A 72,089-nucleotide genomic window follows, 5' to 3' on the forward strand; every position below is an offset into this window, starting at 1 on the left:
TTTATATCTCCGCTTCAGAACATCATAGAGACACGGGGGTTGGACCGTTTTACTTGTGGCTTGAAGGTTGATCATTATGGGATGCCAATTTTCTCCCTAGCAACCAAACTTAGTACCCTAGCAACGGAATAAACAAAGCCTTATATCTCCGCTTCAGAACATCATAGAGACACGGGGGTTGGACCGTTTTACTTGTGGCTTGAAGGTTGATCATTATGGGATGCCAATTTTCTCCCTAGCAACCAAACTTAGTACCCTAGCAACGGAATAAACAAAGCCTTATATCTCCGCTTCAGAACATCATAGAGACACGGGGGTTGGACCGTTTTACTTGTGGCTTGAAGGTTGATCATTATGGGATGCCAATTTTCTCCCTAGCAACCAAACTTAGTACCCTAGCAACGGAATAAACAAAGCTTTATATCTCCGCTTCAGAACATCATAGAGACACGGGGGTTGGACCGTTTTACTTGTGGCTTGAAGGTTGATCATTATGGGATGCCAATTTTCTCCCTAGCAACCAAACTTAGTACCCTAGCAACGGAATAAACAAAGCTTTATATCTCCGCTTCAGAACATCATAGAGACACGGGGGTTGGACCGTTTTACTTGTGGCTTGAAGGTTGATCATTATGGGATGCCAATTTTCTCCCTAGCAACCAAACTTAGTACCCTAGCAACGGAATAAACAAAGCCTTATATCTCCGCTTCAGAACATCATAGAGACACGGGGGTTGGACCGTTTTACTTGTGGCTTGAAGGTTGATCATTATGGGATGCCAATTTTCTCCCTAGCAACCAAACTTAGTACCCTAGCAACGGAATAAACAAAGCCTTATATCTCCGCTTCAGAACATCATAGAGACACGGGGGTTGGACCGTTTTACTTGTGGCTTGAAGGTTGATCATTATGGGATGCCAATTTTCTCCCTAGCAACCAAACTTAGTACCCTAGCAACGGAATAAACAAAGCCTTATATCTCCGCTTCAGAACATCATAGAGACACGGGGGTTGGACCGTTTTACTTGTGGCTTGAAGGTTGATCATTATGGGATGCCAATTTTCTCCCTAGCAACCAAACTTAGTACCCTAGCAACGGAATAAACAAAGCCTTATATCTCCGCTTCAGAACATCATAGAGACACGGGGGTTGGACTGTTTTACTTGTGGCTTGAAGGTTGATCATTATGGGATGCCAATTTTCTCCCTAGCAACCAAACTTAGTACCCTAGCAACGGAATAAACAAAGCCTTATATCTCCGCTTCAGAACATCATAGAGACACGGGGGTTGGACCGTTTTACTTGTGGCTTGAAGGTTGATCATTATGGGATGCCAATTTTCTCCCTAGCAACCAAACTTAGTACCCTAGCAACGGAATAAACAAAGCCTTATATCTCCGCTTCAGAACATCATAGAGACACGGGGGTTGGACCGTTTTACTTGTGGCTTGAAGGTTGATCATTATGGGATGCCAATTTTCTCCCTAGCAACCAAACTTAATACCCTAGCAACGGAATAAGCAAAGCCTTATATCTCCGCTTCAGAACATCATAGAGACACGGGGGTTGGACCGTTTTACTTGTGGCTTGAAGGTTGATCATTATGGGATGCCAATTTTCTCCCTAGCAACCAAACTTAGTACCCTAGCAACGGAATAAGCAAAGCCTTATATCTCCGCTTCAGAACATCATAGAGACACGGGGGTTTGACTGTTTTACTTGTGGCTTGAAGGTTGATCATTATGGGATGCCAATTTTCTGCCTAGCAACCAAACTTAGTACCCTAGCAACGGAATAAACAAAGCCTTATATCTCCGCTTCAGAACATCATAGAGACACGGGGGTTGGACCGTTTTACTTGTGGCTTGAAGGTTGATCATTATGGGATGCCATTTTTCTCCCTAGCAACCAAACTTAGTACCCTAGCAACGGAATAAACAAAGCCTTATTTCTCCGCTTCAGAACATCTTAGAGACACGGGGGTTGGACCGTTTTACTTGTGGCTTGAAGGTTGATCATTATAGGATGCCAATTTTCTCCCTAGCAACCAAACTTAGTACCCTAGCAACGGAATAAACAAAGCCTTATATCTCCGCTTCAGAACATCATAGAGACACGGGGGTTGGACTGTTTTACTTGTGGCTTGAAGGTTGATCATTATGGGATGCCAATTTTCTCCCTAGCAACCAAACTTAGTACCCTAGCAACGGAATAAATGTTAGCTTCATGCTAGCTTCTTGCTAATCATGCTAGCTTCATGCTAGCTTTATGCTAATCATGCTAACATCATGCTAGCTTCATGCTAATCATGCTAACTTCATGCTAGCTTCATGCTAATCATGCTAACTTCATGCTAGCTTCATGCTAATCATGCTAACATCATGCTAGCTTCATGCTAATCATGCTAGCATCATGCTAGCTTCATGCTAATCATACTAGCATCATGCTAGCTTCATGCTAATCATGCTAGCATCATGCTAACTTCATGCTAATCATGCTAGCATCAAGCTAGCTTCATGCTAATCATGCTAGCATCATGCTAGCTTCATGCTAATCATGCTAGCATCATGCTAGCTTCATGCAAATCATGCTAGCATCATGCTAGCTTCATGCTAATCATGCTAGCATCATGCTAACTTCATGCTAATCATGCTAGCATCAAGCTAGCTTCATGCTAATCATGCTAGCATCATGCTAGCTTCATGCTAATCATGCTAGCATCATGCTAGCTTCATGCAAATCATGCTAACATCATGCTAGCTTCATGCTAATCATGCTAGCATCATGCTAGCTTCATGCTAATCATGCTAGCATCATGCTAGCTTCATGCTAATCATGCTAGCATCATGCTAGCTTCATGCTAATCATGCTAGCATCATGCTAGCTTCATGCTTATCATGCTAGCTTCATGCTAATCATGCTAGCATCAAGCTAGCTTCATTCTAATCATGCTAGCATCATGCTAATCATGCTAACATCATGCTAGCTTCATGGTAAATCATGTTACCTTCATACTTAAACATACTAACAGCCAGATAGCCTACTAAACTAAACTTATGTCAAACCGTTTTAAACGTTCAGGCTACGCTTTCTCAAGCCAACATAAAGTTTGTCTTCAAACTTTACTATCTAGTTATTATTATTATTATTATTCTTAGCACCCCAAAATTTCGGACACTAACTCGTCCTAGAGCTTTCAAGCTACATGCACCAAATTTTCCGCGGACCTTAAGACTGGTCTGACTTAGTGTGCTATATCTTTTCTAACTGATGGGACCTTCCGAATTCCTAAACGGGGCGCTCAAACACCCCAAAACTCCCATTTACTTAACATGGAGACAAACTTTGACGGGTCATAGCTGCGAGTGAGAAACTTGTAGAAACTTGTGGCTTACCACATTTAAGGAGGCTGACAGGCTCTGTAAGAACATACATCACATTAAGGTGTAAGCTGTACCCCTGGGGTGTAAGAGGCCCCCAAAATTTCCCATTGACTTATAATGGGGCAGGAAACATGCCCATATAAGGGAGTAAAAGCGTCCCAGATGGAATATCTTCACTTTAGAGTGTCGTATAGACATGGGGGTGGGCTCATTTTACTCAGTCATCCAATCAGTCTCTTAGGGTCGCCCCAGAGCTATTAAGCCACGCCCCTAGCAACAATTTTGGGTACCCTAGCAACATCTCCCATAGACTACCATTATAAAAAGCCCAGATGGATATCTTTACACCAGAGTGTCATAGAGACATAGGGGTGGGCTCATTTTACTCAGGCATCCAATCAGTCTCTTAGGATTCCTACTGAGGTATTAAACCACGCCCCTAGCAACCAATTTGAGCACCCTAGCAACATAATAAACAAAGCCTTATATCTCTGGATCTGAACATCATAGAGACATGGGGGTTGGGTCTTTGGGTCATGTTAGCTTCATGCTAGCTCCATGCTAAGTCATACTAGCTTCATGCTAGTTTCATGCTAGCTTTATGCTAATTTCATAATAAATCTTGCTAACTTCATGCTAAATCATGCTAACTTCATGTTAAATCTTGTTAGCTGCACGCTAAATAGTGCTAGCTTAATGCTAATCATGCTAGCATCATGCTAATCATGCTAGCTTCACGTTAAATCATGCTAGCTTCATGCTAATCATGCTATTCTCATGCTAACTTCATGTTAATCATGCAAGCCTCGTGCTAGCTTCATGCTAGCTTCATGCTAATCTTGCTAGTTTCATGCTAGCTTCATGCTAATCATGCTAGCATCATGCTAGCTTCATGCTAATCATGCTAGCATCATGCTAGCTTCATGCTAATCATGCTAGAATCATGCTAACTTCATGCTAATCATGCTAGCATCATGCTAGCTTCATGCTAGCTACATGATAATCATGCTAGCATCATGCTAGCTTCATGCTAATCATGATAGCATCATGCTAGCTTCATGCTAATCATGCTAGCTTCATGCTAGCTACATGCTAATCATGCTAGCATCATGCTAGCTTCATGCTCATCATGCTAGCATCATGCTAATCATGCTAGCATCATGCTAGCTTCATGCTAATCATGCTAGCATCATGCTAATCATGCTAACATCATGCTAGCTTCATGCTAATCATGCTAGCATCATGCTAGCTTCATGCTAATCATGCTAGCATCATGCTATCTTCATGCTAATCATGCTAGCATCATGCTAGCTTCATGCTAGCTTCATGCTAGCTACATGCTAATCATGCTAGCATCATGCTAGCTTCATGCTAATCATGCTAGCTTCATGCTAATCATGCTAGCATCATGTTAGCTTCATGCTAATCATGCTAGCATCATGCTAGCTTCATGCTAATCATGCTAGCATCATGCTAGTTTAATGCTAGCTTCATGCTAGCTACATGCTAATCATGCTAACATCATGCTAGCTACATGCTAATCATGCTAGCTTCATGCTAATCATGCTAACATCATGCTAGCTTCATGCTAATCATGCTAGCATCATGCTAGCTTCATGCTAATCATGCTAGCATCATGCTAGTTTAATGCTAGCTTCATGCTAGCTACATGCTAATCATGCTAACATCATGCTAGCTTCATGCTAATCATGTTAGCATCATGCTAGCTTCATGCTAATCATGCTAGCATCATGCTAACTTCATGCTAATCATGCTAGCATCATGCTAGCTTCATGCTAATCATACTAGCATCATGCTAGCTTCATGCTAATCATGTTAGCTTCATGCTAGCTTCATGCTAATCATGTTAGCTTCATACTTAAACATACTAACTGCCAGATAGCCTACTAAACTAAACTTCTGTCAATCCGTTTTAAACGTTCAGGCTACGCTTTTTCAAGCCAACATAAAGTTTGTCTTCAAACTTTAATATCTAGTTATTAGTGGTGCTTGCATTTATGCAAAGCATCACTATTACTATCTTGCATACTTATTATTATGTTGGCTTTGAAAAAGCCAACATACTGTTATTGCTTTTAAACTTATTATTATGTTGGCTTTGAAAAAGCCAACATACTGTTATTGCTTTTAAACTTATTATTATTATTATTATTCTTAGCACCCCAAAATTTCTGACACTAACTCGTCCTAGAGCTTTCAAGCTACATGCACCAAATTTTCCACGGACCTTCAGACTGGTCTGACTTAGTGTGCTATATCTTTTCTAACTGATGGGACCTTCCGAATTCCTAAACGGGGCGCTCAAACACCCCAAATTTCCCATTTACTTAACATGGAGACAAACTTTGACGGGCCATAGCTGCGAGTGAGAAACTTGTAGAAACTTGTGGCTTACCACATTTAAGGAGGCTGACAGGCTCTGTAAGAACATACATCACATTAAGGTGTAAGCTGTACCCCTGGGGTGTAAGAGGCCCCCAAAATTTCCCATTGACTTATAATGGGGCAGGAAACATGCCCATATAAGGGAGTAAAAGCGTCCCAGATGGAATATCTTTACTTTAGAGTGTCGTATAGACATGGGGGTGGGCTCATTTTACTCAGTCATCCAATCAGTCTCTTAGGATCGCCCCAGAGCTATTAAGCCACGCCCCTAGCAACAATTTTGGGTACCCTAGCAACATCTCCCATAGACTACCATTATAAAAAGCCCAGATGGATATCTTTACACCAGAGTGTCATAGAGACATAGGGGTGGGCTCATTTTACTCAGGCATCCAATCAGTCTCTTAGGATTCCTACTGAGGTATTAAACCACGCCCCTAGCAACCAATTTGAGCACCCTAGCAACATAATAAACAAAGCCTTATATCTCTGGATCTGAACATCATAGAGACATGGGGGTTGGGTCTTTGGGTCATGTTAGCTTCATGCTAGCTCCATGCTAAGTCATACTAGCTTCATGCTAGTTTCATGCTAGCTTTATGCTAATTTCATAATAAATCTTGCTAACTTCATGCTAAATCATGCTAACTTCATGTTAAATCTTGTTAGCTGCACGCTAAATAGTGCTAGCTTAATGCTAATCATGCTAGCATCATGCTAATCATGCTAGCTTCACGTTAAATCATGCTAGCTTCATGCTAATCATGCTATTCTCATGCTAACTTCATGTTAATCATGCAAGCCTCGTGCTAGCTTCATGCTAGCTTCATGCTAATCTTGCTAGTTTCATGCTAGCTTCATGCTAATCATGCTAGCATCATGCTAGCTTCATGCTAATCATGCTAGCATCATGCTAGCTTCATGCTAATCATGCTAGAATCATGCTAGTTTCATGCTAATCATGCTAGCTTTATGCTAGCTTCATGCTAATCGTGCTAGCATCATGCTAGCTTCATGCTAATCGTGCTAGCTTCATGCTAGCTACATGCTAATCATGCTAGCATCATGCTAGCTTCATGCTAATCATGCTAGCTTCATGCTAATCATGCTAGCATCATACTAGCTTCATGCTAATCATGCTAGCATCATGCTAGCTTCATGCTAGCTTCATGCTAATCATGCTAACATCATGCTAGCTACATGCTAATCATGCTAGCATCATGCTAGCTTCATGCTAATCATGCTAGCTTCATGCTAATCATGCTAGCATCATGCTAGCTTCATGCTAATCATGCTAGCATCATGTTAGCATCATGCTAGCTTCATGCTAATCATGCTAGCATCATGCTAGCTTCATGCTAATCATGCTAGCATCATGCTAGCTTCATGCTAATCATGCTAGCATCATGCTAGCTTCATGCTAATCATGCTAGCATCATGCTAGCTTCATGCTAGCTTCATGCTAATCATGCTAGCATCATGCTAGCTTCATGCTAATCATGCTAGCATCATGCTAGCTACATGCTAATCATGCTAGCATCATGCTAGCTTCATGCTAATCATGCTAGCTTCATGCTAATCATGCTAGCATCATGCTAATCATGCTAGCATCATGCTAGCTTCATGCTAATCATGCTAGCATCATGCTAGCATCATGCTAGCTTCATGCTAGCTACATGCTAATCATGCTAACATCATGCTAGCTTCATGCTAATCATGCTAGCTTCATGCTAATCATGCTAACATCATGCTAGCTTCATGCTAGCTTCATGCTAATCATGCTAGCATCATGCTAGCTTCATGCTAATCATGCTAGCATCATGCTAGCTTCATGCTAGCTACATGCTAATCATGCTAACATCATGCTAGCTACATGCTAATCATGCTAGCTTCATGTTCGCTTCATGCTAATCATGCTAACATCATGCTAGCTTCATGCTAATCATGCTAGCATCATGCTAGCTTCATGCTAATCATGGTAACATCATGCTAGCTTCATGCTAATCATGGTAACATCATGCTACCTTCATGCTAATCATGCTAGCTTCATGCTAGCATCATGGTAGCTTCATGCTAATCATGCTAGCATCATGCTAGCTTCATGCTAATCATGCTAGCATCATGATAGCTTCATGCTAATCATGGTAGCTTCATGCTAGCTTCATGCTAATCATGTTAGCTTTATACTTAAACATACTAACTGCCAGATAGCCTACTAAACTAAACTTCTGTCAATCCGTTTTAAACGTTCAGGCTACGCTTTTTCAAGCCAACATAAAGTTTGTCTTCAAACTTTAATATCTAGTTATGTTGGCTTTGAAAAAGCCAATATATTGTTATTGCTATTAAACTTATTATTATTATTATTATTATTCTTTTTCTCCCCCCAAAATTATAAACACTAACTCGTCCTAGGGCTTTCAAGCTACATGCACCAAATTTTCCACAGACCTTCAGACTGGTCTGACTTAGTGTGCTATATCTTTTCTAACTGATGGGACCTTCCGAATTCCTAAACGGGGGTCTCGAACACCCCAAAATTTCCATTGACTTAACATTGAGACAAACTTTGACGGGTCATAGCTGTGAGTGAGAAACTTGTAGAAACTTGTGGCTTACCACATTTAAGGTGGCTGACAGGCTCTGTAAGAACATACATCACAATGGGGTGTAAGCTATACCCCTGGGGTGTAAGAGGCCCCCAAAATTTCCCATTGACTTATAATGGGGCAGGGAACATGCCCATATAAGGGAATAAAAGCGTCCCAGATGGAATATCTTTACTTTAGAGTGTCGTAGAGACATGGGGGTGGGCTCATTTTACTCAGTCATCCAATCAGTCTCTTAGGATCGCCCCAAAGCTATTTAGCCACGCCCCTAGCAACAATTTTGGGTACCCTAGCAACATCTCCCATAGACTACCATTATAAAAAGCCCAGATGGATATCTTTACACCAGAGTGTCATAGAGACATAGGGGTGGGCTCATTTTACTCAGGCATCCAATCAGTCTTAATAGGATTCTTATTGAGGCATTAAGCCACGCCCCTAGCAACCAAATTTGAGCACCCTAGCAACATAATAAACAAAGCCTTATATCTCTTGGTCTGAACATCATAGAGACATGGGGGTTGGGTCTTTGGGTCATGTTAGCTTCATGCTAGCTCCATGCTAAGTCATACTAGCTTCATGCTAGTTTCATGCTAGCTTTATGCTAATTTCATAATAAATCTTGCTAACTTCATGATAAATCATGCTAACTTCATGTTAAATCTTGTTAGCTGCACGCTAAATAGTGCTAGCTTAATGCTAATCATGCTAGCATCATGCTAATCATGCTAGCTTCACGTTAAATCATGCTAGCTTCATGCTAATCATGCTATTCTCATGCTAACTTCATGTTAATCATGCAAGCCTCGTGCTAGCTTCATGCTAGCTTCATGCTAATCTTGCTAGTTTCATGCTAGCTTCATGCTAATCATGCTAACATCATGCTAGCTTCATGCTAATCATGCTAGCATCATGCTAGCTTCATGCTAATCATGCTAGAATCATGCTAGTTTCATGCTAATCATGCTAGCTTTATGCTAGCTTCATGCTAATCATGTTAGCATCATGCTAGCTTCATGCTAATCATGCTAGCATCATGCTAGTTTCATGCTAGCTTCATGTTAATCATGCTAACATCATGCTAGCTTCATGCTAATCATGCTAGCATCATGCTAGCTTCATGCTAATCATGCTAGAATCATGCTAGTTTCATGCTAATCATGCTAGCTTTATGTTAGCTTCATGCTAATCATGCTAGCATCATGCTAGCTTCATGCTAATCATGCTAGCATCATGCTAGCTTCATGCTAGCTTCATGCTAGCTACATGCTAATCATGCTAGCATCATGCTAGCTTCATGCTAATCATGCTAGCATCATGCTAGCTTCATGCTAATCATGCTAGCATCATGCTAGCTTCATGCTAATCATGCTAGCATCATGCTAGCTTCCTGCTAGCTTCATGCTAATCATGCTAGCATCATGCTAGCTTCATGTTAATCATGCTAGCATCATGCTAGCTTCATGGTAATCATGCTAGCATCATGCTAGCTTCATGCTAGCTACATGCTAATCATGCTAGCATCATGCTAGCTACATGTTAATCATGCTAGCTTCATGCTAATCATGCTAGCATCATGCTAACTTCATGCTAATTATGCTAGCATCATGCTAGCTTCATGCTAATCATGCTAGCATCATGCTAGCTACATGCTAATCATGTTAGCTTCATGCTAGCTTCATGCTAATCATGTTAGCTTCATACTTAAACATACTAACTGCCAGATAGCCTACTAAACTAAACTTCTGTCAATCCGTTTTAAACGTTCAGGCTACGCTTTTTCAAGCCAACATAAAGTTTGTCTTCAAACTTTAATATCTAGTTATTATTATTATTCTTTCTTATCCCCCAAAAATTTCTGACACTAACTCGTCGTAGAGCTTTCAAGCTACATGCACCAAATTTTCCACGGACCTTCAGACTGGTCTGACTTAGTGTGCTATATCTTTTCTAACTGATGGGACCTTCCGAATTCCTAAACGGGGGGCTCGAACACCCCAAAATTTCCATTGACTTAACATTGAGACAAACTTTGATGGGTCATAGCTGCGAGTGAGAAACTTGTAGAAACTTGTGGCTTACCACATTTAAGGACGCTGACAGGCTGTGTAAGAACATACCTCACAATGGGGTGTAAGCTGTACCCCTGGGGTGTAAGAGGCCCCCAAAATTTCCCATTGACTTATAATTGGGCAGGAAACATGCCCATAAAAGGGAATAAAAGCGTCCCAGATGGAATATCTTCACTTTAGAATGTCGTAGAGACATGGGGGTGGGCTCATTATACTCAGGCATCCAATCAGTCTCTTAGGATCACCCCAAAGCTATTAAGCCACGCCCCTAGCAACAATTTTGGGTACCCTAGCAACATCTTCCATAGACTACCATTATAAAAAGCCCAGATGGATATCTTTGCACCAGAGTGTCATAGAGACATAGGGGTGGGCTCATTTTACTCAGGAATCCAATCAGTCTCTTAGGATTCTTATTGAGGTATTAAGCCACGCCCCTAGCAACCAAATATGAGCACCCTAGCAACATAATAAACGAAGCCTTATATCTCTGGATCTGAACATCATAGAGACATGGGGGTTGGGTCTTTGGGTCATGTTAGCTTCATGCTAGCTCCATGCCAAGTCAGACTAGCTTCATGCTAGTTTCATGCTAGCTTTATGCTAATTTCATAATAAATCTTTCTAACTTCATGCTAAATCATGCTAACATCATGCTAAATCATGCTAGCTTCATGCTAATCATGCTAGCATCATGCTAGCTTCATGCTAATCATGCTAGCCTCATGTTAGCTTCATGTTAATCATGTTAGCTTCATGCTAATCATGCACGCATCATGCTAGCTTCATGCTAATCATGCTAACATCATGGTAGCTTCATGCTAATCATGCTAGAATCATGTTAGCTTCATGCTAATCATGCTAGAATCATGCTAGCTTCATGCTAATCATGCTAGCTTCATGCTGGCTTCATGCTAATCATGGTAGCATCATGCTAGCTTCATGCTAATCATGTTAGCTTTATGCTAACTTCATGCTAATCATGCTAACATCATGCTAGCTTCATGCTAATCATGCTAGCTTCATGCTAATCATGCTAGCTTCATGCTAGCGTCATGTTAATCATGCTAGCTTCATGCTAATCATGTTAGCTTTATGCTAACTTCATGCTAATCATGCTAGCATCATGATAGCTTCATGCTAATCATGCTAACTTCATGCTAGCTTCATGCTAATCATGTTAGCATCATGCTAGCTTCATGCTAATCATGCTAGCTTCATGCTAATCATGCTAACATCATGCTAACTTCATGCTAATCATGTTAGCTTCATGTTAACTTAATGCTAATCATGTTAGCATCATGCTAGCTTCATGCTAATCATGCTAGCATCATGCTAACTTCATGCTAACTTCATGCTAATCATGTTAGCATCATGTTAGCTTCATGCTAGCTTCATTCTAATCATGCTAGCTTCATGTTAGCTTCATGCTAATCATGTTAGCTTCATACTAATCATGCTAGCTTCATACTAATCATGCTAGCTTCATGCTAGCTCAATGCTAATCATGCTAGCTTCATGGTAGCTTCATGCTAATCATGCTAGCTTCATGGTAACTTCATGCTAATCATGCTAGCTTCATGCTAACTTCATGCTAATCATGCTAGCTTCATGCTAATCATGCTAGCTTCATGCTAGCTTCATGCTAATCATGCTAGCATAATGCTAGCTTCATGCTAATCATGCTAGCATCATGCTAGCTTCATGTTAATCATGCTAGCTTCATGCTAACATCATGCTAACATCATGCTAACCATGCTAACTTCATGCTAGCTTCATGCTAATCATGCTAACATCATGCTAGCTTCATGCTAATCATGTTAGCTTCATGCTAGCTTCATGCTTATCATGTTAGCTTCATGCAAAATCATGCTATCTTCATACTTAAACATACTAACGGCCAAATAGCCTAGTAATCTAAACTTCTGTCAAACCGTTTTAAACGTTCAGGCTACGCTTTTTCAAGCCAACATAAAGTTTGTCTTCAAACTTTAATATCTAGTTATTATTATTCTACCCCCTCAAAATTTCTGACACTAACTCGTCCTAGGGCTTTCAAGCTACATGCACCAAATTTTCCACAGACCTTCAGACTGGTCTGACTTAGTGTGCTATATCTTTTCTAACTGATGGGACCTTCCGAATTCCTAAACGGGGGGCTCGAACACCCCAAAATTTCCATTGACTTAACATTGAGACAAACTTTGATGGGTCATAGCTGCGAGTGAGAAACTTGTAGAAACTTGTGACTTACCACATTTAAGGAGGCTGACAGGCTGTGTAAGAACATACCTAACAATGGGGTGTAAGCTGTACCCCTGGGGTGTAAGAGGCCCCCAAAATTTCCCATTGACTTATAATGGGGCAGGAAACATGCCCATAAAAGGGGAAAAAAGCGTCCCAGATGGAATATCTTCACTTTAGAATGTCGTAGAGACATGGGGGTGGGATCATTATACTCAGGCATCCAATCAGTCTCTTAGGATCACCCCAAAGCTATTAAGCCACGCCCCTAGCAACAATTTTGGGTACCCTAGCAACATCTCCCATAGACTACCATTATAAAAAGCCCAGATGGATATCTTTGCACCAGAGTGTCATAGAGACATAGGGGTGGGCTCATTTTACTCAGGAATCCAATCAGTCTCTTAGGATTCTTATTGAGGTATAAAGCCACGCCCCTAGCAACCAAATATGAGCACCCTAGCAACATAATAAACGAAGCCTTATATCTCTGGATCTGAACATCATAGAGACATGGGGGTTGGGTCTTTGGGTCATGTTAGCTTCATGCTAGCTCCATGCTAAGTCATACTAGCTTCATGCTAGTTTCATGCTAGCTTCATGCTAATTTCATAATAAATCTTCCTAGCTTCATGCTTATCATGCTAGCATCATGCTACCATCATGCTAGCTTCATGCTAATCATGCTAGCATCATGCTAGCTTCATGCTAATCATGCTAACATCATGCTAGCTTCATGCTAATCATGCTAGCATCATGCTAGCTTCATGCTAATCATGCTAACATCATGCTAGCTTCATGCTAATCATGTTAGCATCATGTTAGCTTCATGCCAATCATGCTAGCATCATGCTAGCTTCCTGCTAATCAATGCTAGCATTATGCTAACTTCATGCTAATTATGCTACCATCATGCTATTTTCATGCTAATCATGCTAACATCATGCTAGCTTCATGCTAATAATGTTAGCATCATGGTAGCTTCATGCTAATCATGCTAACATCATGCTAGCTTCATGCTAATCATGCTAACATCATGCTAGCTAGCTTCATGCTAGCTTCATGCTAATCATGCTAACATCATGCTAATCATGCTAGCTTCATGCTAATCATGTTAACATTATGCTAGCTTCATGCTAATCATGCTAACATCATGCTAATCATGCTAACATCATGCTAATCATGCTAGCATCATGCTAGCTTCATGCTAATCATGCTAGCTTCATGCTAATCATCCTAGCATCATGCTAGCTTCATGCTAATCAATGCTAGCATCATGCTAGCTTCATGCTAGTCAATGCTAGCATCATGTTAGCTTCATGCTAATCATGCTAACATCATGATAGCTTCATGCTAATCATGCCACCATCATGCTAGCTTCATGCTAATAATGCTAGCATCATGCTAGCTTCATGATAATCATGCTAACATCATGCTAGCTTTATGCTACTCATGCTAACATCATGCTACCTTCATGCTAATCATGCTAACATCATGCTAGCTTCATGTTAATCACGCTAACATCATGCTAATCATGCTAGCTTCATGTTAATCATGTTAACATCATGTTAGCTTCATGCTAATCATGCTAGCATCATGTTAGCTTCATGCTAATCATGTTAGCATCATGTTAGCTTCAAGCTAGCTTCATGCTAATCATGTTAACATCATGCTAGCTTCATGCTAATCATGATAACATCATGCTAAATCATGCTACTTTCATACTTAAACATACTAACTGCCAGACAGCCTACTAAACTAAACTTCTGTCAAACCGTTTTAAATGTTCAGGCTACGCTTTTTCAAGCCAACATAAAGTTTGTATTCAAACTTTAATATCTAGTTATGTTGGCTTGAGAAAGCCAACATACTGTTGTTGCACTTAAACTTATTATTATGTTGGCTTGAGAAAGCCAACATACTGTTGTTGCACTTAAACTTATTATTATTATTATTATGTTGGCTTGAGAAAGCCAACATACTGTTGTTGCACTTAAACTTATTATTATTATTATGTTGGCTTGACAAAGCCAACATACTGTTCTTCAATCTAAGCTTATTATTATGTTGGCTTGAGAAAGCCAACATACTGTTGTTGCACTTAAACTTATTATTATTATTATTATTATGTTGGCTTGAGAAAGCCAACATACTGTTGTTGCACTTAAACTTATTATTATTATTATTATTAGTGGTGCTTGCATTTATGCAAAGCATCACTATTACTATCTTGCATACTTATTAGTGGTGCTTGCATTTATGCAAAGCATCACTATTACTATCTTGCATACTTATTATTATTATTATTATTATTATTATTATTCTTTTTCTGGACACTTTTTCGGCGCGTAACTCGTCCCGCACGCTTTGTCGTAGACCCATAAATTAGGGCTCAAATCGACCGGCTTATTGAGGAGAGGTGTGCTATGACTTTTATAAGCGATCGGGTGCAGGATTTCCGAAAGGGGGGCGAAAAACCACCCAAAAAATCCCATTGACTTAACATTGCGCCCAACTTTGACGAGTCATAGCTCCGCTCGAGGATTTTGTAGAAACATGTGGGTTACAACATTTGAAGAGGGTGGTAGGCTCTGTAAGAACATGGATCACAATGGGGTGTAAGTTGTACCCCTGGGGTGTAAGAGGTGCCCAAAAGTGCCCCAATGAAAAGTCAATGGGGCAAAATCCCATAGACTTACCATTGCAAAAATTTTGACGGGTCATAGGTCCGAGCCAGGATTTCATAGAAACATGTGGGTTACTAAATTTGAAGAGGGTGCTAGACTCTGTCAGGACGTCCCCCACAATGGGGTGTAAGGTTACCATAGCAACCATTTTGGGCACCCTAGCAACCTATACCATTGACTGCCATTATAAAATGCCCGGATGGATATCTTTGCACCACAGTGTCATAGAGACATGGGGGTGGGCTCATTTTACTCAGGCATCCAATCAGTCTCTCAGGATCCTTACAGACTTACTAAGCCACGCCCCTAGCAACCACTTTTGAGCACCCTAGCAACATAAAATACAAACAGTTATATCTCGGCATCAGAACATCGTAGAGACACGGGGGTTGGACCGTTTTACTTGTGACTAGGGGTGTAACAATTGGGCACATCATTGGCCACTCCCAAGCCACGCCCCTAGCAACCAAATTTGAGCACCCTAGCAACCGAATAAACAAAGCCTTATATCTCCGCATCAGAACATCGTAGAGACACGGGGTTTGGACCGTTTTACTTGTGACTCGGAGTGTAATCACTGGGCACATCATTGGCCACTCCCAAGCCACGCCCCTAGCAACCAAATACAGTACCCTAGCAACAGAGTAAACAAAGCCTTATATCTCCGCATCAGAACATCGTAGAGACACGGGGGTTGGACCGTTTTACTTGTGACTCGGAGTGTAATCACTGGGCACATAATTGGCCACTCCCAAGCCACGCCCCTAGCAACCAAATACAGTACCCTAGCAACAGAGTAAACAAAGCCTTATATCTCCGCATCAGAACATCGTAGAGACACGGGGGTTGGACCGTTTTACTTGTGACTCGGAGTGTAATCACTGGGCACATCATTGGCCACTCCCAAGCCACGCCCCTAGCAACCAAATACAGTACCCTAGCAACAGAGTAAACAAAGCCTTATATCTCCACATCAGAACATCGTAGAGACATGGGGGTTGGACCGTTTGACTCGTGACTCGGAGGGTAATCACTAGTGGATGCCATTTTTTCCCCTAGCAACCAAATACAGTACCCTAGCAACAAAGTAAACAAAGCCTTATATCTCTGCTTCAGAACATCGTAGAGACACGGGGGTTGGACCATTTTACTTTTGGCTTGGAGTATAATCATAAATTGTCCCCTGAAATTTGCCACGGCAAGCACCACTCACATTTTCTTCAGGAAATGTACCTATCTAGTTATTATTATTATTATTATTATTATTATTCTTTTTCTGGACACTTTTTCGGCGCGTAACTCGTCCCGCACGCTTTGTCGTAGACCCATAAATTAGGACTCAAATCGACCGGCTTATTGAGGAGAGGTGTGCTATGACTTTTATAAGCGATCGGGTGCAGGATTTCCGAAAGGGGGGCGAAAAACCACCCAAAAAATCCCATTGACTTAACATTGCGCCCAACTTTGACGAGTCATAGCTCCGCTCGAGGATTTTGTAGAAACATGTGGGTTACAACATTTGAAGAGGGTGGTAGGCTCTGTAAGAACATGGATCACAATGGGGTGTAAGTTGTACCCCTGGGGTGTAAGAGGTGCCCAAAAGTGCCCCAATGAAAAGTCAATGGGGCAAAATCCCATAGACTTACCATTGCAAAAATTTTGACGGGTCATAGGTCTGAGCCAGGATTTCATAGAAACATGTGGGTTACTAAATTTGAAGAGGGTGCTAGACTCTGTCAGGACGTCCCCCACAATGGGGTGTAAGGTTACCATAGCAACCATTTTGGGCACCCTAGCAACCTATACCATAGACTGCCATTATAAAATGCCCGGATGGATATCTTTGCACCACAGTGTCATAGAGACATGGGGGTGGGCTCATTTTACTCAGGCATCCAATCAGTCTCTCAGGATCCTTACAGACTTACTAAGCCACGCCCCTAGCAACCACTTTTGAGCACCCTAGCAACATAAAATACAAACAGTTATATCTCGGCATCAGAACATCGTAGAGACACGGGGGTTGGACCGTTTTACTTGTGACTAGGGGTGTAACAATTGGGCACATCATTGGCCACTCCCAAGCCACGCCCCTAGCAACCAAATTTGAGCACCCTAGCAACCGAATAAACAAAGCCTTATATCTCCGCATCAGAACATCGTAGAGACACGGGGTTTGGACCGTATTACTTGTGACTCGGAGTGTAATCACTGGGCACATCATTGGCCACTCCCAAGCCACGCCCCTAGGAACCAAATACAGTACCCTAGCAACAGAGTAAACAAAGCCTTATATCTCAGCATCAGAACATCGTAGAGACACGGGGGTTGGACCGTTTGACTCGTGACTCAGAGTGTAATCATTATGGGATGCCAATTTTTCCCTAGCAACCAAATACAGTACCCTAGCAACAGAGTAAACAAAGCCTTATATCTCAGCATCAGAACATCGTAGAGACACGGGGGTTGGACCGTTTGACTCGTGACTCAGAGTGTAATCATTATGGGATGCCAATTTTTTCCCTAGCAACCAAATACAGTACCGTAGCAACAGAGTAAACAAAGCCTTATATCTCAGCATCAGAACATCGTAGAGACACGGGGGTTGGACCGTTTGACTCGTGACTCAGAGTGTAATCACTATGGGATGCCAATTTTTTCCCTAGCAACCAAATACAGTACCCTAGCAACAGAGTAAACAAAGCCTAATATCTTCGCATCAGAACATCGTAGGGACACAGGAGTTGGATCGTTTTACTTTTGGCTTGGAGTATAATCATATATGTTCCCCAGAATTTTGCCACGGCAAGCACCACTCACATTTTCTTCACGAAATGTACCTATCTAGTTATGTTGGCTTGAAAAAGCCAACATACTGTTCTTCATCTTAATCTTATTATTATTATTATTATTATTATTATTATTCTGATCCCTACTTTTTCTGACTGTAACTCCTCCTAGAGCTTTCAAGCTACACCCACAAAACTTTACAAAACTTTTAAGACTGGTCCGTAGATTTATGCTATGACTTTTCTAACTGATGGGACCTTCCGAATTCCTAAACGGGGGGCTCAAACACCCCAAAATTTCCATTGACTTAACATTGAGACAAACTTTGACGAGTCATAGCTGCGAGTGAGAAACTTGTAGAAACTTGTGGGTTACCACATTTAAGGAGGCTGACAGGCTCTGTAAGAACATACATCACAATGGGGTGTAAGCTGTACCCCTGGGGTGTAAGAGGCCCCCAAAATTTCCCATTGACTTATAATGGGGCAGGAAACATGCCCATATAAAGGAATAAAAGCGTCCCAGATGGAATATCTTCACTTTAGAGTGTCGTAGAGACATGGGGGTTGGACCGTTTTACTTGTGGCTTGAAGGTTGATCATTATGGGATGCCATTTTTCTCCCTAGCAACCAAACTTAGTACCCTAGCAACGGAATAAACAAAGCCTTATTTCTCCGCTTCAGAACATCTTAGAGACACGGGGGTTGGACCGTTTTACTTGTGGCTTGAAGGTTGATCATTATGGGATGCCATTTTTCTCCCTAGCAACCAAACTTAGTACCCTAGCAACGGAATAAACAAAGCCTTATTTCTCCGCTTCAGAACATCTTAGAGACACGGGGGTTGGACCGTTTTACTTGTGGCTTGAAGGTTGATTATTATGGGATGCCAATTTCCTCCCTAGCAACCAAACTTAGTACCCTAGCAACGGAATAAACAAAGCCTTATATCTCAGTATCAGAACATTGTAGAGACATGGGGGTTGGACCGTTTTACTTGTGGCTTGAAGGTTGATTATTATGGGATGCCAATTTCCTCCCTAGCAACCAAACTTAGTACCCTAGCAACGGAATAAACAAAGCCTTATATCTCCGCTTCAGAACATCATAGAGACACGGGGGTTGGACCGTTTTACTTGTGGCTTGAAGGTTGATCATTATGGGATGCCAATTTTCTCCTTAGCAACCAAACTTAGTACCCTAGCAACGGAATAAACAAAGCCTTATATCTCCGCTTCAGAACATCATAGGGACATGGGGGTTGGACCGTTTTACTTGTGGCTTGAAGGTTGATCATTATGGGATGCCATTTTTCTCCCTAGCAACCAAACTTAGTACCCTAGCAACGGAATAAACAAAGCCTTATTTCTCCGCTTCAGAACATCTTAGAGACACGGGGGTTGGACCGTTTTACTTGTGGCTTGAAGGTTGATTATTATGGGATGCCAATTTCCTCCCTAGCAACCAAACTTAGTACCCTAGCAACGGAATAAACAAAGCCTTATATCTCAGCATCAGAACATTGTAGAGACATGGGGGTTGGACCGTTTTACTTGTGGCTTGAAGGTTGATCATTATGGGATGCCAATTTTCTCCATAGCAACCAAACTTAGTACCCTAGCAACGGAATAAACAAAGCCTTATATCTCCGCTTCAGAACATCATAGAGACACAGGGGTTGGACCGTTTTACTTGTGGCTTGAAGGTTGATCATTATGGGATGCCAATTTTCTCCCTAGCAACCAAACTTAGTACCCTAGCAACGGAATAAACAAAGCCTTATATCTCCGCTTCAGAACATCATAGAGACATGGGGGTTGGACCGTTTTACTTGTGGCTTGAAGGTTGATCATTATGGGATGCCAATTTTCTCCCTAGCAACCAAACTTAGTACCCTAGCAACGGAATAAACAAAGCCTTATATCTCCGCTTCAGAACATCATAGAGACACGGGGTTGGACCGTTTTACTTGTGGCTTGAAGGTTGATCATTATGGGATGCCAATTTTCTCCCTAGCAACCAAACTTAGTACCCTAGCAACGGAATGAACAAAGCCTTATATCTCAGCATCAGAACATTGTAGAGACATGGGGGTTGGACCGTTTTACTTGTGGCTTGAAGGTTGATCATTATGGGATGCCAATTTTCTCCCTAGCAACCAAACTTAGTACCCTAGCAACGGAATGAACAAAGCCTTATATCTCAGCATCAGAACATTGTAGAGACATGGGGGTTGGACCGTTTTACTTGTGGCTTGAAGGTTGATCTTTATGGGATGCCAATTTTCTCCCTAGCAACCAAACTTAGTACCCTAGCAACGGAATAAACAAAGCCTTATATCTCCGCTTCAGAACATCATAGAGACACGGGGGTTGGACAGTTTTACTTGTGGCTTGAAGGTTGATCATTATGGGATGCCAATTTTCTCCCTAGCAACCAAACTTAGTACCCTAGCAACGGAATAAACAAAGCCTTATATCTCCGCTTCAGAACATCATAGAGACACGGGGTTGGACCGTTTTACTTGTGGCTTGAAGGTTGATCATTATGGGATGCCAATTTTCTCCCTAGCAACCAAACTTAGTACCCTAGCAACGGAATAAACAAAGCCTTATATCTCCGCTTCAGAACATCATAGAGACACGGGGGTTGGACCGTTTTACTTGTGGCTTGAAGGTTGATCATTATGGGATGCCAATTTTCTCCCTAGCAACCAAACTTAGTACCCAAGCAACGGAATAAACAAAGCCTTATATCTCCGCTTCAGAACATCATAGAGACACGGGGTTGGACCGTTTTACTTGTGGCTTGAAGGTTGATCATTATGGGATGCCAATTTTCTCCCTAGCAACCAAACTTAGTACCCTAGCAATGGAATAAATGTTAGCTTCATTCTAGCTTCATGCTAATCATGTTAGCTTCATGCTAGCTTCATGCTAATCATGCTAACATCATGCTAGCTTCATGCTAATCATGTTAGCTTCATGTAAGTTTCATGCTAATCATGTTAGCTTCATGCTAGCTTCATACTTATCATGCTAACATCATGCTAGCTTCATGCTAATCATGCTAGCTTCATGCTAATCATGCTAACTTCATGCTAATCATGCTAACAGCCAGATAGCCTACTAAAATAAACTTCTGTCAAACCATTTTAAATGTTCAGGCTACGCTTTTTCAAGCCAACATAAAGTTTGTCCTCAAACTTTAATATCTAGTTAGTGGTGCTTGCATTTATGCAAGGCATCACTATTATTATTGCTCATACTTATTATTATTATTATTATTATTCTTTTTCTGGACACTTTTTCGGCGCGTAACTCGTCCCGCACGCTTTGTCGTAGACCCATAAATTAGGGCTCAAATCGACCGGCTTATTGAGGAGAGGTGTGCTATGACTTTTATAAGCGATCGGGTGCAGGATTTCCGAAAGGGGGGCGAAAATCCACCCAAAAAATCCCATTGACTTAACATTGCGCCCAACTTTGACGAGTCATAGCTCCGCTCGAGGATTTTGTAGAAACATGTGGGTTACAACATTTGAAGAGGGTGGTAGGCTCTGTAAGAACATGGATCACAATGGGGTGTAAGTTGTACCCCTGGGGTGTAAGAGGTGCCCAAAAGTGCCCCAATGAAAAGTCAATGGGGCAAAATCCCATAGACTTACCATTGCAAAAATTTTGACGGGTCATAGGTCCGAGCCAGGATTTCATAGAAACATGTGGGTTACTAAATTTGAAGAGGGTGCTAGACTCTGTCAGGACGTCCCCCACAATGGGGTGTAAGGTTACCATAGCAACCATTTTGGGCACCCTAGCAACCTATACCATAGACTGCCATTATAAAATGCCCGGATGAATATCTTTGCACCACAGTGTCATAGAGACATGGGGGTGGGCTCATTTTACTCAGGCATCCAATCAGTCTCTCAGGATCCTTACAGACTTACTAAGCCACGCCCCTAGCAACCACTTTTGAGCACCCTAGCAACATAAAATACAAACAGTTATATCTCGGCATCAGAACATCGTAGAGACACGGGGGTTGGACCGTTTTACTTGTGACTAGGGGTGTAACAATTGGGCACATCATTGGCCACTCCCAAGCCACGCCCCTAGCAACCAAATTTGAGCACCCTAGCAACCGAATAAACAAAGCCTTATATCTCCGCATCAGAACATCGTAGAGACACGGGGTTTGGACCGTTTTACTTGTGACTCGGAGTGTAATCACTGGGCACATCATTGGCCACTCCCAAGCCACGCCCCTAGCAACCAAATACAGTACCCTAGCAACAGAGTAAACAAAGCCTTATATCTCCGCATCAGAACATCGTAGAGACACAGGGGTTGGACCGTTTTACTTGTGACTCGGAGTGTAATCACTGGGCACATAATTGGCCACTCCCAAGCCACGCCCCTAGCAACCAAATACAGTACCCTAGCAACAGAGTAAACAAAGCCTTATATCTCCGCATCAGAACATCGTAGAGACACGGGGTTTGGACCGTTTTACTTGTGACTCGGAGTGTAATCACTGGGCACATCATTGGCCACTCCCAAGCCACGCCCCTAGCAACCAAATACAGTACCCTAGCAACAGAGTAAACAAAGCCTTATATCTCCGCATCAGAACATCGTAGAGACACGGGGGTTGGACCGTTTTACTTGTGACTCGGAGTGTAATCACTGGGCACATAATTGGCCACTCCCAAGCCACGCCCCTAGCAACCAAATACAGTACCCTAGCAACAGAGTAAACAAAGCCTTATATCTCCGCATCAGAACATCGTAGAGACACGGGGGTTGGACCGTTTTACTTGTGACTCGGAGTGTAATCACTGGGCACATCATTGGCCACTCCCAAGCCACGCCCCTAGCAACCAAATACAGTACCCTAGCAACAGAGTAAACAAAGCCTTATATCTCCACATCAGAACATCATAGAGACACGGGGGTTGGACCGTTTGACTCGTGACTCAGAGTGTAATCACTATGGGATGCCAATTTTTTCCCTAGCAACCAAATACAGTACCCTAGCAACAGAGTAAACAAAGCCTAATATCTTCGCATCAGAACATCGTAGAGACACAGGAGTTGGATCGTTTTACTTTTGGCTTGGAGTATAATCATATATGTTCCCCAGAATTTTGCCACGGCAAGCACCACTCACATTTTCTTCAGGAAATGTACCTATCTAGTTATTATTATTATGTTGGCTTGAGAAAGCCAACATACTGTTGTTGCACTTAAACTTATTATTATTATTATTATTAGTGGTGCTTGCATTTATGCAAAGCATCACTATTACTATCTTGCATACTTATTATTATTAGTGGTGCTTGCATTTATGCAAGGCATCACTATTATTATTGCTCATACTTATTATTATTATTATTATATCTTATTATTCTTATGTCTGCACACTTTTTCGGCGCGTAACTCGTCCCACACGGTTTGTCGTAGACCCATAAATTAGGGCTCAAATCGACCGGCATATTGAGGAGAGGTGTGCTATGACTTTTATAAGCGATCGGGTGCAGGATTTCCGAAAGGGGGGCGAAAAACCACCCAAAAAATCCCATTGACTTAACATTGCGCCCAACTTTGACGAGTCATAGCTCCGCTCGAGGATTTTGTAGAAACATGTGGGTTACAACATTTGAAGAGGGTGGTAGGCTCTGTAAGAACATGGATCACAATGGGGTGTAAGTTGTACCCCTGGGGTGTAAGAGGTGCCCAAAAGTGCCCCAATGAAAAGTCAATGGGGCAAAATCCCATAGACTTACAATTGCAAAAATTTTGACGGGTCATAGGTCCGAGCCAGGATTTCATAGAAACATGTGGGTTACTAAATTTGAAGAGGGTGCTAGACTCTGTCAGGACGTCCCCCACAATGGGGTGTAAGGTTACCATAGCAACCATTTTGGGCACCCTAGCAACCTATACCATAGACTGCCATTATAAAATGCCCGGATGGATATCTTTGCACCACAGTGTCATAGAGACATGGGGGTGGGCTCATTTTACTCAGGCATCCAATCAGTCTCTCAGGATCCTTACAGACTTACTAAGCCACGCCCCTAGCAACCACCTAGCAACATAAAATACAAACAGTTATATCTCGGCATCAGAACATCGTAGAGACACGGGGGTTGGACCGTTTTACTTGTGACTAGGGGTGTAACAATTGGGCACATCATTGGCCACTCCCAAGCCACGCCCCTAGCAACCAAATTTGAGCACCCTAGCAACCGAATAAACAAAGCCTTATATCTCCGCATCAGAACATCGTAGAGACACGGGGTTTGGACCGTATTACTTGTGACTCGGAGTGTAATCACTGGGCACATCATTGGCCACTCCCAAGCCACGCCCCTAGGAACCAAATACAGTACCCTAGCAACAGAGTAAACAAAGCCTTATATCTCCGCATCAGAACATCGTAGAGACACGGGGGTTGGACCGTTTGACTCGTGACTCGGAGGGTAATCACTAGTGGATGCCATTTTTTTCCCTAGCAACCAAATACAGTACCCTAGCAACAGAGTAAACAAAGCCTTATATCTCCGCATCAGAACATCGTAGAGACACGGGGGTTGGACCGTTTGACTCATGACTCGGAGGGTAATCACTAGTGGATGCAATTTTTTTCCCTAGCAACCAAATACAGTACCCTAGCAACAGAGTAAACAAAGCCTTATATCTGCGCATCAGAACATCGCAGAGACACGGGGGTTGGACCGTTTGACTCGTATCTCGGAGTGTAATCACTAGTGGATGCCAATTTTTTCCCTAGCAACCAAATACAGTACCCTAGCAACAGAGTAAACAAATCCTTATATCTCCGCATCAGAACATCGTAGAGACACGGGGGTTTGACCGTTTGACTCGTGACTCGGAGTGTAATCACTAGTGGATGCCAATTTTCTCCTAACCAACCAAATACAGTACCCTAGCAACCGAATAAACAAAGCCTTATATCTTCGCATCAGAATATCGTAGAGACATGTGGGTTGAATTGTTTTACTTTTGGCTTGGAGTATAATCATATAATGTCCCCCGAAATTTGCCACGGCAAGCACCACTTCACATTTTCTTCAGGAAATGTACCTATCTAGTTAGTGGTGCTTGCATTTATGCAAAGCATCACTATTACGATCTTGCATACTTATTATTATTATTAGTGGTGCTTGCATTTATGCAAAGCATCACTATTACTATCTTGCATACTTATTATTATTATTATTATTAGTGGTGCTTGCATTTATGCAAGGCATCACTATTACTATTCCTCAGGGATATTATTATATTTTATTCTTACATCTGCACGTTTTTTCGGCACCTAACTCGTCCCGCACGGTTTGTCGTAGACCCATAAATTAGGGCTCAAATCGACCGGCTTATTGAGGAGAGGTGTGCTATGACTTTTATAAGCGATCGGGTGCAGGATTTCCGAAAGGGGGGCGAAAAACCACCCGAAAAATCCCATTGACTTAACATTGCGCCCAACTTTGACGAGTCATAGCTCCGCTCGAGGATTTTGTAGAAACATGTGGGTTACAACATTTGAAGAGGGTGGTAGGCTCTGTAAAAACATAGATCACAATGGGGTGTAAGTTGTACCCCTGGGGTGTAAGAGGTGCCCAAAAGTGCCCCAATGAAAAGTCAATGGGGCAAAATCCCATAGACTTACCATTGCAAAAAATTTGACGGGTCATAGGTCCGAGCCAGGATTTCATAGAAACATGTGGGTTACTAAATTTGAAGAGGGTGCTAGACTCTGTCAGGACGTCCCCCACAATGGGGTGTAAGGTTACCATAGCAACCATTTTGGGCACCCTAGCAACCTATACCATAGACTGCCATTATAAAATGCCCGGATGGATATCTTTGCACCACAGTGTCATAGAGACATGGGGGTGGGCTCATTTTACTCAGGCATCCAATCAGTCTCTCAGGATCCTTACAGACTTACTAAGCCACGCCCCTAGCAACCACTTTTGAGCACCCTAGCAACATAAAATACAAACAGTTATATCTCCGCATCAGAACATCGTAGAGACACGGGGTTTGGACCGTTTTACTTGTGACTCGGAGTGTAATCACTGGGCACATCATTGGCCACTCCCAAGCCACGCCCCTAGCAACCAAATACAGTACCCTAGCAACAGAGTAAACAAAGCCTTATATCTCCGCATCAGAACATCGTAGAGACATGGGGTTTGGCCCGTTTGACTCGTGACTCGGAGGGTAATCACTAGTGGATGCAATTTTTTTCCCTAGCAACCAAATACAGTACCCTAGCAACAGAGTAAACAAAGCCTTATATCTCCGCATCAGAACATCGTAGAGACATGGGGTTTGGACCGTTTGACTCGTGACTCGGAGGGTAATCACTAGTGGATGCCATTTTATTCCCTAGCAACCAAATACAGTACCCTAGCAACAGAGTAAACAAAGCCTTATATCTCCGCATCAGAACATCGTAGAGACATGGGGTTTGGACCGTTTGACTCGTGACTCGGAGGGTAATCACTATTGGATGCCATTTTTTTCCCTAGCAACCAAATACAGTACCCTAGCAACAGAGTAAACAAAGCCTTATATCTCCGCATCAGAACATCGTAGCGACACGGGGGTTGGACCGTTTTACTTGTGACTCGGAGTGTAATCACTGGTCACATCATTGGCCACTCCCAAGCCACGCCCCTAGCAACCAAATACAGTACCCTAGCAACAGAGTAAACAAAGCCTTATATCTCCGCATCAGAACATCGTAGAGACACGGGGGTTGGACCGTTTTACTTGTGACTCGGAGTGTAATCACTGGGCACATCATTGGCCACTCCCAAGCCACGCCCCTAGAAACCAAATACAGTACCCTAGCAACAGAGTAAACAAAGCCTTATATCTCCACATCAGAACATCGTAGAGACATGGGGGTTGGACCGTTTGACTCATGACTCGGAGGGTAATCACTAGTGGATGCCATTTTTTCCCTAGCAACCAAATACAGTACCCTAGCAACAGAGTAAACAAACCCTTATATCTCCGCATCAGAACATCGTAGAGACACGGGGTTTGGACCGTTTGACTCGTGACTCGGAGTGTAATCACTAGTGGATGCCAATTTTCTCCCTAGCAACCAAATACATTACCCTAGCAACAGAGTAAACAAAGCCTTATATCTCCGCATCAGAACATCGTAGAGACATGGGGTTTGGACCGTTTGACTCGTGACTCGGAGGGTAATCACTAGTGGATGCCATTTTTTTCCCTAGCAACCAAATACAGTACCCTAGCAACAGAGTAAACAAAGCCTTATATCTCCGCATCAGAACATCGTAGAGACACGGGGGTTGGACCGTTTGACTTGTGACTTGGAGTGTAATTACTAGTGGATGCAAAGTTTTTTCCCTAGCAACCAAATACAGTACCCCAGCAACAGAGTAAACAAAGCCTTATATCTCCACATCAGAACATCATAGAGACATGGGGGTTGGACCGTTTGACTTGTGCCTTGGAGTGTAATCACAAGTGGATGCCAATTTTTTCCCTAGCAACCAAATGCAGTACCCTAGCAACAGAGTAAACAAAGCCTTATATCTCCACATCAAAACATCATAGAGACATGGGGGTTGGACTGTTTGACTTGTGCCTTGGAGTGTAATCACAAGTGGATGCCAATTTTTTTCCCTAGCAACCAAATACAGTACCCTAGCAACAGAGTAAACAAAGCCTTATATCTCCGCATCAGAACATCATAGAGACACGGGGGTTGGACCATTTTACTTGTGACTCGGCATGTAATCACTAGTGGATGCCAAATTTTTCACTAGCAACCAAAAACAGTACCCTAGCAACCGCATAAACAAAGCCTTATATCTCCGCATCAGAACATCATAGAGACACAAGAGTTGGATCGTTTTACTTTTGGGTTGGAGTATAATCATATATTGTCCCGAGAATTTTGCTACGGCAAGCACCACTTCACATTTTCTTCAGGAAATGTACCTATCTAGTTATATTTTTTTCTTATGTCTGCACACTTTTTCGGCGCGTAACTCGCTCCGCACGGTTTGTCGTAGACACACGAATGAGGGCTTAAATCAACCGGTTTATTGGGGATCGGGTGCAGAATTTCCAAAAGGGGGGCGAAAAACCACCCGAAAAATCCCATTGACTTAACATTGGGCCGAACTTTGACGGGTCCTAGCTCCGCTCGAGGATTTTGTAGAAACATGTAGGTTACAACATTTGAAGAGGGTGGTAGTCTCTGTAAGAACATACATCACAATGGGGTGTTAGTTGTACCCCTGGGGTGTAAGAGGCACCCAAAATTTCCCATTGACTTTTACTGGGGCAGGGAACACGCCCATATAAGGGAATAAAACCATTCCAGATGGGATATCTTTTCTTTACAGTGTCGTAGAGATAAGTGGGTGGGCTCATTTTACTCAGGCATCCAATCAGTCTCTCAGGATCATCTCAGAGCTATTAAGCCACGCCCCTAGCAACCACTTTTGAGCACCCTAGCAACATCTCCCATAGACTGCCATTATAAAATGCCCAGATGGATATCTTTGCAACACAGTGTCATAGAGACATGGGGGTGGGCTCATTTTACTCAGGCATGCAATCAGTCTCTCAGGTTCCTTACATAGGAATTAAGCCACACCCCTAGCAACCACTTTTGAGCACCCTAGCAACATAAAATTCAAACAGTTATATCTCGGAATCAGAACATCGTAGAGACACGGGGGTTGGACCGTATTACTTGTGACTCAGAGTGTAATCACTGGCCACATCATTGGACGCTCCCAAGCCACGCCTCTAGCAACCAAATTTGAGCACCCTACCAATGGAATAAACAAAGCCTTATATCTCTGCATCAGAACATCGTGGAGACACGGGGGTTGGACCGTTTTACTCGTGACTCGAAGGGTAATCACTAGTTAATGCCAAGAGGTGTTATGCCCCGCCCCTAGCAACCAAATATGAACACCCTAGCAACCGAATAAACAAAGCCTTATATCTCCGCATCAGAACATCGTAGAGACACGGGGGGTTGCACCGTTTTACTTGTGAGTCAGAGTGTAATCACTAATGGATGCCATTTTTTCCCTAGCAACCAAATACAGTACCCTAGCAACAGAGTAAACAAAGCATTATATCTCTGCATCAGAACATCGTAGAGACACGGGGGTTGGACCGTTTGACTTGTGACTTGGAGTGTAATCACCAGTGTATGCCAATTTTCCTCCTAGCAACCAAATACAGTACCCTAGCAACCGAATAAACAAAACAAATCTCCGCATCAGAACATTGGAGACATGGCGGTTGGATTGTTTTACTTTTGGCTTTTGAGTATAATCATATATTGTCCCCAGAATTTTGCCACGGCAAGCACCACTTCACATTTTCTTTAGGAAATGTACCTATCTAGTAATAATTATTAATATAGCTGCAAGCAGCGGTACTGGGGTCAAGCAGATTAAAGGGCCAAAATGGAAAAGTGGTGATGACTGTCATGATTTTAGATCTAAGTGTACAATAGATTTAGTCAAAAATAGCAATTTTTCATATCTTGAGACCACTAGGTGGTGCTGTGCTGAAACAATAAATGGTGTGTTGGGTGATGTGTGAGATGACATCCACCAAATTTGGTGTAAATACATAAAACAATGCAGATATATAGCCTCAAATATCTTGATCACTAGGGGGTTTACAGGTGCTCTCAGAACATGTTGAATGCACCCTCACTTCATGGCTGTTATGACATAGTGGGCCCTATCTTGCACCCAGCGCAACTGACTTGTCAGTGACTCATGTATCATTCGTATTTTGCACCGGCGCACAGCGGGTGTTTCCCTCCACAGACGCACATCGGCAAAGTAGGGAATGAACTCGTGCTTCCTGGGCGGTTCAGCGCAAAAAAGGAGGCGTGTTCCGGCGCAAACCATCCCTGATGCTATTTTGCAGTTTCAAAAAACAATTGCGCCAATGACCAAAAGAAACTAGTCTAAAGTCAGTGGCACATTGCGCGTGGTTCATTATGCTATTTTAAGGGCGCATGCTTGACCATAACATGCACAACGCGCACACACTTTGCTTATCTAATCTACACAGATGCAACAGTTATTTTTGCAAATCATAAATTGTTACAATAAAAATATTAAGACATGAGATAAGGGAAATCATAGTGGTGAGCATTGTGGTGATAGTTTTTATTTATTGTGTGGCTGCGTTAAAAAATTCTCATGCAAATAACGATTAAAATATTTTCATAAGTTTGTTGTGTGGCTGTATTACATTTATTTTATGTAAATAATAATTAAAATGTTTTCATAAGAAACCTTAATGTATATGAACTTGATTTGTAAGTGTACTTTGGGGTTGGACCTCTCATGCGTTTCTTGGGTCTGATTTCAAAGCCCCCAAACCCTTTCAGTGGTGAGGGTGTATGCAGCAATGTCCTCTGCTGGCATCAGATTATGTGTAGATTCAGATCCACCTCCCGTTACACGGCGTGCCCGATTTATGCTTGGGATTCCCCCATCTCCTGACATCATTGTAGCGCTTGGCGCAACGATGGGGATGCCAGGTGATGAGACAATTGTGGCTATTTCCTCTCACACCTGTTTAACCGATGCTGATTTGGGCGGGTTTCTCCCATCCCCGTACAAAACAACTTCTCTGTCTTTGACTGCTCTTACAAGAACGTTGGTCTCCTTGGCTGTGAACCGCTCCTGGCGTGCGCCTGGTAAGTCCGTCATAATAATAGCAACCCACCATGGAACTTTCGCTCTTGCGTTTAAAGGGAATGTTGTATAGCGTTCTGATTTTTTTTTTTCGTTACGCCCAAACCACACCTATGAAAAATGAACCTACTTCAGACCAACCCCTTATTGATTTGCGTCTGGCGCAAGAGTTATTTCTCCCACCGGGAAAATAGCAACAGCGCCCAAGATCCGCCCACAAAGTCACTTGCGCTTTGCACCTGCGTTTCAGATCGTTAAAATAGGGCCCAGTAAGTTTCATGTCAATATGCAAAAGTTTTGCGAAGATACAGCATCAAATCTATTTTGGCATGCTTGCCATTGTATTTGTTTAAAAGTTATAAGATAACAAATTGGTCTATCAAAAAGCTTTTGATACTGTTTTGTCTGGAGTGTCTGATGATCCATACCAAATCCAAGCCAATCAAAGTGCTCTAGGAGGAGTTTGGGTTATGCCATATAATTCAAAATGAATTAGGTTTGATTACCAAAAATGTTATGTAGCGAATCAGCGGGAGGAGGAGAACGGCGTTATTTAAAACACCATAAACCTCCGACCGAAACACTACGGGAATTTAAGGGAATTTGTGGAAATTCCCATATTTAGCTCAAATGGAATAATAAGTATAATTAACTGTAATTAATTATACAAATTATTAAGATTTTAAACTGATTTAGCAGAATAATAATAACAATTAATTAATGTATTTGTCCAGCAAATACTCATAATTGTACATTTAAGAAGTTAATTCTGTGGCCTTTAGAAAATAACATTCTTACTGCTATAAAGTATTTTTAAGCATGTAGCTTTAAGATCTTAATGGCAGATTAAGTGACATTTATTTCATGAGCATTGAACACAGAAAGAATTCAATTGTGAAATGCAAAACCGGTTTATTAAACTACGTTACACTACAAAAACACACAAGACTAACTATACATACAAACAACAAACAAGCAACATGTATGAAAGAGAAAGAATGGAAAATTAAGAGTGAGAGAGAGTAAAAGAAGGGCAATATCACTATAGACTTAACTTCTGCACAAATCATCAGAACTCTAAGAATCACCTTAATTAAAAGGGGCAATAACTTTTTACAGCGAATGAACAAGCGATACTTGCGTTTGGCTTTTGTGACGCATGTGTGTACGTCCAGCTGTATGTGCGCGTATGCGAGGAAGAGAGTTCCTGAGTTTGTGGTCACGTGACGGAGTCCTGAGGTGTCCGTAGGAGTTGTTCCTTTTTGGATTAATCCGTCGGTCTGGTTAATCTGTGGCGATTAATTTGTCCAATTTGTTAAAGTTTGTCCAAGTGTCAGGGTGCCCGTGAAAACTATCCGAGAGAGGGACAGGTCTCACAGCGAGCCCGGCTGGGCGCCGCTGCCTTGCGGTTGAGCAGCCGTATGGCGTGCTGTGCATGTGCTGTGAGCTGTGAGCGTTGATGAATTGGGGTGCAGGCCTCTTAACCTGAGTTTAGACCAACCCCTTGAAGTTCAGATGACCAATCCAAAAGGGTGTTGATAGAGTAGGAAAACTTTGTCTTTGTTTTACCAGACTCATTTGCATAGATGGACTATGCTAAAGATTTTGTTAAATAATAATTTGGATTAATATTTAACAAGTTTGATATCAGTTATGGTAAGATGATGCACATCATTGATCAGGAAAGGAAAAGGGGATTATTAAGAGTGTAAACAAGGTATGGTTTGAAACCCACATCAAATAGTAATCTCATGAATGTGAATTATGAGACATGCTAAGATGAACAAAGCATCCCTATAGTGTTACAAGAAAGTGGTTCATTACAGATACAAACATGCAATACAAGGATATATAATATATACAATTTAAACCAATTTATTTTGGTCTTAGCTGTGATCTTAGACAGACACATTTTTGTGTCATGGCTGCTTCGTCTCTGCTCACGGTTTGAAGTTTGCTTTGAGGTGCTAATTTGCTTAGATTGGCACAATAAAACAGCCAGAGAGAGAGTCAATAGGTCTGGAAATGTGTGTTATCAGGAGATTAGGATCTTCTGATGAAAGCGTCTGAGCAGACCTGGTGACAAAACTCATTCTAGGGTCACAGCATGAAACCGTTAACGACCCAGACTGAAGAGACCTCCAGTGGACGTCCAGCCAGATGTTACAGTTATAATGTCGGAGTCAGCTTGAGTAAAATAAAGTGAAGTCTTATGACAGTTTAGCAATTTAATCACATGCTATTAACATTTTATAAATTTCTTTCAGTGGTGGACAGTAACGAAGTAAATGTAATTCGTTACTGTACTTAAGTATTTTTTTCGCGTATCTGTACTTTACTCAAGTACTTTTATTTTGGGAGACTTTTACTTTTACTTTACTACATTTTAAAGTCAAATATCTTACTTTTTACTCCACTACATTTTAAAAAATCGGTCGTTCCTTTTTATTTATCAGTGGATAAAAAACGTAACTGGGCAAACTAAAGCTGCACAAAAAAAAACTAAGATGCACACGTGATGCATCAAACCACCAATCAGGGTACAGCATGCGCTTCGTTTTGAACTTTTTTTGGTTGCCGCGCTGTTTCACGTAAGCTACGCGAGTCACACCAGCCAATGCATCGTTTGGAGAATGAAACTGCATTCAAACAGAGGAGATAACTGACCCGTCACAACAACAATGGCCTTATTTACGTGAGTTTTTCAAGTCCTTGAATAAAAGAACGAGTCCTTAGTGTCTTCTCTGCCTGCCTTGAAACTGTGCTATTTCGTTTTAAAAGAATACTCTTTCAAATCTAAGGAAACGCGTAGAGGTAAGCCATTTTTATTCTGGTTATATTTTTAAATGAGCAATCTTAACAGTAGCTTGCAGAAAACTGCTAATTGTGTTGCTAAAATATATACGACGTTATCATGAATGAACTTTAAGCTATGCAGGCTGAAGCTATTTTTAGCCGTACAGTTAGCTGTTTCACTTAAATTCATTGTATTTGAAGCTCAGTGTTCTGTTATTTTGAAATGACAATTAATCACTATCAACACTGTTGTAAAATATAAATGACATTTTGACCAGCCATGCAGTGTATGATGCTTAAACAGGCAGGTGGATTGGAGTGCTCCCTATTAACTGAGATTAATATTAATATTTTCAAAAGTTTTGCTTCCAAAATATATAAATAGATTTAATTATGTATTACAATATACATATGACATGCTAAACCACATGAAACGTTTCTGAAATTATATTCTGTAAGGCTTGTTTTATTTGTCAAAGAAAGGGAGACTGATTTCTAGATAACGTTATGTATTTAATGTTTTGAAAACTATTGTGAACCTGTGCTTAAGTCAAGTTTTTATTACACTTAAACTTTTAAATTATTTAACAAATAAATCTTGAAATGAGACTTATGCTCTCAAATCCTGTTATTTCATTTGGTGCTAAAGGAAATTTTTTGTTTTTAAGGTTTTAGGCTTATGATAATTTTAATAGACATCAGTGTCTGATTTATTAATGTCCTTTTATTAATTGATTGGTTAGCCAAGAGAGTTATTTCACATAATTTGAGTTTTGTGACAAAAATGATACGGCCATAAAAAATCACAGTACTTTTGTACTTAAGTACATTTTGAGGCAGATACTTTTGTACTTTTACTCAAGTAAAAGTTTTAAGCAAGTACTTCTACTTTTACTTGAGTAATATTTTACCCTAGGTATCTTTACTTTTACTCAAGTACACGATTTGTGTAATTCGTCCACCACTGATTTCTTTACATTTCTTGACCACCAGGTGGTGCTGGCCAAAAGGTTTGCAGATGCTGTCAGAACTTCTTGTTAATGAACCAAAGCAAGTTTTGTATCGATACAGTATTGTGTTTGTGAAATAACTCAAAATCCGTGACCAAATACATCTTGGTACATAGACTGTAAAAAAAGATGGGTCTTGTCCAAAGCATATTCTACAGGCAAGAGATAGTACTTAAAAAAAAAAGTTTACAACACTTTAGCTGCCAGCCACTTTCTGTAGTTTCTTTTCAAACAACTAAAAAGTTTACAACACTTACAGGAACTACAGAAAGTGGAAGCTTCAAGTTATTGTATTTTGAAAAATAAGTCAAGTGGCTGTTATCAATGATAAGTTAAACTGAAGTTTACACTTTCTGTAGTTTGTCCAAAGCATATTCTACAGGCAAGAGATAGTACTTCAAAAAAAAAAGTTTACAACACTGTAGCTGCCACGTTCTGTAGTTTCTTTAAATGTTATTGTACATTGGAAATTAAGTGAAGTGGCTGTTATCAATGATAAGTTAAAAAAACTCAAATTTCTACCTTCTGTAGTTTGTTTAAAGCATACATTTTAAGATCAAAAACAGTACACGTTTCAAATTAAAGGTTTATAACACTTACAGGAACTACAGAAAGTGGCAGCTTCAAATTATTGTATGTTGAAAAATAAGTCAAGTGGCTGTTTTATCAATGATAAGTTAAACTGAAGTTTCCACTTTCTGTAGTTTGTCTAAAGCATATATTCTACAGGCAAGAGATGGTACTTACAATACTGAAGCTGCCACTTTCTGTAGTTTTTGTAAATGTTATTGTACATTGGAAATTAAGTCAAGTGGCCGTTATCAATTATAGGTTAACAAACTCAAGTTTCTACCTTCTGTAGTTTGTTTAAAGCATACATTTTCCATTAAAAACACAAAAGTACATGTTTCAAATAAAAAAACATGTTTACAACACTTACAGAAACTACAGAAAGTGGCAGCTTCAAGTTATTGTACTTTGAAAAATAAATCCAGTGGCTGTTATCAATGATAAGTTAACAAACTCAAGTTTCCAATTTCTGTAGTTTGTCTAAAGCACATATTCTACAGGCAAGAGATGGTACTTACAATACTGAAGCTTTGGACAGAGCTAAATATGACAGGAATACCACAGCACGTTTTGTTGTACTGTATCACACACAATTACCATTAGATGTCATATGTGTTTTTTTCTGTTGTTTTTGTGTGATAAAACCATAGCGTTTGGACAGAGCTAAATATGACAGGAATACCACAGCACTTTTTGTTGTACTTTATCACACGAATTTACCATTAGATGCTATATGTGGTTTTTCTGTTGTTTTTGTGTGATAAAACCAGTGCTTTAAGTGGGCCGGAACGCCCCGGTACTCAGTACCGCCACTTCTAAAAATAGCTCTTGAGCGTACCACCACCTCTCCGTGCGCCCAGAACATGCTTTTAGCGTACCGGAACGCTCATTTGCGCATCTGTTTAAAAATCAGAGGTTTAATTTAATCATTTGGCTGCGCTGCCGCTTTTCAGAGCGCCCTTAATGTACGCTTCCTAATTCGTCCCACCGCGAGCAGAGACTACATTACCCATACACCCTTGCGTTTACAAGTTAAAAGCGCATGCGTCCGTCAGTCAGTGTCAACGTGCTCTGGAGAGGTGTGTGTTTGTGTGTGAAACGCGCAACCATAGCTGCTCGGTTAAAATGAAAATACAATGAACACGTAATATGCCCTCCTTGTTTAAGACTCTGAGTAGTAAAAGAACACCGTCAGAATCAGAGGACTCGCTGACATCCCACCAAGCCAGAATGATAGCTGCAGGTCAGACGCAAGCCTTGTAAGTACGTGATAATCTCCGCTGTCGCGGCTGTCAGTTTGGTTCCCCTCGAAGCAACTTCTGATTTCCTCAGGCGATGTGCAGAAAACATTCTTGAAATTGTAATATACATTTAGTTTAATTGCTAAACTACAAGTAAACGAAATTTCAATGAATTTGAACGACGTGCACAGTAGTTTTACCACCCGCAAAATGGAAAACAATGGGACAAAATAAATGACTTTAGAGTTTCAAATGGCCAGTATTTTGTTATTCTTACCCCATAGACATGGTCTTGGTGTCATTTTAAAGTTTTTTTTTCAAGCTCTTTCTATCTGAACAACTAGTTTTAGCATTTAACCATGCTGAAAATCGTACTCACATATCTACCTTTTGCACATTTTATTTTAGGTATGCTCCGATCGATCGGCCGATAATGCTTGCTATGTTTCTCAATGAATTACGGTGAAATGCCACTACATCCAAAAGCCAGGGGGCGCTCTCATGCAGAAACGCAAAATGCGCTGTAGACAAAGAACAATACACACGCAGCTGTGATGACACGCAGCTCCATGAAATTGCTGAAGGATATATTTATATTCCTGTTCTTCAAATCTTTTCAGGTATTTTCATGATAATAAAGAATATGTTTAATAATTATGTTTGACGAGTGTTGCTTTTTCAAATGCATGTTATAAACGACTCAAACTAACAGTGATTTTAGATCGATAAGGACTTACTGATCAAAAGCCGTAGTACATGAAATAGCTGTAATAAGATCGGCTGTCCGATTCAGAAATGTGATCGGCCACGTATTATTAGTGGAGATCGGGACATCCCTATTTTATTTATGTTCAAAAGCTCTTTCTACAGTAGCTCTTTCTAATGGTATTTTTTCAAAGTCCTTTTGCACATTTTATTTATGTTCAGTAGCTATTTCTAGCTCAAGCAAATCCACAAATTTATAAAATGATTTATAATTTTTTACAAGGTCGTCTGTTGAATGCTGAATATAAAACCCCTTCAATATAGGAGTCGAGTCAGCAAAAAAATAAAATAAAATAAAATAAAAAAACATAGAGTACCGGCACCTCTTTTGGGCCACTTAAAGCACTCGATAAAACCATAGCGTTTGGACAGAGCTAAATATGACAGGAATACCACAGCACTTTTTGTTGTACTGTATCACACAAAGTTATCATTAGATGCCATATGTGTTTTTCCTGTTGTTTTTGTGTGGTAAAACCATAACGTTTGGACAGAGCTAAATATGACAGGAATACCACAGCACTATTTGTTTTAGCCTACTGTATCACACGAATGAGTGATGTTACGTTCGTGAACGAATCGTTCTTTTTGAACGAATATTTTAGGTGAACGAATCGTTCTCGTTCACGCCATCCATTGACTCATATTTCTCGTTCACTAAAAATGTCCCTCCCTTCTTGAGGAGCACGGACAAATGAAGCGCGGCTTTCTTTCTGCCTTCAAAGAGTGACAAAAGTACGAGCCAATGGCAATCGAGTATAAGCTGTGGCCGAGCATATGATTGGCTCAACGTACTGAATGAATACGCCCTTCACTGACCGAGCCGCTGTTTTGAGTCTGAACAAACGAGAGAGAGAGAGAGAGATCGGGTTCTTAAACAAACTGAATGACTGGTACAAGTTACAACCTAATAAATGAGAGGGATCGTATAGAAAGCGAGTGCAACGTAAACAATCTTGTGAAAGAATCATGTGGTTTTATTTTAGTAAAGTTATAGTAACCATGTTTAGGCGGACTATTTACCTTAATACAAATGATAATCAAGGTAATTACTGTTGAAAAATTTGGTATTTCTGTTAAATATAGTTAATATCTATATAGTTTAATCCACCCTTTCACTGAACTTAAATCAGTCATCTGCGTCTGAACGAAGTCTTGAACAACATGACGGAAATTATATGATTTGTGAACGAGGATCAGATGACTGACTGAACCAGAGGAGGCATGCACGGGAGTCTTTATTTACAACAAATCCAGATTAGATGTACTATAAATGTATGTGTGTATTAATATATTCTTGATAAAATTATGCTTAGTATTTCACAATTTGAGCTTTATTAAAAACTAATGAGTTTTTGCAAAAAGTCTTTCATTGTCTTATAACACATAATGACACACATCTTCGCCACCTACTGGCGTATTTATGTAAAATTAAGAAATGGTCACTGAACGAATCAGTGAACGAGTCTGAACGAATCATTTTGGTGAACGAACTGAAAATGAACGAGTCACCTAAATGAACGAAAATTTCCATCACTAACACGAATTTACACATTAAATATCATATGTGGTTTTTCTATTGTTTTCGTGTGGTGTTGGACTTTAAGGCGTCCAAAGCATGTTCATCAATGGAGAAAGACACAAATATCTAAATTGAATATTTATTGATCAGATATGAAAAAGTTACAGCATGCTGGGTCGTCTCAAGTCCTACAGCAGGATACGACGAACTCACAGCTCAGGACAAAAAACATGAGTATTTATCGTCGTTCTTTCTTCAGAATTCTCCTCCCCCAGCTGGCTGTTTTCCTTATCTGATTCCATCACCACATACCTGTGGGGGTTGCATACCACACACACACAGACAGAGAGACATACACAGACCATTCTGTTCCCTAAGGCATTATGTCCTTATTTGGACATCTTTGTAACTTTAACACTTTTGGCAATCATCATGAAATGTAGGCAGTAAATATGTAAAACATAATTATTCAACAACACAACAATACTCCATTATTCATAAATTGGTTATATGCATTCATTAGTTAAACATACTAATTTTCCTTTTCTCTAAATGTAACATAGTTATAAAGCAAACAACTTGTTTATTGAAACCATCTGTTCTGTGTGTTTTCCCTTCAGGGCTTTGTTCTCATTTTTCTACCCCCGACTGAAACCACAGCCTCTCAGCTTTTACACACACAGACAACTTTCCTGTATTCAACACAGCAAATTATAAATCACACATGAAGTAAAAATATAACACTATGACATTAAAACACCGTAAAATCAAAATCCCACAGGTAGTATTATTTAATTACCAGTCAGAACATTTATTCCTCAAATCATGGTTATACAAATATTGAAAAAAAATATGAAAAAATATATAATTTTTCATTAGGGTCCGTCTGTTCAGTTATACAGTGATCAATTCAATTAAAAGTATTACAACTATAATTAATTATCCGAAGGTTTTGTCCATTCAGTTAAATACGAACACCTGATAGCAATAAACGTCTGCCCTGTGGAGCAGCGCTTTCTCGCGAACGCGCACGTACGTTTCGCGACTGTTGCGTCATCACGTGATTAATTTCAAACACTGAGACGCGCGTTCTGGATAACGGAATTTCTCTTCAGGCAAGAGGTTACTGTGGTAGATTCTGAGGTAAGTTTCCCTAAATTCTTGGTTAATTTATTGAAATGAATTAACAGTGATGTTAATTCAGTTGTTAGTATAATTTGATATGACTAATATATGGTAAACTTTAATGTTATCCGTTGATTTGGTGTAGCTTGAGCGCTGGCAGTTTGACCGTTTCACGAGCTCATGGCGGAGCCTGTATTTCACTATGAGTAGTGATCTTAATTTACTTGTCTTCACCTTGAACATTTAAAAAGATATATAATTATTATATGGTAAGAAAAATACAGCTACAGTGCAGTAATATTACATTTAAAGACATAAGGACATCTTACTTCTCATATTGTCTTTATAGGATTAAATGCTTCATTGTTTTTCTCACTTCAAGTCCCTTTGGATAAAAGTGCATGCAACTAAGTACCAAAGTTTTACTTAAATACTTTAAAAACTGTTATCCTGCAATGAAAGATATCACTACATTTAAGAATTTGGGACTTTATTTTAGTTGGGCATCAAGTAGTTGGAACTAAAGATAAATCAAGGTTAAAATAAAAACATTCCTTTTAATATTAGTATAGATACTTTGATTAATTGTGATTTAAGTTTTGTTAAGACAACCATAATTTTTTACTGTTAGCATTTTGATTATGTACTTTTTCACAGATGCTGTGACAAAAGCAACCAGGACACAGCATCTGCAATGACCGAGAGCATGACGTTTTGCACTAATTCTTGCATTTTTTTTTTTTTTACATTAATTCACAGCCAGGGTAAAAGATGAAATACCACAGAAAATCAATTCAATTCAATTCAATTCAATTCAATTTTATTTATATAGCGCTTTTCACAAAAGTCAATTGTTTCAAAGCAGCTTTACATAAATAGAAGCAGTGAAAAGCACAGAAAAACGACAGATAGCACAACAAAATACATGATAGCATGAGCAGTTAAATTTGCTGCGGCTATGACTCAATATTATAAGTGCACGTATTACTAAAGTAACGTCTAGTAGAGGAAGCTAGGTAAAGCCCAAAAAGGCTGCCTCCCCGGGGTGAAAAACCCCCTAGGAGAAAAAAAGCCCCGGGCTTTTATCCGAGGAAAAATAAGTCCTAGGAGGGAAAAACCCTTGGGAGAACGGAAATGGAGATTTAGCGGAGATTAAGCGGTTCTGCCGGTGATCGTTGGTCACCACCTCTCCGTGCGCCCAGAACATGCTTTTAGCGTACCGGAACGCTCATTTGCGCATCTGTTTAAAAATCGGAGGTTTAATTTAATCATTTGGCTGCGCTGCCGCTTTTCAGAGCGCCCTTAATGTACGCTTCCTAATTCGTCCCACCGCGAGCAGAGACTACATTACCCATACACCCTTGCGTTTACAAGTTAAAAGCGCATGCGTCCGTCAGTCAGTGTCAACGTGCTCTGGAGAGGTGTGTGTTTGTGTGTGAAACGCGCAACCATAGCTGCTCGGTTAAAATGAAAATACAATGAACACGTAATATGCCCTCCTTGTTTAAGACTCTGAGTAGTAAAAGAACACCGTCAGAATCAGAGGACTCGCTGACATCCCACCAAGCCAGAATGATAGCTGCAGGTCAGACGCAAGCCTTGTAAGTACGTGATAATCTCCGCTGTCGCGGCTGTCAGTTTGGTTCCCCTCGAAGCAACTTCTGATTTCCTCAGGCGATGTGCAGAAAACATTCTTGAAATTGTAATATACATTTAGTTTAATTGCTAAACTACAAGTAAACGAAATTTCAATGAATTTGAACGACGTGCACAGTAGTTTTACCACCCGCAAAATGGAAAACAATGGGACAAAATAAATGACTTTAGAGTTTCAAATGGCCAGTATTTTGTTATTCTTACCCCATAGACATGGTCTTGGTGTCATTTTAAAGTTTTTTTTTCAAGCTCTTTCTATCTGAACAACTAGTTTTAGCATTTAACCATGCTGAAAATCGTACTCACATATCTACCTTTTGCACATTTTATTTTAGGTATGCTCCGATCGATCGGCCGATAATGCTTGCTATGTTTCTCAATGAATTACGGTGAAATGCCACTACATCCAAAAGCCAGGGGGCGCTCTCATGCAGAAACGCAAAATGCGCTGTAGACAAAGAACAATACACACGCAGCTGTGATGACACGCAGCTCCATGAAATTGCTGAAGGATATATTTATATTCCTGTTCTTCAAATCTTTTCAGGTATTTTCATGATAATAAAGAATATGTTTAATAATTATGTTTGACGAGTGTTGCTTTTTCAAATGCATGTTATAAACGACTCAAACTAACAGTGATTTTAGATCGATAAGGACTTACTGATCAAAAGCCGTAGTACATGAAATAGCTGTAATAAGATCGGCTGTCCGATTCAGAAATGTGATCGGCCACGTATTATTAGTGGAGATCGGGACATCCCTATTTTATTTATGTTCAAAAGCTCTTTCTACAGTAGCTCTTTCTAATGGTATTTTTTCAAAGTCCTTTTGCACATTTTATTTATGTTCAGTAGCTATTTCTAGCTCAAGCAAATCCACAAATTTATAAAATGATTTATAATTTTTTACAAGGTCGTCTGTTGAATGCTGAATATAAAACCCCTTCAATATAGGAGTCGAGTCAGCAAAAAAAAAATATATAAATAAAATAAAAAAACATAGAGTACCGGCACCTCTTTTGGGCCACTTAAAGCACTGGATAAAACCATAGCGTTTGGACAGAGCTAAATATGACAGGAATACCACAGCACTTTTTGTTGTACTGTATCACACAAATGTATCATTAGATGCCATATGTGTTTTTCCTGTTGTTTTTGTGTGGTAAAACCATAACGTTTGGACAGAGCTAAATATGACAGGAATACCACAGGAATACCACAGCACTATTTGTTTTAGCCTACTGTATCACACGAATGAGTGATGTTACGTTCGTGAACGAATCGTTCTTTTTGAACGAATATTTTAGGTGAACGAATCGTTCTCGTTCACGCCATCCATTGACTCATATTTCTCGTTCACTAAAAATTTCCCTCCCTTCTTGAGGAGCACGGACAAATGAAGCGCGGCTTTCTTTCTGCCTTCAAAGAGTGACAAAAGTACGAGCCAATGGCAATCGAGTATAAGCTGTGGCCGAGCATATGATTGGCTCAACGTACTGAATGAATACGCCCTTCACTGACCGAGCCGCTGTTTTGAGTCTGAACGAACGAGAGAGAGAGAGAGAGAGATCGGGTTCTTAAACAAACTGAATGACTGGTACAAGTTACAACCTAATAAATGAGAGGGATCGTATAGAAAGCGAGTGCAACGTAAACAATCTTGTGAAAGAATCATGTGGTTTTATTTTAGTAAAGTTATAGTAACCATGTTTAGGCGGACTATTTACCTTAATACAAATGATAATCAAGGTAATTACTGTTGAAAAATTTGGTATTTCTGTTAAATATAGTTAATATCTATATAGTTTAATCCACCCTTTCACTGAACTTAAATCAGTCATCTGCGTCTGAACGAAGTCTTGAACAACATGACGGAAATTATATGATTTGTGAACGAGGATCAGATGACTGACTGAACCAGAGGAGGCATGCACGGGAGTCTTTATTTACAACAAATCCAGATTAGATGTACTATAAATGTATGTGTGTATTAATATATTCTTGATAAAATTATGCTTAGTATTTCACAATTTGAGCTTTATTAAAAACTAATGAGTTTTTGCAAAAAGTCTTTCATTGTCTTATAACACATAATGACACACATCTTCGCCACCTACTGGCGTATTTATGTAAAATTAAGAAATGGTCACTGAACGAATCAGTGAACGAGTCTGAACGAATCATTTTGGTGAACGAACTGAAAATGAACGAGTCACCTAAATGAACGAAAATTTCCATCACTAACACGAATTTACACATTAAATATCATATGTGGTTTTTCTATTGTTTTCGTGTGGTGTTGGACTTTAAGGCGTCCAAAGCATGTTCATCAATGGAGAAAGACACAAATATCTAAATTGAATATTTATTGATCAGATATGAAAAAGTTACAGCATGCTGGGTCGTCTCAAGTCCTACAGCAGGATACAACGAACTCACAGCTCAGGACAAAAAACATGAGTATTTATCGTCGTTCTTTCTTCAGAATTCTCCTCCCCCAGCTGGCTGTTTTCCTTATCTGATTCCATCACCACATACCTGTGGGGGTTGCATACCACACACACACAGACAGAGAGACATACACAGACCATTCTGTTCCCTAAGGCATTATGTCCTTATTTGGACATCTTTGTAACTTTAACACTTTTGGCAATCATCATGAAATGTAGGCGGTAAATATGTAAAACATAATTATTCAACAACACAACAATACTCCATTATTCATAAATTGGTTATATGCATTCATTAGTTAAACATACTAATTTTCCTTTTCTCTAAATGTAACATAGTTATAAAGCAAACAACTTGTTTATTGAAACCATCTGTTCTGTGTGTTTTCCCTTCAGGGCTTTGTTCTCATTTTTCTACCCCCGACTGAAACCACAGCCTCTCAGCTTTTACACACACAGACAACTTTCCTGTATTCAACACAGCAAATTATAAATCACACATGAAGTAAAAATATAACACTATGACATTAAAACACCGTAAAATCAAAATCCCACAGGTAGTATTATTTAATTACCAGTCAGAACATTTATTCCTCAAATCATGGTTATACAAATATTGAAAAAAAATATGAAAAAGTATATAATTTTTCATTAGGGTCCGTCTGTTCAGTTATACAGTGATCAATTCAATTAAAAGTATTACAACTATAATTAATTTTCCGAAGGTTTTGTCCATTCAGTTAAACACGAACACCTGATAGCAATAAACGTCTGCCCTGTGGAGCAGCGCTTTCTCGCGAACGCGCACGTACGTTTCGCGACTGTTGCGTCATCACGTGATTAATTTCAAACACTGAGACGCGCGTTCTGGATAACGGAATTTCTCTTCAGGCAAGAGGTTACTGTGGTAGATTCTGAGGTAAGTTTCCCTAAATTCTTGGTTAATTTATTGAAATGAATTAACAGTGATGTTAATTCAGTTGATAGTATAATTTGATATGACTAATATATAGTAAACTTTAATGTTATCCGTTGATTTGGTGTAGCTTGAGCGCTGGCAGTTTGACCGTTTCACGAGCTCATGGCGGAGCCTGTATTTCACTATGAGTAGTGATCTTAATTTACTTGTCTTCACCTTGAACATTTAAAAAGATATATAATTATTATATGGTAAGAAAAATACAGCTACAGTGCAGTAATATTACATTTAAAGACATAAGGACATCTTACTTCTCATATTGTCTTTATAGGATGAAATGCTTCATTGTTTTTCTCACTTCATTAAGTCCCTTTGGATAAAAGTGCATGCAACTAAGTACCAAAGTTTTACTTAAATACTTTAAAAACTGTTATCCTGCAGTGAAAGATATCACTACATTTAAGAATTTGGGACTTTATTTTAGTTGGGCATCAAGTAGTTGGAACTAAAGATAAATCAAGGTTAAAATAAAAACATTCCTTTTAATATTAGTATAGATACTTTGATTAATTGTGATTTAAGTTTTGTTAAGACAACCATAATTTTTTACTGTTAGCATTTTGATTATGTACTTTTTCACAGATGCTGTGACAAAAGCAACCAGGACACAGCATCTGCAATGACCGAGAGCATGACGTTTTGCACTAATTCTTGCATTTTTTTTTTTTTTTACATTAATTCACAGCCAGGGTAAAAGATGAAATACCACAGAAAATCAATTCAATTCAATTCAATTCAATTTTATTTATATAGCGCTTTTCACAAAAGTCAATTGTTTCAAAGCAGCTTTACATAAATAGAAGCAGTGAAAAGCACAGAAAAACGACAGATAGCACAACAAAATACATGATAGCATGAGCAGTTAAATTTGCTGCGGCTATGACTCAATATTATAAGTGCACGTATTACTAAAGTAACGTCTAGTAGAGGAAGCTAGGTAAAGCCCCAAAAGGCTGCCTCCCCGGGGTGAAAAACCCCCTAGGAGAAAAAAAACCCCGGGCTTTTATCCGAGGAAAAATAAGTCCTAGGAGGGAAAAACCCTTGGGAGAACGGAAATGGAGATTTAGCGGAGATTAAGCGGTTCTGCCGGTGATCGTTGGTCAGGCATCAGCTGGGCATAACGTTGAAGGACGGCCAGTAGATCAGAGGTGTGCCGACTTTCACATCTACCGGGACTGGGTCTGTTTGTCTCGTTGTCCTCGGGTCGAGGACGAGACAGGGAGAGAAAAACAAAATCGTATTAGCGTAGCGGCCGTTCATATGTATTGAAGTGTCACACAGTGAGGTGGTTTAACTCAGCTTAGTTCCAGACAGACTAAATATTGCGGCATAATTATGTTATCCACAGTTGAGGATTTAGCAAATTGGGGGCCCAATGCGAGGGTATATATGGTAAATAAGGGTCACCTTCCGATCTTTAAGAGAAAATGAAACCTGACGACCCGTTTGACTAAGGCCTAAAGCCCCACTGTCGTCGTTAATGCAGGTTCAGTGGCAAACGGGTCTATATTGTATACCATTTACAGGACCAGGAGAAAACGCCAAAAACATCGCAACCCGACCATACGTGCTAACCCGTTTGACTAAGGCCGGAAGCCCCACTGTCGTCGTTAATGCAGGTTCAGTGGCAAACGGGTCTGTATGGCATACTATTCACAAGACACACGAAAGCGCGAAAAACGCAACCCGACCATACATACCAACCCGTTTGACTAAGGCTGGAGGCCCCACTGTCGTCGTTAATGCAGGTTCAGTGGCAAACGGGTATGTATGGCATACTATTCACAAGACACACGAAAGCGCGAAAAACGCAACCCGACCATACATACCAACCCGTTTGACTAAGGCTGGAGGCCCCACTGTCGTCGTTAATGCAGGTTCAGTGGCAAACGGGTCTGTATGGCATACTATTCACAAGACACACGTTGTCTAGTTTTCTAGTCTATTGAGTAGGATTCTGTGATCTATTGTGTCAAAGGCTGCACTAAGGTCTAGTAATATAAGAATTGAGATTTCACCACGATCGGATGTTAATAGGAGGTCATTTGTAACTCTAAGCAACGCTGTCTCTGTGCTATGGTGGGGCCTGAATCCTGATTGGAACTTTTCATATGTACTATTATTTGTCAAGAATGTGCGTAACTGGCTTGCCACTACCTTTTCTAATATTTTCGAAAGAAAAGGGAGATTTGAGATTGGTCTAAAGTTATTAAGTTCTCCTTGGTCAAGCTGTGGTTTTTTAATCAGCGGTTTAATAACTGCTAGTTTGAAAGCTGTTGGAACGTATCCTATTTCTAGCGATGAGTTAAAGATATTTAGAACCGGGGTTGACACTACAGGGAATACTTCTTTAAGTAGTTTTGTGGGAACGGGGTCTAATATACAGGACGATGATTTGGATGATGTGACTAGTTTAGAGAGCTCATCTATTGTAGTAGGTTTAAATGAATCAAGATGTTCGTATGGTAGTCTAGTGTTAAGTGAACTAATGGGTAGAGTGGTGGCTGCCTGGGTAGCTACGATGTTTTCCCTAATAGCCGAAATTTTGTTAGAAAAGAAGTTCATGAAGTCGTTACTATTGTGTTGAAGTTTACTATTGGTTTCTGTTTGTTCTTTGTTTCTAGTCAGTTTCGCAACTGTGCTAAAGAGGAAACGAGGGTTATTATGATTCTCATTTATAAGCTTGCTAAGATATGTGGATCTGGCGGTTTTAATAGCCTGTCTGTAGTGTTTAACACTCTGTTTCCATGCTGCGCGCCATACTTCTAACTTTGTGCTTCTATAATTTCTTTCCATTTTTCTAGCTGCCTTTTTAAGGGCTGCGGTGTGATGGTCATACCATGGAGCTGGCGTTTTTTCTTTGAATCTCTTTTTTCGAATGGGAGCAACGGCATCCAATGTGTTAGAACAGACATTGTTTAGGTTTTCTATTTCAATATCTAGATCGTCACAGTTATCTGCTACATGTTTCATTTGGGACAGGTCTGGAAGAGTGCTAATAAAGCTATCTTTAGTGGTGGAAATTATTGTTCTGGCTAGTCGGTAGCATGTTGTAGATTGAGTGATCCTATCTAGAAGTACAGTGTATGACACAAGGTAATGGTCAGAAACTGCATCACTCTGAGGTGATATTTCGACGTCATTAATATTGAGTCCGAGTGACAGAATTAAGTCTAATGTGTGCTTACGAGTATGTGTTGGCCCTGTCACGTTTTGTCTAATATTGAGAGAATTTAGAACATCTATAAACGCACGTCCTAATGCGTCTTTTGGGTTATCCACATGGACATTAAAATCACCAACAATAAGAGCTTTATCTATAGTGACTACAAGCTCAGATAGGAAATCTGCTATTTCATTAAGGAAATCTGCATGGTGGCCTGGTGGTCTATAGATTGTCGCTAAAGCAAAAGAAAGCTGTTTGTGGTTACGATCAGTTATTTCCATATTTAACGACATTACTTCAAATGATTTAAATTTTAGCTCAGATTTTTGGTTTACTTTAAAAATTGTGTTGTATATTGTAGCTACACCACCCCCTCTCCCCTTTAATCGAGGTTCGTGTTTATAATAATAGTCTTGTGGGGTGGATTCATTTAACCCTTGTGTGGTGTTCGGGTCTGTGGGACCCGTTTTGAATGTTTACTGAAAGAAAAATTATGCAATTAATTGTTGTTTCAACCTCAGATTCATTGGCCTTGGCTCATTTTCTATGAAGAACATAAAAATAAACAACTTTATAATTAATGTACACTGTACACCCCCCCCTACACATTTATATTACATATGTGGTGTTCGGGTCCACTGGACCCGGGGTTAATAAAAGTGTAAAAATTGAATGTGCTATGTAACTTCACTCTGTTTTTCTCCTACCTGGGACTCATGTGAGTGCATGAGTGTGTTTGTATACATGTCTGTACATATGTGATGGATGCATGTCAGAGTTTTCTCCTTCTGCTTTTGCTGTAATGCCGCAAGGATACAACATGTTATATGCCGTGCATGAACATTTGTCTGTACCTACTGTCCCAAACACTTTACCTTCTGTCTAACAGGAACCATTCTACATTTTACCATTATAAAAAATCCATAGTTTTATTGTAGTAAAAGAGTAGTAATCATGGTTATTTGGTATATTGATTACCATTTGTAAAACCATGGGTTTACCACAAAACCTATGGTGTGTGTACCTGCTATTTATCACGTTGTGGGGACCAAATGTCCCACAAAGATGTGTGTGTGAGAGAGAGAGAGAGAGAGAGAGAGAGAGAGAGAGAGAGAGAGAGAGAGAGAGAGAGAGAGAGAGAGAGAGAGAGAGAGAGAGAGAGAGAGAGAGAGAGAGAGAGTGAATAATAGAGAAAAAATATTATCCATGTATTTTCATCATTCTAAGTTGTGGCCAATAGCAACACATTGTACTTCAATGTGTGTGAACCAGATGGACACAGTATATGTGTATAAAATGCAAGAAATGCATTGTGTACAATTTCAAAAAGTTCAAATAATTAAACATCAACAGTGATGAAAAACTTTGTTTCATTTATACTTATTTAAGATAAATATGATTTTTCCCCCAATATCTGGATCAGAATAGAATTTTCTTCTTTTATTCCATATTACCACAAAAACGAATGGCACTTTAGTTTATAAATAGTCCTCTACCAGTGGTAAATGACCAATATTAACCATAAATTCTGTCTATATTACTTGCAATAAGGCTAAAGTTAACATCTGTAAACAATATTACATAAATTTGTATGAATGCATTGGTTTTAAGATACTAATAATGCTCTGGGTCCACCAGACCCACAAACATCGTCTAAGTAACAAAAATACGAACACCACACAAGGGTTAAACTAATGTAGTCGTCTGCTTTAAGCCAGGTTTCTGTTAAACAGAGTACATCTAAGTTTTGGTCTGTAATTATTTCATTGACAATAGGTTCTTTATTGGTAAGCGATCTAATGTTAAGAAGGCCGAATTTTAACATTCGAAATTCATCTGTTAATGTATTGTTTTCTAATTTTATTTTAATCAGATTTGTACCAGATGTAACAAGCGGTGCCCTGTATTTATTTGTTCAGGGAACAGATACAGTTGAAATGTGCTGATATTTCGGGAAGATTGACTCGAAGTGCTGGGATATAAGTGGTCTTGACATATCACGGCAGCTAACAGATGGACGGTTAAGCCGATCCGTCTGTTTCCTGACCTGGGCCCTGGATAGTCAGACCATATCAGAATTAAGACTATTGATCAGATTTTTTGTGAGTATAGCACTTCCTTCCGATGACGGATGAAGGCCATCTCGGGTTAGGAGGAATGGTCTTCCCCAGAAATGCTTCCAATTGTCTATAAACCCTACGTTATGCTGAGGGCACCACTTTGACATCCATCCATTGAGAGACACTAATCTACTATGTGTTTCATCTCCCCGGTAGGCGGGGAGGGGACCAGAGCATATTACATTGTCTGACATTGTTTTTGCAATTTCACACATCTCCTTAATATTATCTTTGGTGATTTCCGACTGGCGGAGCCTAGTGTCATTTGTGCCGGCATGAATAACAATCTTAGAAAACTTCCGCTTAGCATTAGCCAGCACTTTAAGTTTGGATCTAATGTCAGACGTTCTGGCTCCCGGTATACAGTCGACTATGGTGTTTGGTGCCTCAATGTTAGTGTTCCTGAGTATAGAATCTCCAATGACCAGGGCACTTTTAAAAGGTGTTTCAGCTGGTATACTCCTTAGGGGATCGAATCTGTTAGAAATTGTTGTTACGTTATGGGTCTTAGAATGACCCCTTATATGACTATGCCGCCTAACAGTCACCCAGTTTGACCGCCGACTTGACTCTGATGACGGAACCGAGCCATGTGTATTTTGATAAACACTATGCGCGCTCGATACAGTATTTGTAATATTTATATTAGTATCTGATGTCGGAACAGAGCCATTAGTCTTTTCGCTCGATAGATTATTTGCGACAGTAACATTAGCGGTTTTGCTATCCTCAACTAGCGTTCGGATGCGCGATTCTAGTTCAGCAACCTTCTCTGTTAACCTTAATACTTCAATACACTTAGTGCATGTAAACCCCTCTATGCTAACAGCAGAAGCTAAACTATACATGTGGCAAGTAGTACATGTTACAATAACAAGCGGAGTCTTACCGCTTTCATGCTGGGCGATGGCGTCTTCGTTTACCCGAACCCGATCGCTTGTGGACGTCGGAAGGCAGGGTGAAGTGGGCGCTGTACCTCGCCTTGGATCTGCTAAAACCGGGAAACAACTCCTCCACAGCTTCCCGCTCAGGTGAGGATAGGTCAGAAAAGCATATATCAGATGAATCCGCCATTAGATCGGAAAATGCTAGCTTCAGCCTCCACCGTGTGGATGCTAGCGGGCTATATGCTAACACTGGGTGTTTATTAGTGATAAATAGTTTCACGTGGTAGTACTGCTCAATAATCGTCGCGGTAAAGTATTCCTATGTAAAACTAATAAGTTATATTATATAAATAGGAATAAGATGGTAAAAAAAAAGCTTTTAGATGATGAACTCGACGGAGCTACGATGCACGATCTGTTCAGCGTGACGAAATATAAAAGTAATACCACAAGAATATTACAGGAATACTGCAGGAATATTATACACTTTTCAACAAAATCCTGTGGTAAATACTACAGAAATATGAAAGTAATACCACAAGAATATTACAGGAATACTGCAAGAATATTATATAACAAAATCCTGTGGTAAATACTATAGAAATATGAAAGTAATGCCATGAGAATATTACAGACGCTACAACAAAATCCTGTGGTAAAGTGTCCCAAAAAACAACAAAATACCTATGGCAAATACTACAGAAATATGAAAGTAATAACACAAAAATATTACAGGAATACCGCAAGAATATTATATAACAAAATCCTGTGGTAAATACTATAGAAATATGAAAGTAATACCACAAGAATATTACAGGAATACCGCAAGAATATTATATAACAAAATCCTATGGTAAATACTATAGAAATATGAAAGTAATACCATAAGAATATTACAGGAATACTGCAAGAATATTATATTACAGAATCCTGTGGTAATTTCCGCAGAAATATGAAAGTAATACCACACCCCATACAGAAATGTAATATATGTCAATATATGTAAATTACATATATAATATCAGTGCCCATGTATGTCTGCTGCATATATGAAAGTATATGCCAAATTCATATATGTAACATACATAGACATATATGAAAAATATTTTTCAAAATATAGCAAAAATGGCCGTTTTCATGTACGTGCCATATATTTTTCCATATATGGACTTACATGTGAAATATATGCGAGACACATATATGTATACATGCATATATGTACTTATTTCCATAGTACATACTTTCACTTATATTAGGGATACAAATATGCTTCTTATATGATGACAACATGTTCTTTCACTTATATTAGGGATACAAATATGCTTCTTATATGATGCCACCATGTACTTTCACTTATATTAGGGATACAAATATGCTTCTTATATGATGCCACCATGTACTTTCACTTATATTAGGGATACAAATATGCTTAAAATATGATGACACCATGTACCTTCACTTATATTAGGGATACAAATATGCTTCAAATATGATGACACCATGTACTTTCACTTATATTAGTGGCACAACTATGTTTTTTATACAGCCTGCACATATATGTGTACTCATTCTACAGAACACACAATTCCAAGTCTTTTCAAATACAAACTTTACTCCATTTTTTTCAGCACAGACTTGACAAGTACAAACTTTTCAAGTAAAAACTTTAAATTCATTTACCATAAACTTCAGACTTTATTTTCTTTTTAAAGCCTTTTCAAAGCGCTCACTTTTTTCCCTCAGTATTACATTTTCAAACTTTTAGGCACATTTAAAATATTCCCAAACTCACTCGCTGAGGAAAAACACTCATTTTTAGTTTACATTTTTCCTGGACATTGTCAGTCTTAGCTCTGCCATCTTCCCATTCAGGTCTGTTCCAATCTGGCCAGCCGAAACAAGTGCTTTGACATAACTGCATCTGAGAAGGTACATTTTAAAGAAAAAGTTTTAGGTATAAAGCAGACAAAACACTGGTGGATAAACTTATCACAAAGATAAAAAAATCTTTATTGCAGTTTCTTCTAGTGCAAGTCCGTAAAATTAAGTGACAAAGTACGTGAATAGGCAAAGTAAGGCCACACTTAGTGCAAGCATGGCGGCCAGTTTTGCACCAATTTAATTTGCAGGCGAGATAGGGTCATAGTGCCAAACACCACCCTCCATCAACTCTCATCAAAACTTTTTTTTTACGCAGAATGTGAATTTAAACACATACATTGAAAATTCTTGAATGCAGCCCCATCTGTAGCCCCATGAATGATTGTCCATTTGTTGGCAGATATCTCCACGGGTGTGGTTCGAAAGCAGGCACTAAGTCAAAAGGGGTGACAGTAGCACAGCAGTTAAGGAACCTGGCTAGTATGCTAGCCAAGAATTTGTGAGTTTGAATCCTGGTCACCACCGTTGTGCCCTTGAGCAAGGCACTTAACCCCAAGTTGAACTTTGTAAATAAACTCTTTGGTTATTTCTTAGCACGATGCTTATGGTCTGATCAGATTCAATGGATTGGATTGAATCAAATATTTAACTCTAGGGGAGCTGGAAAATTAGCATATTTTCAAAAAAAAGTGAAATGTCCCTTTAATACATTTTCATTATGAAATTAGCATGTATGAAGAATGTAAACCAAGGCTTTGAACCGGTTCAAGGAACGGAAACCAGAAACTTTCCAAAAATACATGTTCCGGAACAGAACCGTTAATTGAAAATAATGGTAACCGGTTAATAACGTTGTTTCTTCAGTTCTTTGACAAGATTTCTGTGCAATTTGACTCTGTGAAGTTCACTTCCGGTCGTCATTGACTAAGAGAAATGAGAAGCTTGCCACCAGCAGGTAGCCTACTCAAGCCCAAGTCTCTAATGCTCAATCATAAGAGGTAAATATTGTAGGCTAAGTATCTCAAGATGTTTTTTTTTTGTTTTTTTTAATACTAATTAGTGGTGTAACGGATCGCAGTTGGTCAGTGATCTGTACAGATCACAACCCACAGTTCGGCTCGCATGCGATTTGCGGATTATTATGCAAATTTAAAGCTATCGTCTACGATTTCAAAGATTGTTCATTATTAATAACCTCGTTTATATGCTGGTTATGGTTCTACAGTAACATCCTAACAATATAAAGAGAAAAAAGAATTTAAAAAATCCATTCAGTCTATTGGGTGTATGGTAGCAGATAAGTTGACCAATGTAAACTGTCCGGCCGGACAGCTTACATTGGTTAACTGCTCTCATCCAATCCCTGCTACATTTGAAAATCCACCTCGTGCTCGCGTCTCCACCCCATCGCACACCACCCCGCCCCTCTCCTGCCTGCGACATGAAATTTGTGTCAGTGAGTGTATGGTAGCTAGCGAAGCAGCAACATAGATTAGATAAATTAGATTCACCTTTATTGTCACTGCACATGTAGGTACAAGGCAACGAAATGCAGTTAGCATCTAACCAGAAGTGCAATAAGCAGTAAGTACAGAATAAAGGTCTATAATATGTAAGTCTCTTACTGTGGGTGATGCGGAGTCGTAACTCATCCATTTTGTTCACCAGTGACCGCACATTAGCGAGGAAAATGCTGGGTAAAGAGAGCCGGAGCGGTGTTAGCTTTAGCTTGGCTCTTAGACCTCCGCGCTTCCCCCGCCTTTGTTTACGATCTCGACGCCGCCTGCGAGCACTTCCGCCCGGCCGGGTAGAGTGCGAAGCCTCGGTTGTTCTAGCGTTCTAGAGTCGAAGATTGTTGATAAAACTGCTGGTAAAGTCCTCACCGATACCCAAAAGCTCCTGTCGGGTGTATGATGTTAAAGCAAAGCTGTTCAGTACGAACAGACCCGAGATGAGCAGGAATAATACTGCAAAATTGCAAAAACTGGAGAGACGCTCCGCCATTGACTGTTGGAGGAAGCTTCTGGGAGATTTGGGGCTGAAAACCGACGCCGACAAGGCAGACTTTTGTTGAACAGGTACGCATTTATTTATACTTTGTGTGAGTCTGACAACATGCTGTCGGTCGGCATCGGAATGTTAGCCGTTTAGCATCGCGTATCACGGGTCAAAATAATTATATTTATAAAGTCATTTCTTGAAGCTCAGGAGGGGAAACGTATGCCAAACGTTGTTGTGAAAGTAAATAACGTCAATTACAATCATAATTGTAATTGTACATTTCTTCAAGGCTTTATGTGTTTACTGCTCGGTAAATCTCTGTTCTGATGTTTACTACCAGTGATCACAGCTTGAATGAGTGACTTTGTTCAGGTGGTTTCCCGGGGGGAGGGATCAGGTAGCACAGAGGGGCGGGATGAGTTTTTTAAAACGTACTAACCGTCTCAGGCTTTCTCTACCGATTTTCAACATCGTACACTACAGCTTTAAATATGGTGAAAGTTGATCATTTGCACGTGTTTCAAAGGCTTGCAAATGTTAACACTTTAGTGATTTTAAACAATTTAACCACAAAAAGGCACTAAAATAAAAACAAATCTGTACACACAGACGCACATGCATTTGAATGTGTCCGGCCCAACTCCAATTAGGGCTGTCACTTTTTATGCGATATTCGAATATGCATTTGATTTTTACAACGCAATGTAAACTTTATATTAAATAACAACAGCATTTGTCTTGTAAACGGATTTGAAATGATCATGTGCTGACTGTCGCACGTCACACAGACAACAGAGTCAAGTGAGATCTGCTTAACTTAGCGGTAAGTTTAATTTTTTCTCAAATATCAAAGGGTTTGTGCACTCTATCATTAAAACCGGTCAAGCAAACAGCACGCGCAGGGTTAATGTACTTGTCAATGACGGCTCACAAACGTGTGGGATAGGCTATGTATGTATGTGTGCTTGTTGTCAAAGATATTACTTCTCACAAACACGCTCAAGCGCGGGATATGTTTGCTTGTCAATGACGCTCATTACATTCGCTGAGTTTTCCGCCAAAATCTGTGGGCGCGAAATACGTTTGGGCCTCCTGATGTTTAAGTTATTGTCTGTACCTGTTCTGAATAGTTTTTTTTTCATATAAGTTGTTATTCATAAGTTGATAACCTTCTGTTTCAAAAGTAAAAAAAAGTAATTCAGACAGTCCTGTTTATGACTGTCACTAGGAATGGGACAACGCATCGACGTAATCGTCGACGCAAAATATGCGCGTCGATTCGTCAGACCCAAAAAGACGGCGCCGTTGAGTAGTAGCAACGCGAGTGGCTCCAGTCCACGCCGGCTTCACAGCAAGTGTGAGCAGTGCGTAAGCGGCGCATGTTTTTTCAGCGCCCATGTTAACAAGCTTGCACCCTGCCGCATGAGGAGCGCGAGCTCGCGGCTCTGTAGCAACAGTGCTGCAATCGTTTCTGCGTGGGTTCTGCTGCGCTGCTCAAGCTCATTTAAAGTGAAAGTGCTTTGTTTATGGTTTAAATGCTCGTGGATTGACGCGAAAGAGTGTCATTTTACCATAAAATCATGAATGTGATGCCAAGTGTGTTTTAAACAGAGCAATTTAACAAAAAGCAATGACATATGTAAAAACACACTGTTGCCAGAAGACTGTGTTTTCATTCATTCTCTGTACAGCAGTAAATGAGTCCTCATCTATCTTAATAAGCTTAAGAGAAAGAGATTTAATAATGTATGTGCTTCTTAAGTTTAATTGTGTTTATATCTGTCATTACATGGACTAGAACAGCACGAAAACAATGTGGATTAAACAAATCAAGTTATAAAAATTAAACTGTGTGACCATCAAAAGGCACATGCAAAATAAAGTCATTTGAACTTGAGATTTTAATACTGTTACTAAACAGCACAGAATAAGCAGATATGTAAATCAACATAATTAACTAATTGCTATTAGTTAATTAATGGGGAGATAATCGATAATCGAATCGAAGTCGAATCGGACTGATAAAATGAATCGTTAGATTAATCGATGCATCGAAAAAAAGAATCGCTAGATTAATCGTTTAAAAAATGATCGTTTATCCCAGCCCTAACTGTCACTGTTAATAAATTTGTGATTGAATCTCCATTATGGTGGGTTTTTTTTTTTGATGCGCGCGGGGGGCACCTAGATATTCGAATATATTCGGATACATTGCATGACATTAGATATCCATATGAATTTGATTTTCTCAAAAGTGACAGCCCTAACTCCAATCAAACATGATTATCCCTATGCCCTTCAAAGATCAGAACTCTTGATGTATAAAATACTTTGGCGAATAAAGCACTGAAAAACATCTTAATTTTCACTTTATGTGGAGCGACTGTTTATGCAGCATCTTCTTCCCCAAGCGCCGTTTGGAATTCATCCTTCGTCTGTGTGTGTGCGCGTGTGTTTAAGTGCACTTAACAAATGTAGGCATGTCAGTTATGCCGCTTACATAATTTAGCCTTTTAATGTTCGATGACAAGATAGAGACTTAACTTATTAGTCTACATAATTTTTCTTAAGTTTAATGTCCTAATGATCAGCCTACTTATTTTTATGTCCCACAGCTGACATGGAACGTTATTAACCGGTTCGGGATTTTTATTTTTTTGTTCTAACCGGTTCAGGAACGTCAGCTTTAGGATTGAACCAAAAACGTTAAAATACTGTTTCTGTTCGGAACGAACCAATTGGGGAAAAAATCAGGTTCAAAGCCCTGATGTAAACTTTATATTAAACAACAACAGCATTTGTCTTGTAAACTGATTTAAAATGATCACGTGCTGACTGTCGCATGTCACATAGACGACAGAGTGAAGTAAGATCTGCTTAACTCAGCGGTAAGTTTTATTTCTCAAATATCAATGGTTTGTGTGCTCTATCATTAAAAACGGTCAAGCAAACAGCACGGGCAGGGTTAATGTATATGAACGCACGCATACTATGTATGTGTTAGGGCTGGGCAAAAAAATGGATATTTCGATTAATAGTTTTTTTAAACGTGGTCGATTCAGAATCGATTCTCAAAGAGCAGAATCGATTTTTTTTTCATATATTTTTCTGCAAACCTTGAACGTAAGATTAACGTTCAACGATCAAATTACTAGTCTTCTTCACTAGATGTCACCCTCTTTTTTGCCTTGTGCGATGTTACCAAGCAGCCTGTCATTTTTCCATTCAGTGCTCAAAATGGCAGTTTTAGGTGCTTCATCGACGTTGATGCCACCTTCACATAAAAAGTAAGAGGTATGGAAGCATTTTAGTTTTCGCAAGCAAGACAACAACGATAGTGTTGTGGCTTTTAATTTCTTTTTTTTAATTACCCACTTGTAAACTTATGTTCACTGTTCTTTTTTATTAATATAGTATTTGTATTAAATCTATATTCATTGAGTTGAATCGAGAATCAAGTATAAAAACAGACCCGAGAACTGGAATCGAAAATTGAATCGAGAATCGAATCGATTTGATAGCTTGTGAATCGAAATTGAATCAATCTGGAACATCTGAATCGATACCCAGCCCTAGTATGTGTGGTTGTTGTCAGTGAAGATTACTTTTCAGAAACACGCTCAAGCGCGGGATATGTGTGCTTGATTCTTCTCAAAAGTGACAGCCCTAAAAAGAAGATCCTTTATAAAGACAGTATATTATGCGTATACAGACAGGAGCCATCTTAGAAAACAGTCTCGATAAGTCGAGAAATGAATGTCGTGCTATATACATTTGACACCCCTAAAATCCCTCCCACTCTGAAGTGTTGCTAAACTCAATGGAAAAAATAACCAAGCCAAAGTAAAGTGAGCTGACTCAACCTTACCTGTAGGGTACTATGCAATGGAAAAGTGCCATTAGGGTGTGTGGGATTTGATTTTGTTTTACTAATCGTGCTGTTTATAATCTTAATTCATGTGTATTATTACAACAATGGTTCCTGTGCTGCAGTGGTGTAGTCTAGATTTTTGTAGTGAGTATAGGCCTACTGTGATTTTTCCCTCTCACCCTTATGCTCACTCGTCCTAGCGCGACACCTCATAAGCACCACCACACTCACAGATGCATACAGTAAAGATATTCATGTAACTTAGAGCATTCTGAAAGTGTACTCATAAACACATAAACTGAATGTGTTATCAACATGTCAGTTTATTATAAGAAAAAAAGACTTTAACAGCCAATGGGTTTACAGCTGGGGAAACTGGACTGATTTTTAGACTGGTTTAGTGTTAATCAACATCTAACTCAGGAACAAAAGTTACTTAACTGTTAATTAAAATTAAATAAACTGTTTACAATCTTCAATCCGTGGCAAACACATGCATTGAAGGAGAAAAAAATATTCACTCTTTCAATAGATATTATCTGAAAACTATATGTTTTTAATTAATACACATTTAAGATGACCATGAATTAACTATAATTTGCATAGTCATTGATATTAAAGCTTATTTTTTTGCATATAATATAAGCATTGTCTAAAAATGAAAATAGGCTTATACTTAATTATTATTACAAGACCATCCTGTAGCCTAAAATTTGCAAGTCTAAACTGAACATCAACGCAGACATGAATTTCCTCACAGAAGTTTAAGATCATATACATCTTGAACGTAGATATATAAATGAACACAGAGAAGGAAAGTTTAACACTGTGAAGCACAAGCAAACATGCAGAGCAGGGCCGGCCCGAGGCATAAGCGAACCAAGCGGCTGCTTAGGGCCCCGCTGGCCACCAGGGGCCCCCGCCCCAATCGTTTTTTTATTTTTATTTTTTATACAATTAAATAACTAAACAGGTAATATAAATGGATGAATGAATGAATACGAATTTATAAATGAATAATTAAAGACAAGAAAATTTTGATTTGCAGACAACTATGTGTCTGCAGTGCTAGCGTTTTAGTCAGGCGCAACATAGACACCTGCGCCACCTGCGCGTCGGCGCGCAAGTGCACAACGTCGTCACTCACTGTAAACAATGATGAGCCATTTGACATGTCAAAAAAAAGGATAGATCCCTCTGGGGCCGAAAAGAGAACAAAGAAAAGGACCGAGGATGAGAAAAAAAAGCAAGATAAAGGTATGTTTGCATGATTATATACAGTATGTTTAATTTGTGTTAGTGGTGTGACAGATCGACGTTAATCTGTGACCGTGATCGACCTACGGTTCGGCTCGCATGCGCTTAAATAGTGAAAGTTTATCATTTGCACGTGTTTCAAAGGCTTGCAAAAGTTAACATTTCAAGTGATTTTAAACAATTTATCCCGCAAAAAGGCGCTAAAGTGAGCAGTATTCTGCAAGCCCATGCGGTTTAAATTGTCCAGCCCAGCTCCCTTCAGAGATCAGAACACTAACACTTGATGTTTAAAAACTTTAGAGAGAGTTACGCTATTTTGTGTCATACTGTAGTCCATTAACATATATTTGAGGAATAGAGCACTGAAAAGAACATAACGTTTTTATGCTCCGCCGTCTGTATTTCCGTCTGTGTGAGCGTGCCGCGTATAAGTGCACTTAGTAGGGCACACATAAAATCTTTCTGTTCTTGACAGGGCACATACAAACAAAATGATCTCCACAGTACTCTTTTCCAATAAAAACAGTTGTTTATGTCTTTTGACGGTTTATGTATAGATTAGGCAGAAACCAGGTCCGTGCTTCTCTTAAAGAGACAGTAACCTTAATTAACCTACTTAAGTCTGTGTCATTAATGTTAATCAAACCTTCCAAGACAAAGAGAAAATCACTTCTGTAGCTCTAAAAAAGAATAATTATATTTAATTCATACAATAAAGTGTTATGAGTGCTATGCTATGAGTGCTATGCTATGATATGCTAATTTTAGCCCTTACTTACTGGCAACTTTGTTCTTTTTATAAATGTTTGTAAGTAATTTCTTCATTTTTTATTAGTTTTTCCAACCCCTTATTCTGCTGATCCGAAAAATGATCAGATCTGTGCCTCAAAAACCATAATGTGATCCGAACCGTGAGTTTTGTGATCCATCACACCCCTAGCTAGCATTGCTTTATGTGTTGAAGTGAACGTTCCAACATCGGTAACGTTCCAGCTTCATAGGCAAAGCACATGCGCTCTCTGTCTAAGATCTTTGGTAAGAGATGGTATTGGACTTTATGCGAATATATACCAATACCATGTTGGGTAGGGAGATTTCTGTGATGAAAATGGACTTCAATCTTATTTATATGGTGGGTAGTGATGTAACAGTGCTATCCTATATTTATTTATTTATTGCTTGTTGTGTAAGAAATGAAAAATAAGCAAAATAAACTCATTCTGCTCGATCAACTATGCACTTATCCATTGCTATTTTTTTCAGGAACACTGTTGAAGTACTTTGGAGCACAACCAACTCCACCCGCCCCTGATGTTTCATCAAGTGTCAGTGTCTCCACAGCTGATGATGCAGCAGATGAGGTTTTTCTTGTTGGCCAATGTCAACATTCCATAGCCTGTTAATATGACATGACACATTGAAGAATAAAGTATTTTATTTAAGTATAGATTTTTTTCATTATTTAAATTATTATTCATTTATAATGTAACATTAGAGCGTGACATTTGTGTCCGCGTGGTGGGAGGGGGGCCCCCAAACACATTCTGCTTAGGGCCCCCAAGAGGCTCAGGCCGGCACTGATGCAGAGCAACTGAAGGCAGCTAAAAACCATCAGGATATTATCACGGGCTTATTTTATTGCATTTGGAGCCTTACCTCCAGATAAAGTAATAAACTGGACTGATGATTTAAATGTTGTACTCACATGTGCGTTGTAAGCTCTATGGATTTTATGTTGCAGCACTGCTTCACTCGTTCACTTCTCAGTGTCGCGTGAGCAGCTACACTGCAGGTTCGACTTCATTTGGCGCTAAGCAGACCTCTTGGTGATGTCAAAGTACCGCGAGAGCGATTCAAAGCAGATTTCTCCATGTGATAACTGGAGTCGCTCTCGCGGTGCTTTGCTGTCACTTCCCTGTGGCGTCACACCAGTCTGCTCCCCAGTCACTTTCGCGTCACTATAGTAATTTGATTTCATAGAAATTCATACGCCGATCGGATCGCGCAGTTCGGCAGGAAGTATATAGCCTAATATGTATTTCAACACGCTAAAGTGGCAAGTGTAGCATGCTAATGATCAGTGCTTCACATCTATATTATGACTAAAAGTTTAAAAATATGTCATAAAACCATGCTGTTACGCATCCTCGCGCTATTTTTAGTGGGTATACGGAAATCCTTGACCATTTCTAGTGGGTATACGGCGTATACCTGCGTATCACGTAGACTACACCACTGCTGTGCTGAGTACAAGAAAGCTGTCTGTGTGTAAAGTTGAGAGGCTGTGGTTTCGGTTGGGGGAGAAATCAGCAAACGCTGATAACAAAGCCCTGAAGGGAAAAAACGCAGAACAGATGGTTTCAATAAACAAGTTGTTTGCTTTATTACTATGTTATATTTAGAGATAGTGAAAATTAGTATGTTTAACTAATGAATGCATTTAACCAATTCATGAACAATGGAGTATTGTTGTGTTGTTGAATAATTATGTTTTACATATTTACTGCCTACATTTCATGCTGATTGCCAAAAGTGTTAAAGTTACAAAGATGTCCAAATAAGGACTGTAGAAATTGATTTTGTTCCATTTTATATTTATTTAATTAATCATTTTATTCTATAAACATTGTGTGTTTCCTATATGCACTGAGCTATTATGTAAAAATGAGGTGTTTGTGTTTGAGAGTGGAAAGTTACCAGCTTTTGTGTGTGTGAAAAGCTGCAAGGAGGATTAGCTAGGAATTTATGCCTGGAAATTATCCAGATAAAAGAGGCCTGAGGGGGAAAAGCAAACAGGCAACCATGTTATTAACCAACGCTTTAATATTCACAGGATAAAATATGCAATGTATTTCTTACTTAATCAGTATTAATCATTGAATAATTGATGTAATAAATATAAGATGTTGTCTTTGATAAATGTGTATTAACCAATGAAATGAAGGTTGCATACAGAATAACTTAATGGGGGCATGGCAGCTCAACCTTGAAGAACAGAATCTCCTGTGCTTGTTCTTTGTGTGTGTGTGTGTGTGTGTGTGTGTGTGTGTGTGTGTGTGTTTTCTTCCCTAACTGATGGTTTTTAATAATGATTAAAGTGTTTGCTTAGAAGTAGTATTGCAGTAAAAGATTTAATATGTGTTTATCTATCTAAAGAAGTTAATGTGTGCCTTATTCATATAACCAATTTTACGAATAATGAAATGATGTCATGATATTGACATATGTTTTACATAATAATCACTTTCATCTTACAGCTTATGTTTTTTATGAATAAATGAATGTTTTATTAATGATTTGTTTTTAAGAAAGCATTATACCATGCTATGTGAAGTCAACCATATGTGAAGTGGAGGAGTACTGGGGAGAAAGTGACGGACTGCATGGCCCTCAGGGATGAGCGGAGAACAGTTTGTTTTTTCTTTGTCTGTGTGTGTCCATCTTCGCCTACAGGCTGAAACTGGATGTGGTGATGGAGTCAGATTGACGAGGGGAACGGCCTTTGTGGGTGGAGATTCTAAGAAGAAGATCGACGTCACATATTTTATAAATATGCATGTTACTTCCTGAGCTGGTTGTTCGCCACTTGAGACGACCTAGCGCGCTGTAAAACTTTTTCATATCTGACCAATAAATATTTGAACTTAGATATTTGTATTTTGTGCCTTTCCTCTAAATTATGAACATGCAATGGATGCCTTAAAGTCCAACAATTGGTGACCGCCGACGTTTTGTGGAGGGAAAGGAGAGAGTGAGAGGAAGGAGGGTTTCACATTGAAGAAACCAGAGTAAGGGAGGGCTCCATTTTAACACAAAAAGAGCGCTCTATTAAAATAAGGTAAGCAGAAACCTGTTTTATCGAATTCTGCTGTTTGAATATACCAAATTATTTGTGTTGATACGGAACTCCGAACGGAACTAAATTATTTTTATTGTAAAACTGATCAGAGTGAAAAAGTTTTTGAAATCATTGAATTTTGTTGTTAAATAAAAGGTTGAGGATTCCTTTAACGCATTAGGCGTTATAAAATACCAACTCGGGTTGAAGCCCGTAGGGGGTTGAGAAACCATTGGGGGGAGGGCCCAGGAATCATCTAATTGAGTACAGTATTAAATTTAAGGGTTGAGAAACCTTTAGGTGAAAGGCCTAGGAATAATCTAATTGAGTACAGTATTAAATTTAAGGGTTGAGAAACCTTTAGGTGAAAGGCCTAGGAATAATCTAATTGAGTACAGTATTAAATTTAAGGGTTGAGAAACCTTTAGGTGAAAGGCCTAGGAACCATCTAATTGAGTACAGTATTAAATTAAGGGTGTGGAAACCTTTGGGTTAAAGGCCCAGGAAATTCCATTGTGTACTTGATTCTGCAGTTATATTTGGGTATATTTCATTTTGACATTATATAGATAGAGGAATTGTATTTACAGTTGTATACAGAATGGCTGAATTTCAGAAAGAGTGTGATGAATATGTGTGTTCACCGGTGTATGTGCAATGGCAAAAAATAATTAAATTAATGATTGCCCAAACTGATCCTAAAGACAAAAAGAGGTTGCATTAGCGTGGAACACGTTGAGAGAAGAAAACTGTTGGGAGGCAGAGGAGAAAAAGAGAGTTCCTCTCACGCCTATTATTTTTGCCATGGAACATAGACTGGTAAACAAAATTAAGATTATAAAAGCAGAAGGAAAAAGTGGTTTGGTAAAGTGCCAAATGTGACAAGCTTAGAGAAAGAGTTGAGAATTTGGACGAGATTGGCTCTGGTTGCTGCTGCCATGCAGGCTATTGAATCAAATATAAAAGGGGAAGTTGACAGTGGTGCAGCTGCAAGGCAAAAGGAAGTTGAACAAGGAAACAGTCAGCCAAACTCAAGTGTGACGCCCACAGCTCCTCCCATGGCTCCTCCTCAAGTGAAGTCACTATACCCCTCACTGCAAACAACTCCTCCTTCTGAGGAATAGCTGTCTCAATCTCAAAGCAACAGCCGGTGTTAACAGTACACAGTGGTGAACTAGATGTTGAATTTGATGAAATAAAGAACCTAAAAAAAAAAAAAAATGCCCAAGCAGGCCCAACCAACACCAGTGCCTATGACAACTAATGTCCCAGATATCACCCAATAACCCAATCATCCGATAGATTAATACATAAGCCCAACCTATAGAGGGAACCCATGGGAGGGCTATAACCAACAGAATAGGGGAGGCCCAAGAGGCAGAGGGGGATATGGAGGCATTGGAGGTAATACATGTTTTCTGTGTGGACAGGAAGGTCATTGGGCGCGAACATGCCCTAGTAGCGGCCCACAGCCTCATTATTCCGGTGTAAGACATCCATTTAACGCACCAAATGCAAGGGGATGGGGTCCCAACAGAGGCGGTGGCGGACGTGGAAATGGTGGTTTTGGCAGGGGACCATCAGCGTCACACAACCCATCACTGCCTGATTGGATGGCGCCTGTGCACCCAACATGGGGCCAGGGTAGTGGTGCGGTGGAATGACGAGGCACACAGGGAACCACCATGAGAGGAATGGCTGAGCCTCTCATGGACATAGTGGTGTATAACACACCACTAAAAGCTCTGGTGGACACTGGAGCTACATATTCCACTGTTACTAAAGGCACCATACAGCTAAAAGATCTAAGTAATAAAACAGTGGGTGTGATGGGTTTCTCTGGTGAAATTGAAAAGTGGCCATTAACAAAACATTTACCAACCACAATTGCTAATCAGTCTGTTTCACATGAATTTCTGTATTCCTCCAACGCACCAGTTAATGGTTGATAGGGACCTAGAAATTACGATGACCTGTCAATCTTGTAATGTGCTCCCGGATGGACGGGGCACAAATGAATGGCAGAGACAAAGCCTTATGTCTGACCCATGACCAGAAACTGTGAGAGACATGTTGTCATTTTTGGGCCCTATAAACTTCGGCAAACAAAACATAACAAAGTATTTACCAATATATATTACGGTGTCCTAGAGAAAGCTTACCAAAATCCTGGCCAGCCAAACATAAAATAATGTCCATGAGGGTGTAAACGTGACTGACCTGATCACAGAGGGGATGCCACATGATTGTATTCAGAAAAATAAAACCACAAAACAAACAAGGGGCCAATTGAATCAGACATACTTTGTTTACAGCACCATTGCCAACTCCCACACCAACCATTAAACTATTTACGGATTACTGTTGTTTCAGATCATCAGATGGTACGCTAAAGGCAGGCTTTGCCGCGGTGGAGCAAGTTGAGGGTGCTTTTGTAACAGGAGTAGGGGTGGGAATCGCTTGGACCCTCATGAATCGATTCAGAATCGATTCTTAGGGTCCCGATTCGATTCAGAATCGATTCTTGACGTACTAATTTGCATATCTGTGACGTCATTACGTCGCATTTGCTTTCAAAGCCAGGTTAATGTTTGCGCTTTTGCTAGTCTCTGAACTGTCATATACTGTACTTTAATGCAACTAGGGATAAATAATGTCATTCTTATATACATACATGTGTTGTTTCTGTTGTAAGACATTAAAACCAGTAAAAATATTAATTTAACGTGACATATTAATTCTATATGTTAACCGGCATTAACTTCCACGAACGTTAAGCGTCTAATCATCATCATTATACACAGTGATTGGCAGTATTACTGTATTTATATAATGCAGCGCACCCAGCGACTGAATAACAAACTATGTGCATATTTTTACAGAAGTATATTCATGTTATATCTAAACAGTCTGCGGATGGTTTAGGGCAGGGGTGTACAATACGTCGATCGCAAAGGCAATGCCGGTAGATCACACAACTGCTGCTCCACGCGCAAAATTGTCATTATGGTCTTTTGGAGTAATTGTGAAACATGCAGGTCTTTTTGAGTTGCTGCGCCTTTCTTCTCAAATGTGTTTTGCCATGCCACTGCAGCTCAGTTGTCTTTAACTTCCAAAATTCACATGGATGCGCATTCTTGCCTCACGCAGTTCCTGATTCACACGCACGGGGTGTGTGAGCGAGCAAACGAGAGGGAGAGAGAGGCAGCGTAGCGCTGATTTGTATGCTTCTAATACTGTTAGTTTCACTAAACTGCATCTCCGCTATTTTAAGGTGTACTCGACATGTACTCAAGGATTTTTTTTAAAACTCCTCAAAAAGAATAGAGTAATGGTGACAGTCCTAAATTCAATGTAGAGATATATGCAGTATAATCCTACAAGCATTTAAAGTGTTCTTTCTCTTCTGCTCTTGTAAGCTCGGCTATGCGCTCTCGCAGGGCGCGCTCTCTTAAGTTGTCCGTGTGCATCACCGCTCCCCCAGTTGAATTCCGCCTTTAGGTTCTGATAACGTGACGTTATTTTGTAAACTTACATTTAAGAATCGATTCTTGACATTTGTGAATCGATTCAGAATCGGCATACGTCCGAATCGCGATTCATCTAAGAATCGATTTTTTTGCCCACCCCTAAACAGGAGTGAGTGGCAGGTTGGAAGGTAAACAGTCAGCACAGAGAGCAGAAATGATAGCTGTGGTTAAAGCCTTGCACTACGCTGGTCAAGAGAGGGTGATTGTTTATAGTGACTCTGCATATGTGATTGGTGCAGTATATATGGAACTGCCATATGGCAGATAGGTGGGTTTGAAACCAGGAAAGGCCGGCCTATAACAAATGCTAGCGAAGCCTGACGCATACTACAGGCTGTGAAGGTACCTAATGAAGTGGCTGTTGTCAACTGCCTAATAAACCACTTATATCCCAAACCATGGTTTCCCAAGACAAAGTTAGATCTGACAAAATTGACAAACGTGCACTGGAATTGAAATATAGTTTCGGGGCTGCGTATCACCCCAATGTTAGAGCAAAGCTGAAATAATGAACCTGAATTTGACATTGAAACTTGACTTGACAAAATCTGTGCACAGACAAAAATAACATGGCTTGATGCATTGACAATTGCATTAATGTCTATTCGCTCTTCTGTTAACAGGATTTCTGGTTTCACAACCTTTGAATTGCTTACAGGTCGACAGTTTCCAGGCCCACGGAACGCCTTGGTGTAGGATCGAATCCTGCCACTAACTAATGGTGTTTATTTCTTCAAACTAACTGATCTGATTAAACAGTTTTCCTGCCAGGCTACCACACAACGAAATTGTGAGAACGACCCAGCTGTTACAAATGATGATTGGGTTTTTAACAGACACAGGTGTGGACCTGAGGACTCAGGTCCAAGAGAGGGAGAGTGTTGAAAGTGAAAGTGAATCAGCTGGAATACAGAGAGGACAAACAGGAAGTGAAACATCAGTGGTAACACATCAGTGGTAACACTCACACAACACCAACAACAAAGTCAACAAACACACTGTAAAATTGTGCATAAAAAAGGTGACATTTTTTCCAGCCCAGTAACAGAACCCCTAGCACACTGTGTGAGCACAGATTGTGCCTACGGAGCAGGTATAGCCGTACAGTTCAAAGCGAAGTACGGTACACAAAAGGTTGTAAGTCAAAACAAACACACAGGTGAATGTGCAGTTACCCATGAGGACGACGGCAGATTGATTTTTCATTTAAAGCTCACGTAACACACGCTGTTTCTGCATTTCTGATATTAATCTGGAGTACCTATGGAGTAGTATGACATCCTTTATATCTCTGAAGAGTCTTTAGTTTAATCAGATTTATAAAAGAAAGATTAGCTTTACCGAATCTTTCCGATAACGTACGAAAAAATGAAGAAGGAGGAGTTATAACACGGGAGGAGCGAGTACGAGTCATGCAACACTATACAACACTGTTTTAACTTATGATTCACTACATGTTCGTGTCATTTATATAATATACACGCGCCTATTTCCAACATAAGACAGAAGTCTTACTTACCGCGTGTAACTCGTCATGAAAATCCACCGCATCAAACACACACACGCAAAACTCCGCTGCTAATCCGGATAATAAACTATATCCATTGTTTCCATAAGGCTGGATGTCTTCTCCTTACATCCAAAAACACACTTCTTGTTGTGCCATTGTTGACTTTTGAAATTAAACAAAGCTGAGTGGCGTGATAAGCTGTTAGCAAGCTCTAGCGTCTCCCGCTGACTGACGGCTGGGCGGGGTTTTCCAGGGGAAGTTTTCCGGCGGAAGCCCATATAAAGAAGTGATACGTATCGAAAACCCCTGAAACGTCAGTTAGAACCGTAATCGAAAAAAATTAGCCGAAACTTGTACGAACCCTGGCGAAGTGCATTCGGCACAGAAATACTCTGAAACACGCCCAACTGCATTTTTGACACTTTGCCTACGTTTAGCATGAGGAAACAACTCTATAACTGTGTTAATAAGTCAGAATGCTTGAAATACCATTAACCCCCCCCCCTTTAATAATAAAACAAAATTGTACTGATTTACCAACATATGAGAATTTTACCTACAGCCTCAGATGTATGAGAGAGTGGTGTGAGAAAGAAAACATAACAAGTGTATCAACTCCCCGGCTGGGGTGTGGCCTGGATAAATTGGATTTCCACAAAGTGCTGGAAATCCTGACAGAAGTGTTTAGAGACCTGAATATCACAATTACCATATATTCATTATAACCTGGGTAACTACATACCATATTGACCTTTGAATTTTGACCTTTGAATTTCTTAAGTTTCTTATACAATTCTACAGTATTAATTTCATATTTCATTTTTCTTTTCCTTTTTGAATTTACGATTGTTATTTGAGTATTAGCCAATAGGCATAAGTGTATTTTTTCCACAGAGATGAAGCTATATGGAAATTGGAAGGTTCTGTGGGCCCTAGGAGTTATAACTGCAATTATAATCACCATAATATTTGGCATAAACAATGGAGGTAATCTGAAAAGTGACAAAAGGTCCAAAACAACATCGCAAGATCAGTGTTTAAAGAGATATGGGGGAACTGAATTAAATTACATAAAAATTCAAAGATATCATACACCTTTGATTTATGCAATATGATAGACTGTGGAGGGCAATAGTAACCTCTATAGTAGTGTCCATTGGTGTATTTGTGGCCATCCTGGTGACCTGTGGATGTTGCTGTATTCCCTGTCTTAGATCCCTGTGTAACAGACTGATAGTGTCTGCAATAGAGAAAAAAGAGAATAGTCCACCCCCATATAGCATGCCCCTATTAGGCCTACAGAACCTGGATGAGGAGGAAGAAGAAAATGTGTGACCTCTTTCAGATGTCAAGAGAGGGAATTGTGGGATTTGATTTTGTTTTACTAATCGTGCTGTTTATAATCTTAATTCATGTGTATTATTACAACAATGGTTCCTGTGCTGAGTACAAGAAAGCTGTCTGTGTGTAAAGTTGAGAGGCTGTGGTTTCGGTTGGGGGAGAAATCAGCAAACGCTGATAACAAAGCCCTGAAGGGAAAACACGCAGAACAGATGGTTTCAATAAACAAGTTGTTTGCTTTATAACTATGTTATATTTAGAGAAAGTGAAAATTAGTATGTTTAACTAATGAATGCATTTAACCAATTCATGAACAATGGAGTATTGTTGTGTTGTTGAATAATTATGTTTTACATATTTACTGCCTACATTTCATGCTGATTGCCAAAAGTGTTAAAGTTACAAAGATGTCCAAATAAGGACTGTAGAAATTGATTTTGTTCCATTTTATATTTCTTTAATTAATCATTTTATTCTATAAACATTGTGTGTTTCCTATATGCACTGAGCTATTATGTAAAAATGAGGTGTTTGTGTTTGAGAGTAGAAAGTTACCAGCTTTTGTGTGTGTGAAAAGCTGCAAGGAGGATTAGCTAGGAATTTACGCCTGGAAATTATCCAGATAAAAGAGGCCTGAGGGGGAAAAGCAAACAGGCAACCATGTTATTAACTAATGCTTTAATATTCACAGGATAAAATATGCAATGTATTTCTTACTTAATCAGTATTAATCATTGAATAATTGATGTAATAAATATAAGATGTTGTCTTTGATAAATGTGTATTAACCAATGAAATGAAGGTTGCATACAGAATAACTTAATGGGGGCATGGCAGCTCAACCTTGAAGAACAGAATCTCCTGTGCTTGTTCTTTGTGTGTGTGTGTGTGTGTGTGTGTGTGTGTGTGTGTTTTCTTCCCTAACTGATGGTTTTTAATAATGATTAAAGTGTTTGCTTAGAAGTAGTATTGCAGTAAAAGATTTAATATGTGTTTATCTATCTAAAGAAGTTAATGTGTGCCTTATTCATATAACCAATTTTACGAATAATGAAATGATGTCATGATATTGACATATGTTTTACATAATAATCACTTTCATCTTACAGCTTATGTTTTTTATGAATAAATTAATGTTTTATTAATGATTTGTTTTTAAGAAAGCATTATACCATGCTATGTGAAGTCAACCATATGTGAAGTGAAGGAGTACTGGGGAGAAAGTGACGGACTGCATGGCCCTCAGGGATGAGTGGAGAACAGTTTGTTTTTTCTTTGTCTGTGTGTGTCCATCTTCGCCTACAGGCCTTTGTGGGTGGAGATTCTAAGAAGAAGATCGACGTCACATATTTTATAAATATGCATGTTACTTCCTGAGCTGGTTGTTCGCCGCTTGAGACGACCCAGCGCGCTGTAAAACTTTTTCATATCTGATCAATAAATATTTGAACTTAGATATTTGTATTTTTTGCCTTTCCTCTAAATTATGAACATGCAATGGACGCCTTAAAGTCCAACAGGTGCAAAACCCCTTTAACCATAAAACAGGGTTAAAATGATGTGCTATCTCTGATATTGTATATAACTACAATATAAAAAAAGTAAGATTTACATT

The sequence above is a fragment of the Paramisgurnus dabryanus genome, chromosome 7 (assembly GCF_030506205.2).
Source record: "Paramisgurnus dabryanus chromosome 7, PD_genome_1.1, whole genome shotgun sequence".
Taxonomy (NCBI): Eukaryota; Metazoa; Chordata; class Actinopteri; order Cypriniformes; family Cobitidae; genus Paramisgurnus; species Paramisgurnus dabryanus.